Here is a 69,094-nt window from a genome sequence, read left to right on the forward strand (position 1 = left end):
TTTTTTTTAAAAAAAACAGGGGATCGTGATCTGCATGCGTACCGAGTTGTGAATTAGGCAGGGATCGGAGGTCGGTCGTGATCGTGTTCGGCGCAACATCTGCGTCATGGCTGTACTCTGCGGTGTGCTTGCAAGAAAAGGAGACACATGGCTGGAGCAGAGCACCTAGCTTGCCTTTTTGGAACGGGACAGAGAGAGAAAAAAAGGACACCTCTTCTGGAAACATCTTTTGCGGCGACTAATTAAAACCACACGCTAAAGATCGTGACCGAAGAAGATTTGGTTATTTATTTTCCCAAACGGGACGACAGCAGGACTGCCACATGTGATCGAGCTAAACCCACGTGCATCAGCGGCTATCAAATGTAAAACAAACAAACACCTTTCAGGTGACCAACCTACGTCTTAAGGCCTTGTTCGTTTGTGTCAGATTACACCCAAAATCGTTCCAACTAATCAAAGTTTATATAAATTATAGAAGCAATCTGGTTAGGAATTGTTCCGACCCATCAATCCGACACAAACGAATGAGGCCTAACGCTTTTCTAGCCCTGGGCTTCTGCAAGGAACTGGTCCACAGAGATAGCAGGGCACAACGCAACACTGGCTGACCACATGTGCCCAATTAAAAACTCCGTAGATAACTCTAGGGAACTATGATAAACATGCGGCCACAAATGGCTAGTTAATAGTACAACTAGAGACCAAACCCATTAGGGTATGTACCACCCTTAGATATTAGTTCGGTTTTTCAAGTATAAGAGACCACTAAGAAATTACATGGTATAACCTTGAGAACCTGGATCATCAATGCGGCTAAGAGACAATGTGTATAGAAAGTCGTTAAGAGACGAGTTTGTATTTTTTTCACTTAGACACTTAAAGACCCCTCAAGAGACATCATATTAAATGGGGTTGTACATGCTCTAGGTTTGATCAGTCTAGGTTCAGCGCTGGTCCATTTGATCAGCGTTGTATAACTAGTCGATATCTAGCTTATTTGCTGCGCTTTGCTGCGACTTTAATACGACTGCGGTCATTACTTCTATAGTATTTTGTCTCTGTGGATTGTGGCTGCGGTGGTAGAACAGCCGACTGCCGATCTAAACTGATTGATAAAAACTGCATGTGTGTTGCGTCTTCTGATTGGTTCATGTTTCGTTTTGATCGTTTCAAGTTCATTTAAAAAAAATTATTATATCCACCCTCTAAATAAAGATATGTGTTTAAGTTCAATCACACCTTTTCATTTTCAATAACACTTTGAGCATATGATACTGTCGGGGACCATAATTAGGGGTACCCTCAAGGCTCCTAATTCTCAGCTGGTAACCTCCATCAGCATAAAGCTGCAAAGGCCTGATGGGCACGATTAAGTCAGGGATCCGTCCATTCGAGGGACTCAATCACGCCTCGCCCGAGCCTAGGCTCGGACAAGGGCAGCCGACCCCGGAGGATTTCCGTCTCGCCCGAGGCCCCCCTCCAGCGGCGAGCATATTTCCGACTCGCCCGAGGCCCTGCCTTCGCCAAGAAGCAACCCTGACTAAATCGTCGCACCGACCGACCAAATCTGTCGGGGACCATAATTAGGGGTACCCTCAAGACTCCTAATTCTCAGCTGGTAGCCCCCATCAGCATAAAGCTGCAAAGGCCTGATGGGTGCGATTAAGTCAGGGATCAGTCCATTCGAGCGACTCGATCACGCCTCGCCCGAGCCTAGCCTCGGACAAGGGCAGCCGACCCAAGAGGGTTTCCGTCTCGCCCGAGGCCCCCCTCCAACGGCAGACACATCTCCGGCTCGCCCGAGGCCCTGCCTTCGCTAAGAAGCAACCCTGACTAAATCGCCGCACCGACCGACCGAATCGCAGGAGCATTTAATGCAAAGGTGGCCTGACATCTTTATCCTAACGCGCGCCCTCCGGCAGAGCCGAAGTGACCGCCGTCACTTCGCCGCTCCACTGACCGGTCTGACAGAAGGACAGCGCCGCCTGCGCCACTCCGACTACAGTGCCACTCGACAGAGTGAGACTGACAGGCAGTCAGGCCCTGCCAAAGGCACCATAGGAAGCTCCGCTCCGCCCGACCCAGGGCTCGGACTCGGGCTAAGTCCCGGAAGACGGCGAACTCCGGTCCGCCCGACCTAGGGCTCGGACTCGGGCTAAGTCCCGGAAGACGGCGAACTCCGCTCCGCCCGACCCAGGCTCGGACTCGGGCTAAGTCCCGGAAGACGGTGAACTCCGCTCCGCCCGACCCAGGGCTCGGACTCGGGCTAAGTCCCGGAAGACGGCGAACTCCGCTCCGCCCGACCCAGGGCTCGGACTCGGGCTAAGACCCGGAAGACGGCGAACTCCGCTCCGCCCGACCCAGGGCTCGGACTCGGGCTAAGACCCGGAAGACGACGAACTCTGCTCCGCCCGACCCAGGGCTCGGACTCGGACTCGGGCTCAGCCCCAGAAGACGACGAACTTCGCTCCGCCCGACCCCAGGGCTCGGACTCCACCCTGGCCTCTGCCGACGACCTCCGCCTCGCCCGACCCAGGGGCTCGGACTCGGCCTCGGCCATGGAAGACAGACTCGACCTCGGCTTCGGAGGAGCCACCACATCGCCCAGCCTAGGGCGCAGGCCAGCCACGTCAACGGGAAGCGCCATCATCACCCTACCCCAAGCTGACTCGGGCCGCAGGGAACAAGACCGGTGTCCCATCTGGCCAGCTCCGCCAGATGGGCAATGATGGCGCCCCGCACGCTCTGTGACGACGGCGGCTCTCAGCTCTCTTACGGAAGCAGGTGGACGTCAGCAAGGACTCGACCGCTCCAACAGCTGTCCCTCCGCCAGGCACCGTCGCTCCTCCGACGGCCACGACATCACACCAGCAGGGTGCCAAGATCTCTCCGGCTGCCACATTGGCATGTACTTAGGGCGTCAGCTCTCCCCCGCTAGACACGTAGCACTCTGCTACACCCCCATTGTACACCTGGATCCTCTCCTTACTCCTATAAAAGGAAGGACCAGGGCCCTCCTAGAGAGGGTTGGCCGCGCGGGGACGAGGACGGGACAGGCGCTCTCTTGGGGCCGCTCGCTTCCCTCTCCCGCGTGGACGCTTGTAACCCCCTACTGCAAGCGCACCCGACCTGGGCGCGGGACGAACACGAAGGCCGCGGGATTCCCACCTCTCTCACGCCGGACTCCGACCGCCTCGCTCTCTCCCCCCTTTGTGCTCGCCCACGCGCTCGACCCATCTGGGCTGGGGCACGCGGCACTCACTCGTCGGCCTGAGGGACCCCCGGTCTCGAAACGCCGACAGTTGGCGCGCCAGGTAGGGGCCTGCTGCGTGTTGATGAACAGCTTCCCGTCAAGCTCCAGATGGGCAGTCTCCAGCAACCTCTCCAACCCGGGACGGTGCTCTGTTTCGGGAGCCTTGAGTTCATGTCCTTCGACGGTAGCTACGACATGATACTCCTTCCACCGCCGCGCGACAACGACAATGGCGGCCGACAGCCCGCCCTCCGGCGGCGGAATCGACGACGTCTTCCCCGCGTGGTGGAAGAACGACTTTCGAGCTCGCCCCGTCCTCTCCCCCGCCAACGGAGGAGGAGGCGGGGCAACCAAGGCCAAGCAGGAGGTCGCGCCTCGTCGGCTGTCGAGCGAGTCGACGTCCCTAGCGCCCCAACGGGGGGCGCGTCGGGCGTCAACCTCGCGTTTGAGACGAAGGCGAGCGCCGTCTCCCCGCGACACGCCAAACCCGAGCAAGTGGACGACGTCAGCGCGCTTGCGAAAAGCTTGCAGGACGTCGCCCTCGTACCTAAGGCGACAGTGCAGTCAGTCCTCGACGTGACTTCATCGCCGCTTGACGACCAAAAGGTACCGACCGATTCCCATCCTACGTCATTTGGACTCAGCCTCAACCCGCCTAGCGACCTTGCTTTGGCGGGCGCTCTCGTAAAGGCGAGTTCAAACCCTCTGGGGTTTCGCATGCGGTCGCCTTGGGACCGGTTGACGGACGTCTCGACCTACGGGCCCTCTGGGTCCGAGGAAGACGACGATCCCAACATTTGTTGGGATTTCTCTGGATTTGGCAACCCCAGTGCCATGCGGGACTTCATGACCGCATGCGACTACTGCCTCTCCGACTGTTCCGACGGTAGCCGCAGCCTCGACGACGAGGACTGCGACCCAAGCCACGAATGTTTCCACGTCGAGCTAGGGGGTCCCTCCGAAGGCAATCATCTCGGCATGCCGGAGGACGGCGATCTCCCTAGGCCGGTGCCTCGCGCTGACATCCCGCGGGAGCTAGCTGTGGTCCCCGTTCCGGCGGGGGGTTACGACCCACAGCTCGAGCAAGTCTGCGGGGCGCAGGCCAGGCTCGACGAGGGAGCAGGAGCGCTTGAGCCGATCCGCCGGGACGTCGGGCAGGTATGGGCGGGCCAACCCCCGGCCGGAGAAATACGTCACCTGCCCCAGGGTCTCCAGCACCGCGTCGCTGATGACGTCAGGGTCAGGCCACCACCCGCATTCAGTGGGGTCGGTCAGAACCTGGCCGCAGCAGCGATGCTCCTCCGCGCGATGCCGGAGCCATCAACCACCGAGGGTCGGCGAATCCAGGGGGAGCTCAAGAATCTCCTGGAAGGCGCCACGGTCCGACGGGCCAAGAGCACTGCCTCCCGAAGGCAAGGATACCCCTCGGAACCTCATGTCGCGACTTCCCGATTCATGCGGGAAGCCTCGGTCTATACCGGGCGCACGCGCAACACCGCGCCTGCGTCCCCGGGCCGCCTCGGCAACAAGCACCATCATCGCGACCATCGGGCTCACCTCGACGAAAGGGTGCGCCGAGGCTATCACCCCAGGCATGGGGGACGCTACGACAGCGGGGAGGATCGAAGTCCCTCGCCCGAACCACCCGGTCCGCAGGCCTTCAGCCGGGCCATCCGACGGGCGCCGTTCCCGACCCGGTTCCGACCCCCGACTACTATCACAAAGTACTCGGGGGAGACGAGACCGGAACTGTGGCTCGCGGACTACCGCCTGGCCTGCCAACTGGGTGGAACGGACGACGACAACCTCATCATCCGCAACGTCCCCCTGTTCCTCTCCGACACCGCTCGCGCCTGGTTGGAGCACCTGCCTCCGGGGCAGATCTCCAACTGGGATGACTTGGTTCAAGCCTTCGCCGGAAATTTCCAGGGCACGTACGTGCGCCCCGGGAATTCCTGGGACCTCCGAAGCTGCCGGCAGCAGCCGGGAGAGTCTCTCCGGGACTACATCCGGCGATTCTCGAAGCAGCGCACCGAACTGCCCAACGTCACCGGCTCAGATGTCATCGGTGCGTTCCTTGCCGGCACCACCTGCCGCGACCTGGTGAGCAAGTTGGGTCGCAAGACCCCCACCAGGGCGAGCGAGCTGATGGACATCGCCACCAAGTTCGCCTCTGGCCAGGAGGCGGTCGAGGCTATCTTCTGAAAGGACAAGCAGCCCCAGGGCCGTCCATCGGAAGATGCTCCCGAGGCGTCTACTCCGCGCGGCGCCAAGAAGAAAGGCAAGAAAAAGTCGCAAGCGAAACGCGACGCCGCCGACGCGGACCTTGTCGCCGCCGCCGAGTACAAGAACCCTCGGAAGCCCCCCGGAGGTGCCAACCTCTTCGACAAGATGCTCAAAGAGTCGTGCCCCTATTATCAGGGGCCCGTCAAGCACACCCTGGAGGAGTGCGTCATGCTTCGGCGCCACTTCCACAGGGCCGGGCCACCCGCGGAGGGTGGCAGGGCCCGCGACGACGACAAGAAGGAAGATCACCAAGCAGGAGAGTTCCCCGAGGTCCGCGACTGCTTCATGATCTATGGCGGGCATGCGGCGAATGCCTCGGCTCGGCATCGCAAGCAAGAGCGCCGGGAGGTCTACTCGGTGAAGGTGGCGGCGCCAGTCTACCTAGACTGGTCCGACAAGCCCATCACCTTCGACCAAGCCGACCACCCCGACCACGTGCCGAGCCCGGGGAAATACCCGCTCGTCGTCGACCCCGTCGTCGGCGACGTCAGGCTCACCAAGGTCCTTATGGACGGGGGCAGCAGCCTCAACATCATCTACGCCGAGACCCTCGGGCTCCTGCGCGTCGATCTATCCTCCGTCCGAGCAGGCGCTGCGCCCTTCCACGGGATCATTCCCGGGAAACGCGTCCAGCCCCTCGGACGACTCGACCTCCCCGTCTGCTTCGGAACTCCCTCCAACTTCCGAAGGGAGACCCTGACGTTCGAGGTGGTCGGGTTCCGAGGAACCTACCACGCGGTACTGGGGAGGCCATGCTACGCGAAGTTCATGGTCGTCCCCAACTACACCTACTTGAAGCTCAAGATGTCGGGCCCCAACGGAGTCATCACCGTCGGCCCCACGTACAAACACACGTTCGAATGCGACGTGGAGTGCGTGGAGTACGCCGAGGCCCTCGCCGAGTCCGAGGCCCTCATCGCCGACCTGGAAAGCCTCTCCAAAGAGGTACCAGACGTGAAGCGTCATGCCGGCAACTTCGAGCCAGTGGAGACGGTTAAGGCCGTCCCCCTCGACCCCAGTGGCGACACCTCCAAGCAGATCCGGATCGGTTCCGGGCTCGACCCCAAATAGGAAGCAGTGCTCGTCGACTTTCTCCGCGCGAATGCCGACGTCTTCGCGTGGAGTCCCTCGGACATGCCCGGCATACCGAGGGATGTCGCCGAGCACTCGCTGGATATTCGGGCCGGAGCCCGACCCGTCAAGCAGCCTCTGCGCCGATTCGACGAGGAGAAGCGCAGAGCGATAGGCGAGGAGATCCACAAGCTAATGGCGGCAGGGTTCATCAAAGAGGTATTCCATCCAGAATGGCTTGCCAACCCTGTGCTTGTGAGAAAGAAAGGGGGAAATGGCGGATGTGTGTAGACTACACTGGTCTCAACAAAGCATGTCCGAAGGTTCCCTACCCTCTTCTTCGCATCGATCAAATCGTGGATTCCACTGCTGGGTGCGAAACCCAGTCTTTCCTCGATGCCTACTCAGGGTATCATCAAATCAGGATGAAAGAGTCCGACCAGCTCGCGACTTCTTTCATCACACCCTTCGGCATGTATTGCTATGTCACCATGCTGTTCGGTTTGAGGAATGTGGGTGCGACGTACCAGCGGTGCATGAACCATGTGTTCGGCGAACACATTGGCCGCACGGTCGAGGCCTACGTCGATGACATCGTAGTCAAGAGTCAAGACGAGGAAGGCCTCCGACCTCCTTTCCGACCTTGAAGTGACATTCCGATGTCTCAAGGCGAAAGGCGTCAAGCTCAATCCCGAGAAGTGTGTCTTCGGAGTGCCCCGGGGCATGATCTTGGGATTCATCGTCTCCGAGCGGGGCATCGAAGCCAACCCGGAGAAGATCGCAGCCATCACCAGCATGGGACCCATCAAGGACTTAAAAGGCGTACAGAGGGTCATGGGATGTCTCGCGGCCCTGAGCCGCTTCATCTCACGCCTCGGCGAAAGAGGTCTGCCTCTGTACCGCCTCTTAAGGAAGGCCGAGTGCTTCGCTTGGACCCCTGAGGCCGAGGAAGCTCTCGGGAACCTTAAGGCGCTCCTCACAAAGGCGCCTATCTTGGTGCCTCCAGCTGATGGAGAAGCCCTCTTGGTCTACGTCGTCGCGACCACCCAGGTGGTTAGCGCCGCGATTGTGGTCGAGAGGCAAGAAGAGGGGCATGCATTGCCCGTCCAGAGGCCAGTCTACTTTGTCAGCGAGGTACTGTCCGAAACCAAGATCCGCTACCCACAAGTTCAGAAGCTGCTGTATGCTGTGATCCTGACGAGGCGGAAGTTGCGACACTACTTCGAGTCTCATCCGGTAACTGTGGTGTCATCCTTCCCCCTGGGGGAGATCATCCAGTGCCGAGAGGCCTCAGGCAGGATCGCAAAGTGGGCAGTGGAAATCATGGGCGATACAATCTCGTTCGCCCCTCGGAAGGCCATCAAGTCCCAGGTCTTGGCGGACTTCGTAGCCGAATGGGTCGACACCCAGCTACCGACGGCTCCGATCCAACCGGAGCTCTGGACCATGTTTTTCGACGGGTCGCTGATGAAGACGGGAGCCGGCGCGGGCCTCCTCTTCATCTCGCCCCTCGGGAAGCACCTACGCTACGTGCTACGCCTCCATTTCCCGGCGTCCAACAATGTGGCTGAGTACGAGGCTCTGGTCAACGGGTTGCGGATCGCCATCGAGCTAGGGGTCTGACGCCTCGACGCTCGCGGTGACTCGCAGCTCGTCATCGACCAAGTCATGAAGAACTCCCACTGCCGCGACCCGAAGATGGAGGCCTACTGCGATGAGGTTCGGCGCCTAGAAGACAAGTTCTACGGGCTCGAGCTCAACCACATCGCTCGGCGCCACAACGAGACTGCGGACGAGCTGGCAAAAATAGCCTCGGGGCGAACAACGGTTCCCCCGGACGTCTTCTCCCGGGATCTGCATCAGCCCTCCGTCAAGATCGACGACTCGCCCGAGCCCGAGGCGCCCTCGGTCCAGCCCGAGGCGCCCTCGGTCCAGCCCGAGGCGCTTTCGGTCCAGCCCGAGGCGCCCTCGGCATAGCCCGGGGCACCCTCGGCTCGGCCCGAGGCGCCCTCGGTTCAGCCCGAGGTACCCTCGGCCTCCGAGGGCGAGGCACTGCGCATCGAGGAGGAGCGGAGCGGGGCCACGCCTGACCGAAATTGGCAGACCCCGTACCTGCAATATCTCCGCCAAGGAGAGCTACCCCTCGACCGAGCCGAGGCTCGGCGGGTGGCACGACGCGCCAAGTCATTCGTCTTGCTGGGCGATGAGAAGGAGCTCTACCACCGCAGTCCCTCAGGCATCCTCCAGCGATGTATCTCCGTCGCCGAAGGTCAGGAACTCCTCCAAGAGATACACTCGGGGGCTTGCGGCCATCACGCAGCGCCTCGAGCCCTTGTCGGGAATGCTTTCCGGCAAGGCTTCTACTGGCCAACGGCGGTGGCGGACGCCACTAGAATTGTCCGCACCTGCGAAGGGTGTCAATTCTATGCGAAGCAGACCCACCTGCCTGCTCAGGCTCTGCAGACGATACCCATCACCTGGCCCTTTGCTGTGTGGGGTCTGGACCTCGTCGGCCCCTTGCAGAAGGCGCCCGGGGGCTACACGCACCTGCTGGTCGCCATCGACAAATTCTTCAAGTGGGTCGAGGTCCGACCTGTGAACAGCATCAGGTCCGAGCAGGCGGTGGCGTTCTTCACCAACATCATCCATCGCTTCGGGGTCCCGAACTCCATCATCACCGACAACGATACCCAGTTCACCGGCAGAAAATTCTTGGATTTTTGCGAGGATCACCATATCCGGGTGGACTGGGCTGCCGTGGCTCATCCCATGTCGAATGGGCAAGTAGAGCGTGCCAACGACATGATTCTACAAGGGCTCAAGCCTCGGATCTACAACGATCTCAACAAGTTCGGCAAGCGGTGGATGAGGGAACTCCCCTCGGTGGTCTGGAGCCTGAGGACAACGCCGAGCCGAGCCACGGGTTTCACGCCGTTCTTCCTGGTCTACGGGGCCGAGGCCGTCTTGCCCACTGACCTGGAATACGGCTCCCCGAGGATGAGGGCCTACGACGATCAAAGCAACCAAGCCGAGAAGACTCGCTGGACCAGCTGGAAGAGGCTCGGGACAAGGCCTTACTACACTCGGCGCGGTACCAGCAGTCCCTGCAACGCTTCCACGCCCGAGGGGTCCGGCCCCGAGACCTCCAGGTGGGCGACCTGGTGCTTCGACTGCGGCAAGACGCCCGAGGGAGGCACAAGCTCACGCCCCCCTGGGAGGGGCCATTCGTCATCGCCAAAGTTCTGAAGCCCGGAACGTACAAGCTGGCCAACAGCCAAGGCGAGGTCTACGGCAACGCTTGGAACATCCAACAGCTACGTCGCTTCTACCCTTAAGATGTTTTCAAGTTATTCATATACCTCGCACCCACGCAAAGTTTAGTCATCAAGGAAGGGTCGGCCTCGCCTCGGCAAAGCCCGACCCTCCCTCGGGGGCTAAAAGGGGGGGAACCCCCTCTGCGTTGAAATTTTCCTCGAAAAAAAGAGATCTCTTCTGCCAGAATATCTTTCGTGCTTTTTGACTACTTCGAAAAGTGGATCCTGAAAACGACGGAGTACACGTAAGCAGCCAAGGCTGACCGAGCCGAGGGACTCCTACGCCTCCGGGATACGGATACCTCACTCATCACCTTCTGCGAGAAGTAACTCGCGTTCGGATAAAGTGACTCCACGGACCGAACAAGTCTTTACGTTCGGAAGCTCTTCTGCCGAAGCGATCCTTCGAGCCTTCTCGACTGAGTCGGTGACAGGGCCTCATGGACGGGTAAAGGTGCGCGTAAGCGGCAAGGCCGACCGAGCCGAGGGACTCCTACGCCTCCGGGATACGGATACCTCACTCGTCACCTTCCGCGAGAAGCAACTCTCGCCCGCACAAACGTCCCTGTTACCGACAAAAAAGTCCAGATACTCGAAACAAGAGGAAAGGAGACGCAGCTTTACAACACAGCGAGGGTGTGTATTCTGGCCTCGGCGACCGCAGAAGGCACACGCTACAAGACACTCTGATCCTGCAGGCTCGGGTCTTGGCGCTGGAAGGGGGCAGCAGCACCCTCGGCATCGACGACACCTTCGGCGAGATCCGACCTAGCCTCGGACGGCGACGCGGTCTGAGGATCTCCGCTCTGGAGGACAACGTCATCATCACGCCCGGGCAATCGCTGCCAGGGACTTCTCCGGGAATCCGGCCCGAGTAGGCGGCTCGGCCGGTTACCCCTGGGGCCTCGGCCAACCATCTTCCAAGGGCGCCAGCCCGACCCGAGGCCTCGGCTGATCGACTCCGGCGTCGGTCCCGCTGACGGACAACCCAGCTAGGCTCCGGCCAACCAGGTTTCATTTTCGAGCCAACTCCGCCTCTGTTCATGCTGATACCGCTACCCCTGGCCTCGGCTCGTCGAAGAGCGGCCAAGGGGTCCCTTTAACTAAGCTAGAGGAGCCTCAGACAACAAGGCCGACCGAGCCGAGGGACTCCTACGCCTCCGGGATACGGATACCTCACTCGTCACCTTGACACGGGGCGACTCATGCTTGGTGAAGCGGTTCAGATAATCAACAGGCGAGTCTTAGTGCTCGAAAATGAGGAAAAAACACGGCTCTGTGCCAAAATTACATACATGTTCAGGCCCCGAAAGCCGTAATGAACAAAACACTGGCATTTGAAGTGCCATTACAAATGGAACTCCAGTTCCCCCCTCCGCAGGTACGAACAACCCCACTCGATTGGGGTGGGCCTGCGGAGCAACAGAAGACCGACGAACGGCGCGCCGTCACCTGCTCCAGCAGCGGCGACGACGACGACTTCTGCCCCGGGGGGCCGAACAGCGGCAGCACTGACCTCAGGGCGGATGCTGCTGCCAGGAGGCCCCCGCCCATGCCCAAACTCATGAGGCAAGGACGGGCAAAAGGCCGTAGAGTTGGAGGTCGGACCGTGGCCGGCCTTGGCTATCAGCGCCGGCGGAAGAGCCTCTTCAAGCTGTCGTGGCATACGCCGGCGCTGCGAGCGGCTCCGAAGCCACTCGCGTCCGAGAGCCAGGCACGATGCAGCTGCCGGCGCCACGGACGACGACCGCCCTTCCCTCCGATTACTGAGTGAAGGAGCGGGCCGCCGCCCACGCAGGGGCCGACCCTAACTCGGCACACTCCCCTCCCCAGCCTTGGTGATGAAAATCCTTGAGGCTGAGGGAGGGGCAGAGGCCGCAGCCCGGCTCGCTTTCCCCCACCATCAAGATGGAGGTCACCATCTTGGGTGACCGCCGGCGGAGGGGTGCAGCCGGGCTGCATGATGAAAATCCTTGAAGCCGAACGATGGCTGAAAGGTACCAACTCCCACGGAGTTGCGTTCCTCCAACGATAAGGCGAAAAGACGGCGGGCATCCCTCATCCGGGGGCTTGGAAGGTGGAAAGACGCGATGCATAAGGAAGGGAGAAGACATGGTCGCCTTCCGAAAGGGATCGCCCTCCTCTTAAAGGCCACTCTCCCTGCTTGCGCCTCCAACCGTCACGGGCTGAGTCTTCTCCAACACGCTCCAAGGTCCTCCCCTGCGGCGTGGGGGCTGGGTCCCACATGTCATGCAAACCGGCTCGGAGCAGAAGAAGCCAAACCGCCGCGCGTGGTGCACACAACTGCCCAGCGGTTACAAGTGACCCTCCACTTTTGCCCAAACCAACGGGCGAAAGAGGCGGGCAGCCATGCAGGCGGCATGCAACCGCGCCAAGTGGACACGCTTCTCCGACCCCCGACACGCCAGCGTGGAGGCCCAGGCCCACGCGTCATGCAACCGGCGCGCCGGATGCTGCATGCAAGCAACTGCACCGCCACTTGCGCCACCACCGCGCCTCCTCGATTGCGGAACCAGTACCGCGACTCGAGGCGACCCAGCGCATGACCCAGCGGCGCCAGCCTGACGCGGCGGTCAAACGCGGCCAAAAGTGGGCCGGCAGTAATGGCGGTGGCAGGCGGGCGGGAGCAGCGGTCACGTCGTCAGCCAGGCTCACATCCCATCCGGGGGCAGCAAGAGAACCCCCTCTCACGGCGTGAAGACGACGCGCCCGTGATCCGTTCCTCGAGCGGCTCGCGCACGCGCAACGGCTGCCCCGCCAACCACTCCCCCGTCGCATTAACTCCGCGGCAGGACAGGCGACGCTTCTGGCAGGAGAAGCGGGCGACGCTTCGCCTTCGCCGAAATAACTGCGCCAAAAAAGGTACGCCGCGTCGTTTCGATTCCGTATCCTTTTTGTTTTTTCCTCTTTCTCTATCTCTTGCAACAGGGACCGGGAAAGGGGGATACCCCGAAAAGGATCCTTCCCCGTGAAGGAACCAGGCTCCGAGCCTCCTTACTGATCAAAGGTTCGAAGGCTGGCCCCCCGAAGGGTTCAACAGCCGCCTCAGATTACGTGGGCCCTACACCCACTACTGGTCAGAGGTTCGAAGGTCGGCCCCCCGAAGGGTTCCACGGCCGCCTCAGGCTACCCGGGCTCCACGCCCATTACTGATCAGGGGTTCGAAGACTGGCCCCCGAAGGGTTCACAGTCGCCTCAGACACCGAGCGAGGGATGACCAGGGGTACGCTCGATACATAACCGAGGCTCGGGCTGCGCTCCCGAGGTACCCTAGGACATTTCCGAGACCAGCGGGAGCGATCTTGTAACGGAATCCCATCGGAGGGAGGCATCGAGCCCTCGGACCCCGTCGCCAGGGGACCGGGTCCGGCAGATCACCCGCAGGTACTTTTGGGCGTGCCTCTGGGCCCCTAGCCGACCCCTAACGAACGGGGCACAGACGTCCACTCGGATTACCCGCTTGCAGCTCACCGGAGACACCATGTTCGGTGCCCATCGAGGGTAACATGGCGCTTTCCCCCCCTCCTCCTTGCGGAAAGGCGACGTAGGGGCATATGTAAAAAAGCCGAGTCTGTCCCTGATCGCCCTCTCGCCCTGTGCAGAGGCTCGGGGGCTGCTCTCGCAAACCCGGCTCCGGCCAAACCGTTGACAGCGTCAACATACCAGCCCGAGAACTTGGGCCCCGACCGTACACCCGGGCTACGGCCAGTTCGCATGAGGGAACAACCAGACCAGCCGAAGCGTTACGCAAGGCATTAAGACCTCGAAGGAGTGAAACCACTCCTCCGAGGCCTCGGGGCTACACCCGGCGGGTGCGCTCGCGCGCACCCACCGAAACAAAATGCAACCGAGAAAGGCTGGTCCCCTTGCAAAAAAGTGCGACGAAAGCCTCCAAGCGAGTGTTAACACTCCCTTCGAGGCTCGGGGGCTACTGTCGGGGACCATAATTAGGGGTACCCTCAAGACTCCTAATTCTCAGCTGGTAACCCCCATCAGCATAAAGCTGCAAAGGCCTGATGGGTGCGATTAAGTCAGGGATCAGTCCATTCGAGCGACTCGATCACGCCTCGCCCGAGCCTAGCCTCGGACAAGGGCAGCCGACCCCAGAGGGTTTCCGTCTCGCCCGAGGCCCCCCTCCAACGGCAGACACATCTCCGGCTCGCCCGAGGCCCTGCCTTCGCTAAGAAGCAACCCTGACTAAATCGCCGCACCGACCGATCGAATCGCAGGAGCATTTAATGCAAAGGTGGCCTGACATCTTTATCCTGACGCGCGCCCTCCGGCAGAGCCGAAGTGACCGCCGTCACTTCGGCGCTCCACTGACCGGTCTGACAGAAGGACAGCGCCGCCTGCGCCACTCCGACTACAGTGCCACTCGACAGAGTGAGACTGACAGGCAGTCAGGCCCTGCCAAAGGCACCATAGGAAGCTCCGCTCCGCCCGACCCAGGGCTCGGACTCGGGCTAAGTCCCGGAAGACGGCGAACTCCGCTCCGCCCGACCCAGGGCTCGGACTCGGGCTAAGTCCCGGAAGACGGCAAACTCCGCTCCGCCCGACCCAGGGCTCGGACTCGGGATAAGTCCCGGAAGACGGCGAACTCCGCTCTGCCCGACCCAGGGCTCGGACTCGGGCTAAGACCCGGAAGACGGCGAACTCTGCTCCGCCCGACCCAGGGCTCGGACTCGGGCTAAGACCCGGAAGACGGCGAACTCTTCTCCGCCCGACCTAGGGCTCGGACTCGGGCTCAGCCCCAGAAGACGACGAACTTCGCTCCGCCCGACCCCAGGGCTCGGACTCCGCCCTGGCCTCTGCCGACGACCTCCGCCTCGCCCGACCCAGGGGCTCGGACTCGGCCTCGGCCATGGAAGACAGACTCGACCTCGGCTTCGGAGGAGCCACCACATCGCCCAGCCTAGGGCGCAGGCCAGCCACGTCAACGGGAAGCGCCATCATCACCCTACCCCAAGCTGACTCGGGCCGCAGGGAACAAGACCGGTATCCCATCTGGCCAACTCCGCCAGATGGGCAATGATGGCGCCCCGCACGCTCTGTGACGACGGCGGCTCTCAGCTCTCTTACGGAAGCAGGTGGACGTCAGCAAGGACTCGACCGCTCCAACAGTTGTCCCTCCGCCAGGCACCGTCGCTCCTCCGACGGCCACGACATCACACCAGCAGGGTGCCAAGATCTCTCCGGCTGCCACATTGGCATGTACTTAGGGCGTCAGCTCTCCCCAGCTAGACACGTAGCACTCTGCTACACCCCCATTGTACACCTGGATCCTCTCCTTACTCCTATAAAAGGAAGGACCAGGGCCCTCCTAGAGAGGGTTGGCCGTGCGGGGACGAGGACGGGATAGGCGCTCTCTTGGGGCCGCTCGCTTCCCTCTCCCGCGTGGACGCTTGTAACCCCCTACTGCAAGCGCACCCGACCTGGGCGCGGGACGAACACGAAGGCCGCGGGATTCCCACCTCTCTCACGCCGGACTCCGACCGCCTCGCTCTCTCCCCCCTTTGTGCTCGCCCACGCGCTCGACCCATCTGGGCTGGGGCACGCGGCACTCACTCGTCGGCCTGAGGGACCCCCGGTCTCGAAACGCCGACAAAATCGCAGGAGCAATTAATGCAAAGGTGGCCTGACACCTTTATCCTGACGCACGCCCCCCAGCCGGCAGAGCCGAAGTGACCGCCGTCACTTCTCCGCTCCACTGACCGGCCTGACAGAAGGACAGTGCCGCCTGCGCCACTCCGACTGCGGTGCCACTTGACAGAGTGAGACTGACAGGCAGTCAGGCCCTGCCGAAGGCACCATAGGAAGCTCCGCTTCGCCCGACCCAGGGCTCGGACACGGGCTCAGCCCCGGAAGACGACGAACTCCGCTCCGCCCGACCCAGGGCTCGGACTCGGGCTCAGCCCCGGAAGACGGCGAACTCCGCTCCGCCCGACCCAGGGCTCGGACACGGGCTAAGCCCCGGAAGACGGCGAACTCCGCTCCGCCCGACCCAGGGCTCGGACACGGGCTAAGCCCCGGAAGACGGCGAACTCCGCTCCGGCCGACCCAGGGCTCGGACTTGGGCTCAGCCCTAGAAGACGACGAACTCCGCTCCGCCCGACCCAGGGCTCGGACTTGAGCTCAGCCCCAGAAGACGACGAACTCCGCCTCGCCCGACCCAGGGGCTCGGACTCGACCTCGGCCTCGGAGGAGCTTCCACATCGCCCAACCTAGGGCGCAGACCAGCCACGTCAATAGGAGGCGCCATCATCACCCTACCCCGAGCTGACTCGGGCCGCAGGTAACAAGACCGGCGTCCCATCTGGCTCGCTCCGCCAGATAGGCAATGATGGCGCCCCGCATACTCTGTGACGACGGCGGCTCTCAGCCCCCTTACGGAAGCAAGAGGACGTCAGCAAGGACTCAACCGCTTCGACAGCTGTCCCTCCGCCAGGCTCCATCGCTCCTCCGACGGCCACGACATCACACCAGCTGGGTGCCAAAATCTCTCCGGCTGCCACAACGGCATGTACTTAGGGCGCTAGCTCTCCTCCGCTAGACACGTAGCACTCTGCTACACCCCCCATTGTACACCTGGATCCTCTCCTTACGCCTATAAAAGGAAGGACCAGGGCCCTCTTAGAGAGGGTTGGTCGCGCGGGGACGAGGACGAGACAGGCGCTCGCTTGAAGTCGCTCGCTCCCTCTCCCGCGTGGATGCTTGTAACCCCCTACTGCAAGCGCACCCGACCTGGGCGCGGGACGAACACGAAGGCCGCGGGATTCCCACCTCTCTCACGCCGGTCTCCGGCCGCCTCGCTCTCCCCCCTTCGCGCTCGCCCTCGCGCTCGACCCATCTGGGCTGGGGCACGCGGCGACATTAACTCGTCGGCCCAGGGACCCCCCGGTCTCGAAACGCCGACAGTTGGCGCGCCAGGTAGGGGCCTGCTGCGTGTTGACGAACAGCTTCCCGTCAAGCTCCAGATGGGCAGTCTCCAGCAACCTCTCCAACCCGGAACGGTGCTCCATTTCGGGAGTCTTGAGTTCATGTCCCTCGACGGCGGCTACGACATGATACTCCTTCAACCGCCGCGCGACAACGACAATGGCGGCCGACAGCCCGCCCGCCGGCGGCAGAATCGACGACGTCTTCCCCGCGTGGTGGAAGAACAACCTTCGAGCTCATCCCGCCCTCTTCCCCGCCGACGGAGGGGAAGGCAGGGCAACCAAGGCCAAGCAGGAGGCAGCGCCTCGTCGGCTGTCGAGCGAGTCGACAGCGCCGGCACCCCAACGGGGGGCGCACCGGGTATCGACCTCGCGCTTGAGACGAAGACGAGCGTCGTCTCCCCGTGACACGCCAATCCCGAGCAGGCGGACGACGCCAGCGCGCTCGCGAAAAGCTTACTGGACATCACCCTCGTACCTGAGACGACGGTGCAGTCAGTCCCCGACGTGACTTTATCGCCGCTCGTCGACCAAGAGGTACTGACCGATTCCCATCCCACGTCATTTGGATTCAGCCTCAATCCGCCTAGCGACCCCGCTTTGGTGGGCGCTCTCGTAGAGGCGAGTCCAAACCCTCTGGGGTTTCGCATGCGGTCGCCTTGGGACCGGCTGACGGACGTCTCGACCTACGGGCCCTCTAGGTCCGAGGAAGATGACGAGCCCAGCATCTGCTGGGATTTCTCTGGACTTGGCAACCCCAGTGCCATGCGGGACTTCATGACCGCATGTGACTACTGCCTCTCCGATTGTTCCGACGGTAGCCGCAGCCTCGGCGACGAGGACTGCGGCCCAAGCCGCGAATGTTTCCACGTCGATCTAGGGGGTCCCTCCAAAGGCAATCATCTCGGCATGCCGGAGGACGGTGACCTCCCTAGGCCGGTGCCCCGCGTTGACATCCCACGGGAGCTAGCTGTGGTCCCCGTTCAGGCGGGGGGCCATGACCCATAGCTCGAGCAAATCCGCGGGGTGTAGGCCAGGCTCGACGAGGGAGCAGGAGCGCTTGAGCCGATCCGCCGGGACGTCGGGCAGGCATGGGCGGGCCAACCCCCGGCCGGAGAACTACGTCATCTGCCCCAGGGCTTCCAGCACCGTGTCGCCGACGACGTCAGGGTCAGGCCACCACCCGCATCTAGTGGGGTTGGCCAGAACCGGGCTGCAGCAGCGATGCTTCTCCGCGCGATGCCGGAGCCATCAACCACCGAGGGCCGGCGAATCCAGGGGGAGCTCAAGAATCTCCTGGAAGGCGTCGCGGTCCGATGGGCCGAGAGCTCTGCCTCCCGAAGGCAGGGGTACCCCTCGGAACCTCATGCCGCGACTTCCCGATTCATGCGGGAAGCCTCGGTCTACACCGGGCGCACGCGCAACACCGCGCCTGCGGGCCCGGGCCGCCTCGGCAACGAGCACCATCACCGCGACCGCCGGGCCCACCTCGACGAGAGGGTGCGCCGAGGCTACCACCCCAGGCGTGGGGGACGCTACGACAGCGGGGAGGATCGAAGTCCCTCGCCCGAACCACCCGGTCCGCAGGCCTTCAGCCGGGCCATCCGACGGGCACCGTTCCCGACCCGGTTCCGACCCCCGACTACTATCACAAAGTACTCGGGGGAGACGAGACCGGAACTGTGGCTCGCGGACTACCGTCTGGCCTGCCAACTAGGTGGAACAGACAATGACAACCTCATCATCCGCAACCTCCCCCTGTTCCTCTCCGACACCGCTCGCGCCTGGTTGGAGCACCTGCCTCCGGGGCAGATCTCCAACTGGGACGACCTAGTCCAAGCTTTCGCCGGCAATTTCCAGGGCACGTACGTGCGCCCCGGGAATTCCTGGGACCTCCGAAGCTGCCGGCAGCAGCCGGGAGAGTCTCTCCGGGACTACATCCGGCGATTCCCGAAGCAGCGCACCGAGCTGCCCAACATCACCGACTCGGATGTCATCGGCACGTTCCTCGCCGGCACCACCTGCCGCGACCTGGTGAGCAAGCTGGGTCGCAAGACCCCCACCAGGGCGAGCGAGCTGATGGACATCGCCACCAAGTTCGCCTCCGGCCAGGAGGCGGTCGAGGCTATCTTCCGAAAGGACAAGCAGCCCTAGGGCCACCCATCGGAAGATGCTCCCGAGGCGTCGACTCAGCGCGGCGCCAAGAAGAAAGGCAAGAAGAAGTCGCAAGCGAAACGCGACGCCGCCGACGCGGACCTTGTCGCCGCCGCCGAGTACAAGAACCCTCGGAAACCCCCCGGAGGTGCCAACCTGTTCGACAAGATGCTCAAGGAGCCGTGCCCCTATCACCAGGGGCCCGTCAAGCACACCCTTAAGGAGTGCGTCATGCTTCGGCGCCACTTCCACACGGCCGGGCCACCCGCGGAGGGTGGCAGGGCCCGCGACGACGACATGAAGGAAGATCACCAAGCAGGAGAGTTCCCCGAGGTCCGCGACTGCTTCATGATCTACGGTGGGCAAGCGGCGAATGCCTCGGCTCGGCACCGCAAGCAAGAGCGCCGGGAGGTCTGCTCGGTGAAGGTGGCGGCGCCAGTCTACCTAGACTGGTCCGACAAGCCCATCACCTTCGACCAAGCCGACCACCCCGACCACGTGCCGAGCCTGGGGAAATACCCGCTCGTCGTCGACCCCGTCATCGACGACGTCAGGCTCACCAAGGTCCTCATGGACGGAGGCAGCGGCCTCAACATCATCTACGCCAAGACCCTCGGGCTCCTGCGTGTCGATCTGTCCTCCGTCCGAGCAGGCGCTGCGCCCTTCCATGGGATCATACCTGGGAAGCGCGTCCAGCCCCTCGGACAACTCAACCTTCCCGTCTGCTTCGGAACACCCTCCAACTTCCGAAGGGAGACCCTAACGTTCGAGGTGGTCGGGTTCCGAGGAACCTACCACGCGGTACTGGGAAGACCATGCTACGCGAAGTTCATAGCCGTCCCCAACTACACCTACCTGAAGCTCAAGATGCCGGGCCCCAACGGGGTCATCACCGTCGGCCCCACGTACAAACACGCGTTCGAATGCGACGTGGAGTGCGTGGAGTACGCCGAGGCCCTCGCCGAATCCGAGGCCCTCATCACCGACCTGGAAAGCCTCTCTAAGGAGGTGCCAGACGTGAAACGTCATGCCGGCAACTTCGAGCCAGTGGAGACGTTTAAGGCTGTCCCCCTCGACCCCAGCGGCGACGCCTCCAAGCAGATCCGGATCGGCTCTGGGTTCGATCCCAAATAGGAAGCAGTGCTCGTCGACTTTCTCCGCGCGAACGCCGACGTCTTCGCGTGGAGTCCCTCGGACATGCCCGGCATACCGAGGGATGTCGCCGAGCACTCGCTGAACATTCGAGCCGGAGCCCGACCCATCAAGCAGCCTCTGCGCCGATTCGACGAGGAGAAGCGCAGAGCCATAGGCGAGGAGATCCACAAGCTAATGGCGGCAGGGTTCATCAAAGAGGTATTCCATCCCGAATGGCTTGCCAACCCTGTGCTTGTGAGAAAGAAAGGGGGGAAATGGCGGATGTGTGTAGACTACACTGGTCTCAACAAAGCATGTCCGAAGGTTCCCTACCCTCTGCCTCGCATCGATCAAATCATGGATTCCACTGCTGGGTGCGAAACCCTGTCTTTCCTCGATGCCTATTCAGGGTATCATCAAATCAGGATGAAAGAGTCCGACCAGCTCGCGACTTCTTTCATCACACCCTTCAGCATGTACTGCTATGTCACCATGTCGTTCGGCTTGAGGAATGCGGGCGCGATGTACCAGCGGTGCATGAACCATGTGTTCGGCGAACACATTGGTCGCACGGTCGAGGTCTATGTCGATGACATCGTAGTCAAGACGAGGAAAGCTTCTGACCTCCTTTCCGACCTTAAAGCGACATTCCGATGTCTCAAGGCGAAAGGCGTCAGGCTCAATCCCGAGAAGTGTGTCTTCGGGGTGCCCCGAGGCATGCTCTTGGGGTTCATCGTCTCCGAGCGAGGCATCGAAGCCAACCCGGAGAAGATCACAGTCATCACCAGCATGGGGCCCATCAAGGACTTGAAAGGCGTACAAAGGGTCATGGGATGTCTCGTGGCTCTGAGCCGCTTCATCTCACGCCTCGGCGAAAGAGGTCTACCTCTGTACCGCCTCTTAAGGAAGGTCGAGTGCTTCACTTGGACCCCTGAGACCGAGGAAGCTCTCGGGAACCTGAAGGCGCTCCTCACAAAGGCGCCTATCTTGGTGCCTCCAGCTGCCGGAGAAGCCCTCTTGGTCTACGTCGCCGCGACCACTCAGGTGGTTAGCGCCACGATTGTGGTCGAGAGGCAAGAAGAGGGGCATGCATTGCCCGTTCAGAGGCTAGTTTACTTCGTCAGTGAGGTACTGTCCAAAACCAAGATCCGCTACCCACAAGTTCAGAAGCTGCTGTATGCAGTGATCCTGACACGGCGGAAGTTGCGACACTACTTCGAGTCTCATCCGGTAACTGTGGTGTCATCCTTCCCCCTGGGGGAGATCATCCAGTGCCGAGAGACCTCGAGTAGGATTGCAAAGTGGGCGGTGGAAATCATGGGCGAGACAATCTCGTTCGCCCCTCGAAGGGCCATCAAGTCCCAGGTCTTGGCGGACTTTGTGGCCGAATGGGTCGACACCCAGCTACCGACGGCTCCGATCCAACCGGAGCTCTGGACCATGTTTTTCGACGGGTCGTTGATGAAGACGGGAGCCGGCGCAGGCCTACTCTTCATCTCGCCCCTCGGGAAACACATACGCTATGTGCTACGCCTCCATTTCCCGGCGTCCAACAATGTGGCTGAGTATGAGGCTCTGGTCAACGGGTTGCGGATCGCCATCGAGCTAGGGGTCCGGCGCCTCGACGCCCGCGGTGACTCGCAGCTCGTCATCGACCAAGTCATGAAGAACTCCCACTGCCGCGACCTGAAGATGGAGACCTACTGCGATGAGGTTCGGCGCTTGGAAACCAAGTTCTATGGGCTCGAGCTCAACCACATCGCTCGGCGCTACAACGAGACTGCGGATGAGCTGGCTAAAATAGCCTCGGGGCGAACAACGGTTCCCCCGGACGTCTTCTCCCGGGATATGCATCAACCCTCCGTCAAGATCGACGACACGCCCGAGCCTGAGGCGACCTCGGCTCAGTCCGAGGTACCCTCGGCCCAGCCCGAGGTATCCTCGGCACAGCCCGAGGCACCCTCAACTCGGCCCGAGGCGTCCTCGGTTCAGCCCGAGGTACCCTCGGCCCCCGAGGGTGAGGCACTGCGCGTCGAGGAGGAGCGAAGCGGGGTCACGCCTGATCGAAACTGGCAGACCCCGTACCTGCAATATCTCCACCAAGGAGAGCTACCCCTCGACCGAGCCGAGGCTCGGCGGGTGGCGCGGCGCGCCAAGTCGTTCGTCTTGCTGGGCGATGAGAAGGAGCTCTACCACAGCAGCCCCTCTGGCATCCTCCAGCGATGCATCTCCATCGCCGAAGGTCAGGAACTCCTGCGAGAGATACACTCGGGGGCTTGCGGCCATCACGCAGCGCCTCGAGCCCTTGTCGGGAATGCTTTCCGACAAGGCTTCTACTGGCCGACGGCGGTGGCCGACGCCACTAGAATTGTCCGCACCTGCGAAGGGTGTCAATTCTACGCGAGGCAGACCCACATGCCCGCTCAGGCTCTGTAGACGATACCCATCACCTGGCCTTTCGCTGTGTGGGGTCTGGATCTCGTCGGCCCCTTGCAGAAGGCACCTGGGGGCTACACGCACCTGCTGGTCACCATCGACAAATTCTCCAAGTGGATCGAGGTCCGACCTCTGAACAGCATCAGGTCCGAGCAAGCGGTGGCGTTCTTCACCAACATCATCCATCGCTTCAGTGTCCCGAACTCCATCATCACCGACAACGGCACCCAGTTCATCGGCAGAAAGTTCTTGGACTTCTGCGAGGATCACCACATCCGGGTGGACTGGGCCGCCGTGGCTCATCCCATGTCAAATGGGCAAGTAGAGCGTGCCAACGGCATGATTCTACAAGGGCTCAAGCCTCGGATCTACAACGACCTCAACAAGTTCGGCAAGCGATGGATGAAGGAACTCCCCTCGGTGGTCTGGAGCCTGAGGACAACGCCGAGCCGAGCCACGGGCTTCACGCCGTTCTTCCTAGTCTACGGGGCCGAGGCCGTCTTGCCCACAGACCTGGAATACGGCTCCCCGAGGACGAGGGCCTACAGCGATCAAAGCAACCAAGCTAGCCAAGAAGACTCGCTGGACCAGCTGGAGGAGGCTCGGGACAAGGCCTTACTACACTCGGCGCGGTACGAGCAGTCCCTGCGATGCTACCACGCCCGAGGGGTCCGGTCCCGAGACCTCCAGGTGGGCGACCTGGTGCTTCGGCTGCGACAAGACGCCCGAGGGAGGCACAAGCTCACGCCCCCCTGGGAGGGACCGTTCGTCATCGCCAAGGTTCTGAAGCCCGGAACGAACAAGCTGGCCAACAGTCAAGGCGAGGTCTACGGCAACGCTTGGAACATCCAACAGCTACGTCGCTTCTACCCTTAAGATGTTTTCAAGTTGTTCATATACCTCGCACCCACGCAGAGTTTAGTCATCAAGGAAGGGTCAGCCTTGCCTCGGCAAAGCCCGACCCTCCCTCGGGCTAAAAGGGGGGGAACCCCCTCTGCGTCAAAATTTTCCTCGAAGAAAGATCTTTTCTGCCAGAATGTCTTTCGTGCTTTTTGACTACTTCGAAAAGTGGATCCTGAAAACGACGGAGTACACGTAAGCAGCCAAGGCTGACTGAGCCGAGGGACTCATACGCCTCCGGGATACGGATACCTCACTCATCGCCTTCTGCGATAAGTAACTCACGTTCGGATAAGTGATTCCGCGGACCAAACAAGTCTTCACGTTCGGAAGCTCTTCTGCCGAAGCGATCCTTCGAGCCTTCCCGACTGCGTCGGTGACAGAGCCCCATGGATGGGTAAGAGTAAGCGTAAGCAGCAAGGCCGACCGAGCCGAGGGACTCCTACGCCTCCGGGATACGGATACCTCACTCATCACCTTCCGCGAGAAGCAACTCTCGCTCGCACAAACATCCCTGTTACCGACAAAAAAGTCCAGATACTCGAAACAAGAGGAAAAGAGACGCAGCTTTACAACACAGCGAGGGTGTGTTTTGGCCTCGGCGGCCGCAGGAAACACACGCTACAAGACAATCCGATCCTGCAGGCTCGGGTCTTGACGCTGGAAGGGGGCAGCAGCACCCTCGGTATCGACAACACCTTCAGCAAGGTCCGACCTAGCCTCGGACGGCGATGCGGTCCGAGGATCTCCACTCTAAAAGGACGACGTCATCGCCACGCCCGGGCAATCGCTGCCAGGGTCTTCTCCGGGAATCCGGCCCGAGCAGGCGGCTCGGCCGGTCACCCCGGGGCCTCGGCCAACCGTCCTCCAAGGACGTCAGCCCGACCCGAGGCCTCGGCTGGTCAACTCCGGTGTCGGTCCCGCTAACGGACGACCCGGCTAGGCTCTGGCCAACCAGGTTTCCTTTTTGAGCCAACTCTGCCCCTGTTCATGCTGATACCGCTACCCCTGGCCTCGGCTCATCGAAGGGTGGCTAAGGGGTCCCTTTAACTAAGCTAGAGAAGCCTCGGACAACAAGGCCGACCGAGCCGAGGGACTCCTACGCCTCCGGAATACGGATACCTCACTCGTCACCTTTACACGGGGCGACTCACGCTTGGTGAAGCGGTTCAGACAACCAACAGGCGAGTCTTAGTGCTCGAAAATGAGGAAAAAACACGGCTCCGTGCCAAAATTACATACATGTTCAGGCCTCGACAGCCACAATGAACAAAAACACTGGCATTCAAAGTGCCATTACAAACGGAACTCCGGTTCCATCTCCGCAGGTACGAACAACCCCACTCGATGGGGGGGGCCTGCGGAGCAACAGAAGACCGGCGAACGGCGCGCCGTCGCCCGCTCCAGCAGCGGCGACGACGACGACTTCTGCTCCGGGGGCCGAACAACGGCAGCACTGACCTCAGGGCGGATGCTGCTGCCAAGAGGCCCCCGCCCGTGCCCAAACTCGTGAGGCAAGGGCGGGCAGAAGGCCGTAGAGTTGGAGGTCGGTCCGTGGGCGGCCCTGGCTATCTCGTCGGCGGAAGAACCTCTTCTAGCTGTCGTGGCAGACGCCGGCGCCGGGAGCGGCTCCGAAGCCACTCGCGTCCGAGAGCCAGGCACGCTGCAGCTGCCGGCGCCACGGACGACGACCGCCCTTCCCTCCGATCACTGAGGGAAGGAGCGGGCCACCGCCCACGCAGGGGCCGACCCCAACTCGGCACACTCCCCTCCCCAGCCCTGGTGATGAAAAACCTTGAGGCTGAGGGAGGGGCAGAGGCCGTAGCCCGGCTCGCTTTCCCCCACCATCAAACTGGAGGTCACCATCTTGGGTGACCGCCGGCGGAGGGGTGCAGCCGGGCTGCATGATGAAAATCCTTGAAGCCGAACGATGGCTGAAAGGTACCAACTCCCACGGAGTTGCGTTCCTCCAACGATGAGGCGGAAAGACGGCGGGTATCCCCCATCCGGGGGCTTGGAAGGTGGAAAGACACGATGCATAAGGGAGCGCGAAGACATGGTCGCCTTCCAAAGGGGGTCACCCTCCTTTTAAAGGCGACTCTCCCTACTTGCGCCCCCAACCGTCGTGGGCTGAGTCTTCTCCAACACACTCCAAGGTCCTCCCCTGCGGCGCGGGGGCTGGGTCCCACACGTCATGCAAACCGGCTCAGAACAGAAGAAGCCAAACCACCATGCGCGGTGCGCACAACCGCCCAGCGGTTACAAGTAACCCTCCACTTTTGCCCAGACCGACGGGCGAAAGGGGCGGGCAGCCATGCAGGCGGCATGCAACCGCGCCAGGTGGGCGCGCTTCTCCGACTCCCCACACGCCCAGCATGGAGGCCCAGGCCCACGCGTCATGCAACCGGCGCACCGAGTGCTTCGTGCATGCAACTGCACCGCCACTTGCGCCACCACCGCGCCTCCTCGACTGCGGAACCAATACCACGACTCGAGGCGACCCGGCGCACGACCCAGCAGCGCCAGCCTGGCGCGGCGGTCAGTGCGGCAAAAAATGGGCCGACAGTAATGACGGTGGCAGGCGGGCAGGAGCAGCAGTCACGGCGTCAGCCAAGCTCACGTCCCATCCAGGGGCAGCGAGAGAACCCTCTCTCACGACGTGAAGACAACGCGCCCGTGTTCCGTTCCTCGAACGGCTCGCGCACGCGCAACGACCGCCCCGCCAACCACTCGTCCCGTCGCATTAACTCCGCGGCGGGACAGGCGGCGCCTCTGGCAGGAGAAGCGGGCGACGCTTCGCCTTCGCCATAATGACCGCGTCAGTAAAGGTACGTCGCGTCGTTCGATTTCGTATCCTTTTCCTTTTTTTCCTCTTTCTCTCTCTTGCAACAGGGACCGGGAAAGGGGGATACCCCGAAAAGGATCCTTCCCCGTGAAGGAACCAGGCTCCGAGCCTCCCTACTGATCAGAGGTTCGAAGGCTGGCCCCCCGGAAGGGTTCGACAGCCGCCTCAGATCGCGTGGGCCCTACACCCACTACTGGTCAGAGGTTCGAAGGCCGGCCCCTCGGAAGGGTTCCACGGCCGCCTCAGGCTACTCGGGCTCCGTGCCCATTACTGATCAGGGGTTCGAAGGCTGGCCCCCGAAGGGTTCACAGCCGCCTCAGACGCCGAGCGAGGGATGACCATGGGTACGTTCGATACATAACCAAGGCTCGGGCTGCGCTCCCGAGGTACCCTAGGACATTTCTGAGACCAGCGGGAACGATCTTGTAATGGAATCCCATCAGAGGGAGACATCGAGCCCTCGGACCCCGTCGCCAGGGGACCGGGTCCGGCAGATCACCCGCAGGTACTTTTGGGCGTGCCTCTGGGCCCTTAGCCGACCCCTAACGAACGGGGCACGGACGTCCACTCGGATTACCCGCTTGCATCTCACCGGAGACACCATGTTCGGCGCTCATCGAGGGCAACATGGCGCTTCCCCCCCTCCTCCTTGCGGAAAGGCGACGCAGGGGCGTATGTAAAAAAGCCGAGTATGTCCCTGATCGCCCTCTCGCCCTGTGCAGAGGCTCGGGGGCTGCTCTCGCAAACCCGGCTTCGGCCGAACCGTTGACAGCGTCAACATACCATCCCGAGAACTTGGGACCCGACCATACACCCGGGCTACGGCCAGCTCGCATGAGGGAACAACCAGGCCAGTCGAAGCATTACACGAGGCATTAAGACCTCGAAGGAGTGAAACCACTCCTCCGAGGCCTCGGGGGCTACACCCGGCGGGTGCGCTCGCGCGCACCCACCGGAACAAAACGCAACCGAGAAAGGCTGGTCCCCTTGCAAAAAAGTGCGACGAAAGCCTCCAAGCGAGTGCTAACACTCCCTTCGAGGCTCGGGGGCTACTGTCGGGGACCATAATTAGGGGTACCCTCAAGGCTCCTAATTCTCAGCTGGTAACCCCCATCAGCATAAAAGCTGCAAAGGCCTGATGGGCACGATTAAGTCAGGGATCAGTCCATTCGAGGGACTCGATCACGCCTCGCCCGAGCCTAGCCTCGGACAAGGGCAGCCGAACCCGGAGGATTTCCGTCTCGCCCGAGGCCCCCCTCCAGCGGCGAGCATATTTCCGGCTCGCCCGAGGCCCTGCCTTCGCCAAGAAGCAACCCTGACTAAATCGCCGCACCGACCGACCAAATCGCAGGAGCATTTAATGCAAAGGTGGCCTGACATCTTTATCCTGACGCGCGCCCCCCAGCCGGCAGAGCCGAAGTGACCGCCGTCACTTCGCCGCTCCACTGACCGGCCTGACAGAAGGACAGCGCCGCCTGCGCCACTCCGACTGTGGTGCCACTTGACAGAGTGAGACTGACAGGCAGTCAGGCCCTGCCGAAGGCACCATAGGAAGCTCCGCTTCGCCCGACCCAGGGCTCGGACACGGGCTCAGCCCCAGAAGACGACGAACTCCGCTCTGCCCGACCCAGGGCTCGGACTCGGGCTCAGCCCCGGAAGACGGCGAACTCCGCTCCGCCCGACCCAGGGCTCGGACACGGGCTAAGCCCCGGAAGACGGCGAACTCCGCTCCGCCCGACCCAGGGCTCGGACACGGGCTAAGCCCCGGAAGACGGCGAACTCCGCTCCGCCCGACCCAGGGCTCGGACTTGGGCTCAGCCCTAGAAGACGACGAACTCCGCTCCGCCCGACCCAGGGCTCAGACTTGAGCTCAGCCCCAGAAGATGACGAACTCCGCCTCGCCCGACCCAGGGGCTCGGACTCGACCTCGGCCACGGAAGACAGACTCGACCTCGGCCTCGGAGGAGCTTCCACATCGCCCAACCTAGGGCGCAGACCTGCCACGTCAACAGGAGGCGCCATCATCACCCTACCCCGAGCTGACTCGGGCCGCAGGGAACAAGACCGGCGTCCCATCTGGCTCGCTCCGCCAGATAGGCAATGATGGCGCCCCACATACTCTGTGACGACGGTGGCTCTCAGCCCCCTTACGGAAGCAAGAGGACGTCAGCAAGGACTCAACCGCTCCGACAGCTGTCCCTCCGCCAGGCTCCATCGCTCCTCCGACGGCCACGACATCACACCAGCTGGGTGCCAAAATCTCTCCGGCTGCCACAACGACATGTACTTAGGGCGCTAGCTCTACTCCGCTAGACACGTAGCACTCTGCTACACCCCCCATTGTACACCTGGATCCTCTCCTTACGCCTATAAAAGGAAGGACCAGGGCCCTCTTAGAGAGGGTTGGCCGCGCGGGGACGAGGACGAGACAAGCGCTCGCTTGAAGCCGCTCGCTCCCTCTCCCGCGTGGACGCTTGTAACCCCCTACTGCAAGCGCACCCGACCTGGGCGCGGGACGAACACGAAGGCCGTGAGATTCCCACCTCTCTCACGCCGGTCTCCGGCCGCCTCGCTCTCCCCCCTTCGCGCTCGCCCTCGCGCTCGACCCATCTGGGCTGGGGCACGCGGCGACATTCACTCGTCGGCCCAGGGACCCCCCGGTCTCGAAACGCCGACAGATACATTGTCAACGTATCTCATACTCAAACAGTTATGGTGCTCAAATACACACATTAAAGGACTGTTTGGTTCGTGGCTAAATGTGTCACACTTTGCCTAAGGTTAGTCGTTCGAATTGAAGAACTAACCTTAGACAGAAAAGTGTGGCAAAGTGTGGCAAGTTAGCCATCAAACCAAACAGGCCCTAAATCCGAGCCAAGGATCTCCATCCAATGGTGTTCAACTATTTTGGGTTTCCACCCTCCCACCTTCTCTTTTCCAGCCCAAGATTTGTTTTAGTTTTGCCGCCCTCCGCATAGTATGAGCGTGAGGAGGCTGTTCTTTGGCCCATATTTAATTAATGTGTGCATTTGGACATCATAACTATTTGAGCAGCATAGGATACGTTGACTTTGAACTTTTAGGTGCTATTTAGTTTGGTTGCATAAATAAAATAACTTGTAACCTTACTAGTAGATCTTATCATCAAAATCTGGTGCAATATGGATAAAAATTTGTAACCTTCTCCATTCATTGTAAAGTAAATGCACATCATATTTTTTTTGAAGAGTCAAACATTTTTTTAAAAAAATTGACTAGATTTATCGCTTATCTTGCAATGTTTGTGGGCTCGGTTAGGCTGGCCGCTTGGGGGCGCCTAAGACCTTGTTCGTTTGTGCCGGATTACACCTGGAATTTTTTTCAGTAATCAAAGTTTATATAAATTAGAGAAGCAATCCGGTTAGGAATGGTTCCAGCCCACCAATCCATAAAAACCGAACGGGGCCTAAGCAGGATGTGCAAAGCCAAGGGTGCCGGCGTGCCGGCGTTCCGCCATGCCATGGGTGAGAGTATACGTGTTCTTTTCGCTGGTTCTACAAGATTCAGACGCTGTGCGATCAAGGCACCGAGACAATGGATCACCAACCTCTTGCTAGGTTGTATACTTGCATGTACGAACATGATGCGAACGAAATCTTGCAGCGCTGCCGCCACATGCATGTACTTGCAGGTTGCAGCTTATATAACAGTCAGTCAGTCGTCCTACACTCCTACTACGACTCATTCCTGATCCCTGAACTCGTTGTCTCGTGCATGACACAGCCAAAGGAGCCTGATTACCGCACCAGATATTTAACTAGCAAGGGGCAAATATTAAAAAGAAGAAAAAAAGAACCATCAGATTATTCCAGAGAAATGGGCTTGCTTCACCATCAACTAGCGCGTCAGTTTCCAGAATCAACCTTCCAATGCCTAGCTTCAGGGCCGCCTGGATTCCTCGCAGGCAGGCAAGCAATTTTAAGTCGTCCTGGAAGGCGCGCACTCAGGACATGATCTAACTTCCCCTGCTAGTAATATAAACACAGTGCATTTCTGCTGATCTGTAATATAACGAAGCATGTCAGGGAAAGCAGAATGAAGAAACATGAAAGCTTGCTCCAACTGTCCATTCGTGATGCTGCTCTTTCTGCACTCCGCAGACTGCTAAGCACCCTTTCAAGCTACGCCTCTTTTCAGATCTAGCTAGACTTGCAGTGTACGTGGTACACTGACTGCTACCAGTCTACCTTGCGCGATACATATGCACAAACTGCCCACGCTGTATTATGTAGCTAGCTTAGGGTCTGTTTAAAAGCGCATGGTTTTTAAAAAACTGGATGGATTATAGAAACCACAATGTTTCCAAGTAGGCTTGTTCGGTTAGCTCTCACTCCATAGATTGAGTAGTATTGGATGTGTTTAAATTCCAAGCAAATCAAAATTCTTCTTAATTTTTTTTTCAATCTCATTCAATCCATATGCAATGGGAGTAACCGAACAATGTCTAAGGATTTCATTAAGAAATAATTAGATTTATACTATTAAAGGATTGCAACATTAGATATATACTATTGGTTCCACGTGTCATTGACTTATGTGGGCCCCACATGTAAGTGGGATAGCAATTGCATATATCTAAAGTTGTAATATTTTAATGGCATATATCTAAATTTCCCTTTCATTAAATATCTGCCGTGGCGGAGAGGAATAAACAAGCAAAAAGGGTAGTGGAAAAGGTTGAGGGGAAACAATGCAGATGCTACTCTTCAGCGCCACAAAGGCTGAACATAGCCAAGAAACTATGGCGACGCAACGAAGCAGGGGGGGAAAACGATCCAGGCCTCCATGGGAGGCAGCTTCCTGCAACTGCGAAGAAAGAAAAAATCAAACACGCGGGAGGATTGGCCGATCGGTGCACATCCATGGTGCCGCGTGGGCGATTGGCGACTCTGGGGGCGTATGGCGCCGCCGGTGTCCTCGGCCCCCCGTCTCCGGTGGGGGAGGGTCCCCTTTCCTCCGCGGGCTTGGAGCGCGCTTCCCTCGTTGGCGGCCTCGGGACGCCATCGTGCGCGGCGTGCTCGGGGTCCCGCCCCCTGGGCTGCCCTCGTCCTGATCCGGTAAGTGCTCCCCCATTCTCGCGGCCTCTTAGCGGTTTGGATCCCCCCATTCGCGTTCAAGATCCCCCCCAGTCTCTCTGCATCCTGATCCGCTTTGGTCTGCCGCGGGCGGCGTTGGCCCCGTTCAAGATCCGCAATCTCTGCCTTCATTGCCGCGTCTCCCTGCGACTGATTCGTCCGACAGTGAGGCAGTCTGCTCGCCGGGCTACCAATTCCCTTTCAAGTCGGAGGGGGTCTTGAGTTCTGGCTGTGTGTTGTCCCATCGCCGTGCTAGAGGTGTCCCTGCCGCGCCGTGTGTGAGCAGTCAGCTACCCCCTGCAGCTCCAAATGTCAACGTGGGGGGATGGTCGGTTGTCCGGCCGCGGCATTGGTGGCGCAAGATCTTGCAGGATCCTGATGGCGCTTCACGGAACCTCCAATCGGACAAGACAGGCACTAGTCATTTCAAATTGAAGCTCAAGGGTAAATGCTACAACTGCTTCTCATCAGCGCATCTCGCGTTCAGCTGTTCGGCCCCTTCGCGTTGTTGGCTCTGTCTGAAATCTGGGCACCGGGCGAGATCTTGCAGCCAAAAAGGCTACCAGGGACCATTCAATGCTGCGCTCTTCAACACTGGACCAACCAAGCATTCATCAAAGAGTACCAACTACCAGGAGTTACTGCCAAAGTCCAACTTCCTCCATAAGTACCAGGCCCTTTCCCAGGAATCCTCTCACGGTCTGCTGCACCCAATCCTCAAGAAGTCCTACCTTCAGGCTGTTCAGGAGGGACCCGATATGGAGGCGCGTTACCCAGGAGATCCCAGGGGGAGGCCTGCGCGTGCTTTCTGCGCGGTCTCGGCGACTGGTTCCATTCGTCGCCGGAGAGATGAGTTGATCGACAAGGCCATCGTCTGCTCCTTCGACGGCAACAGCCATGAGGTGGACACTCTGTCCGCAGGGGACATGCTGAGGGAAAAGTTCAACCTGCACCACGGTCAGTACCAGCTTGTCAAGCACTTCCCTGAGCAATTCTTTATAGTTTTCTCGGACCCAAGGTCGAAGCAGTGGCCGCTGGACAAGAGATCGGTCTCGTATCGAGGCCGGATTTTCCATTTTGGTGATTGGTCGGAGGACAGCTATGCTAGGAAGACTAACTTTGAATTTAGAGTTAAAGTCCGGGTCGAAGGGATTCCGGTGCACTGTTGGGGTGAAGAAGTGGCTTCAAAGGCCTTGGGCAAGAGCTGTGCAATCCACTATGTGCAAGAGCGCACACGGCGTAGGGAGCGTACCAGGTCATTTGATCTCTGGGCTTGGTGCTCTGACCCCTGTGACATTCCTAAAGAGGTCATGCTTTCGGTGTTAGAGCCAGACAGGGAGCTGCCTTCGGTCATTTCTCCCCTATCTTTGGTTGGTGCTCAGCACGATGCTCCTGCTGATCTGAAACCTGGGCACGTTTACACTCTTCGCAATCACATTGAGGTGGTGGAGGACCTCTCTTTCCTTCGGGGGAGGGGTGCCAGGGGTGGTCCGCCTAACCGCAAGCAGCGCAGGGAGTTTGTTTGGAGCTATGGTGCCCCGGACTCAATGGGCGAAAAAAGAGAACGTGCTGATGATTTCAGAGGAAGAGAGACTGTGCGCCGCGACTGGGATCATGATGATGATAATGGGGATTTTCAGAGAAATAGACGCAGCGGTAACCGCCGGCATCGCAGCCTGTCTGGATGGGCGCGATCGTCGCGATGCCGGGGGGGTATGGATGACTGCTACAGCTCCAACGACAAGCATAGGCGCTCGACTCCCTCTCGTCGTCATGGCTGGGGGATGACGTCGTCATCTCGCTGGGTGCCCAAGGCGAAGGTTAGGGCAGTCTCTTTTGCAGACCCCATTGTTACTGCTGTTTGGCCGCAGGTGGATTGCCATGGGAGATCTAAGGACGTTGGAGGCAAACCCGGTTCGATGGGCGCTGTTAGCACGTCTTCATCGCTCGGGCCTTCTACCACTACGCGCAAGGTACCTCATACTGTCAGGCTCGCTAATGTTTTCACCACAATACATAATAGTTTGGACAGTGTGCTGCCCCACCCTTCCTGCGGCAACCCACTCAATCTGAGCACAACTATCCTAACCAACCCATCTGAGGCCCAACCGATTGAGTTTAGCAAGGATTCAGAACTGTTTACATTTCAAAACTGTTCAGACAGCGCCCTGGTGGTCGGCCCAGGTGTTAATCTGGGCACTGCCAGTCCGGCTGGGTGTTTAGAGCCTAACCGTACTTTTGTTAATCAAGATACAGATTGCATCACGTCTATTGCTGATCAGACTGTTTCTGCTGATAGCGACTTTCAGGCTCCTTTGGGTGCTTCGCCTGCTCTGGGTTCAGAGTCCCACCCACATCTGCTAGATTTCATTGCTGAGATTACCCACACGCCAGAGCCACCTCTGATTTCAGCCCCACCAAAAAGACATAATTTAAAACTTCAGAAGCAATCCATCACTAAAAGGTCAAGTGCTAGGCTCGCTGCAAAGCAACGTTTTAAGTCCGGAAAATACCAAGATGCTATATCCACAGCCCAGAAAATCTTACTGGCCAAGCTTAACAATTCGGCAGCAAAAGAAGTCGCTTGCTCTAGTTCCTCTAACCGTGCTGATTTCGATGATTCTCTTGAACAGATGGCAAGTATTTTCACAAAACCTCTCCCCAAGAAGCATATGGAGGCAATCTTGGAGCTGATAAATCAAGACATTGCGAAGACAACGAAGAATAAAAAGAAAGGAAGAAAGGTGACTCCTGCCCTCAAAGCTGGGGAGGTGGGAGAGTGCTGAGCCCCTTGTCTGGGCCGGTCGGTGGTGCTTTTGGTGAACAATGTATCTTCAGATGGATAGACTCGCTCGGCGCAGCTCTGCTCCATCCGTTCTTGGTTGTACCTCTGCTAGCTTTAGTGTTTCTAGGCTGTGCTTTAGGCTCCCTGGCTCACTTTGGTTTCTCGGCCAATTCAGTTTGTGGCTTGGGGGTGGGCAGTGTCTTAGCTCTACTTTCCACTGTTTTATGGCCCTAGTTTCTGTTATTTTGGTTCAACAGTGTCCCCTGCTGTTTGTTGTGTGCTGGCAGTTTATTGTTTCAGATTCTGATATTTCGGTTCAGCAGAGACTCTTGCTGATTTGTATGTGCTGGCAGCTATATGTCTCAAGTAAAGTGGCTGTTTTTACCTTATGAATCCGAAATGTACTATTTTTTCTTGGAACGTGTGGGGGCTAAATGACCATGCTAAGCGCGACAGCGTAAGACATACAATTATGTCCACCAAGGCTTCCATTGTTTGCCTTCAAGAGACAAAGATTTCGAGCTGGTCCAATGTCGTGTTAAAGGAAACTGTAGGTGCCAAACTAGCCAACCAATCTTTTCAACTCCCGTCTCTGGGCACCTCTGGTGGTATCCTTATTGCCGCTGATCCGGATTTTTTCGACATGACTCTCTTACCAAGCTCAGCAGCATATTCACTGTCAGTCAGGATCAGTTCTAGGCTGGAGGATGAGGTGTGGGACCTCACGGGGGTTTACGGGCCACAGATAGAAAATGAGAAAAATGATATTCCTCTCGGAACTCCGGTACATCCAATCAATAGTCAGACCAGAATGGATCCTTCTAGGTGACTTCAACATGATCAGGAGAGCAAGAGAGAAAAACAAAGGTTCAATCAACCGAAGAGTGATGAGGCAGTTCAATAACACAATTGATGATCTACATCTCCTTGAATTTGAGCTCTCTGATAGAGCATTCACCTGGTCAAATGAACAAATGAGCCCTACCATGACTAGGATCGATAGGATCTTCGCGACAACAGAGTGGCACGACTTGTTCCCCTCGGCTGACATTCAGTCCATGTGCACCATGACTTCAGACCATTGCCCGCTTCTATTGCAAAGCCACTCTTCGGGTACTTTCTACAAAGGGTTTAGGTTCGAATCCTTTTGGCCTCAGATTGACGGGTTCAACGAGGTAGTCCATCAAGCTTGGAATTCTACAGTAAACACAGACGATGCCATCCTACTGCACGTAAAGATGGTTCGCACTGCCAAAGCTCTTATGGCTTGGAGACGCAATACGGTTGGCAACTTCAAAGTGAAGATGGCCATCATTGAGATCACCCTTACTCTTCTGGATAAAGCTCAAGAGAATAGACAACTCTCCTCTGAAGAATTAGACTTCAGGAGGACTCTTAAAAGCAAGATTCTTGATATTACCTCCGCTCAGAGGGCACGTGCAAGACAACACTCTAGAATCACCTGGATGCGGCTGGGCGATGCTAACACTAAATTCTTTCACCTAACAGCCAATAACAGAAGACGGAAAAATTTAATCAGATCATTATTTAAAGATGGCACATTGTTAACAAGTCAGGAAGACAAATTGATGGAGGTGCAGCGCCACTTCGATCAGATACTAGGCACGACAGGTTCGAGGAGCAGTGCTGTTCATTGGGACCACCTGGGGTATGCCCCCTTTGAGTTATCTGAGCTCGACAACTCGATTGATGACAGTGAAATCAAGGATGTTGTGATGGGTCTTCACTCGGAAAAGGCCCCTGGTCCTGACGGGTTCATTGGGCTTTTCTATAAAAACTGCTTCGAATTGATAAAATATGATCTTTCCATGGCAATTAAGGATTTTTTCCTGCATAGATCCAAAAGCCTGCACCTAGTCAATGAAGCAAACATCATCCTCATACCAAAGGGGGAAAATGCGGATAGAATTGCGAGGTTTAGGCCGATCAGCCTAATCAACAGCTTCATGAAAATTATAACAAAAATCATGGCAAATAGGCTGGCTCCAAGGATGAACGAAATTATCTCCAGTGCTCAGAATGCCTTCATCCAGAACCGGTCAATCCACGACAATTTTCTGTATGTGCAAAGGGTGATTATGAACCTGCATAAAAAGGGTAATCCTGCTCTCTTCATCAAGCTTGATATCTCCAAAGCTTTTGACACCCTGAATTGGGCATACCTCCTGGATGTATTAAGGGCCTACGGGTTCTCTCAGAAATGGCGCAATTGGGTGGCGGACATTTTGGGATCATCCTCCTCAAGAATAGTTATCAATGGGCAACGTTCAAATGCAATCAATCACAGGTGTGGGGTGCGACAAGGAGACCCACTATCCCCCTACCTTTTCATTTTAGCGATGGGTCCATTACACCGGATGATTGAGAAAGCCGCTGGCGAGGGATTGCTTGGACAGGTTTTACCTAGAGGGGCTAAGTTGCGGTGCTCTCTCTACGCGGATGACGTGGGTGTGTTCATTAAAGCTGACAGGTCAGACTTGGAGGTGCTCAAAGGGATTCTCAACGTGTTCGAGGGGTGCTCTGGGCTAAGGATCAACTATGACAAAACAGAAATCTACCCAATTCGTTACCCGACACCATTATGGCATGCGCTTATGGAGGTGTTTCTAGGCAAATACTCTAGCCTCCCCGGGAAGTACCTCGGGTTACCCCTTCATTTCAAAAAAGTTAGAAGAAATGACCTTCAACCTTTAATAGAAAAAATCAACAACAGGTTGGCAGGCTGGAAAGGCAAATTGCTGTCAAAGGCCGGTAGAGAAACTCTTGTTAAAGCGGTGCTATCCGCACAACCAATCTACCATTTAACGGTTTTTCCACCTCAAAAATGGCTGCTGCAAACAATTGACAAAATGCGTAGAAATTTCCTGTGGAAAGGGGGCAATCCAGAAGCCTGCAGCGGGGGGCACTGCCTCGTCAACTGGCCCCTAACCTGCCTCCCAAAGGACAAGGGAGGACTTGGTGTGCTGGACCTTGATCGTTTTGCGAGGGGGCTAAGATTAAGATGGTCGTGGCTACGTTGGAACAGCAAAGATAGGGCGTGGGCTGCCTTGAAGCTTCCTTGTGACAAAACTGACGAAGATCTCTTCAACGCTTCCACAACTGTCACGGTAGGCAATGGAAAGATGGCTGAATTCTGGAAGTCTAGTTGGATTCAAGGCCAGGCCCCTAAGAACATTGCGCCATCATTGTTCAAGAAGACAAAAAGGAAGAACATCACAGTGGCCAAAGCGCTCAATAACAACAACTGGATTCGTCTTTGCTCACCGTATACGGGGGAGGGAGAGTTTGGAGAGTTGATCTCTCTTTGGCGGGCCATAGGTAATATGCACGAGCTTAACGGGCTAGAAGACAACATCTCTTGGAGATGGACGGCAGATGGGCAGTACAGTGCTTGTAGTGCTTATAAAATCCAGTTCGCATCCAATTTCAGTAGTATGAATCTAGGCCCCATTTGGAAGGCTAAAGTGGAACCGAAGTGCAGATTTTTTGCTTGGACTCTTCTCCATAAGAGAATTCTGACGGCCGACAACCTTCACAAAAGAGGCTGGCCATGTAATCCAGTTTGCTGTCTCTGCAACTCAGCCCCAGAAACAATCCTCCACTTGTGCAAGGATTGCCCCTTTAGTAGAGAGGTGTGGAACAAAGTTTGGATTGGGGCCAACGTTCCTTTGCTGACAGGGTCTTCCAATGACATTTCTTTATATGATTGGTGGATGGAATTGCGCAACCTCTACACCACACAGACCAGAAGAGGATTCGACGGTCTCCTAATTCATTTTTGGTGGAACCTTTGGCTGGAAAGAAATAACAGAATTTTTCAAAGGCAGCTTCGAAGCGCGGATCAAGTGGCTCTAGCGGTCAAGGATTATGGTAGTAACTGAAGGCTAGTTGGCTGTTTTGGCCCATTGGTTCTTTTTCTTTTCGCTTCGGCTGTTTTTTGTTTCTTTCTGTTCTTTTTTGTGGTTTTTTCGCCTCCTTTCCCTTAGAGTCCTTGGAGTTTGTATTTATCTTTCCCTTCTAATATAGATCGGAGCGGCAATCCTTTTGCCCCTCCCTTTCAAAAAAAAAAAGAAAAGGTTGAGGGGAGATTACAGCGTAGTTTTACACTAACGATGTTACACCATGCATGCTTCCATCTGCTTGCGCTTGTGGCCTTGTGGGGAGGGAGATGTTGAGCCCACGGCCAGGAATCGGTCTTGCATAGTTGAATTACATGGCGAGAAGGGGTGAGTTCTCATTTGAAAACATTAGCATTCTTGCGTTTCCAGAGATGCCAAGTTTCTTAGAAAAACAATAACATGGGTTTACCCTAACTAAAACCAGCTTCTTATGGCTGAATTACGTGCTATTCCTGGTTACTTCGCCAAAATTACACCTCCTGCCACTCTCTCATGTACGACATGTAGATCGCTACTGTTATAGAGAAACTGTAAAACTTAGCTAGTTTACTCGTCATGTCTTCTGACGAGAAGTCTCTCTTAGAATCTGGTCTACCTCACGAACCACCCCAATCTTCCTGAACCACGCAGCAAGCAACTGAGAGGGGACGGAGAGTGCTCTTGGCCAATTGAAACACCTTGTTAAAGCTTATTGCCTAGTGCAGCTGCTAGTCATTAATTCCAGGGTTTCAACTGGCATTGAAATGTAGAATCGGGATAAAAGCTGAAGAAGCGGGAATTATTGAGTCATTCAGATTTAAGAAACTGAAGGGGTGTGGTGATCATTTTTAATTAAAAAAAATCTATAAACCAGTTTCTAGAAACTGCCTTACGTACAAACAGCCACCACCGACAGCTTTTTTTTAGAAACCAGATTTTAAAAACCGAGATAAGAAACCAGTTTCTTATAAACTAATCTATCAAAGAAGAAACAAAACGTAGCTTGTGATTTCAAACAGAGCCTAAGTAGCTTGTAATAAACATACGATGGCAATGCATTATGCATGCATGCATCTCCTTTTCTCTCTCTAGCAACCTCTATATACTACTACTGCTATGTGTCTCTAATTTTGCTTCTCTATCTAATTGATATACATCTCGGTCTCGTCTGTGCTGCTCGGTTCTTCGAAAACGGCATGCTACATTGAGTATTGAACTGTGTCGTTGCTGCTGCACTGTTAGCTATATATGAGTGTGTATATATATGCAAATTAAAAAAAAACAACCCCGCCGACGCACAGGATCGAAAAAAGAAGAAGATGCATATGCAGAACGAGAGAGGATACGATGAGGATGCATGGGAAAATAAAGCTGGCCGGGACGTGATATTGGCACGGCTCAATCAAAGAGTGGAGCCCCTCGGGCCTGGAGCGCAAGCTTTCTGATTGAACCGCGCCAATATCCCGTGGCTAGGTCGTAGGTTTATAGATAGACAGTGGATCGTTGCTCGAACTCGCTAGAGAGCTAGCTGCTGAGGGAAGGAAGGAACAGCGTACGTACGTACGTACAATGTGAAGAGAAGCAGCAGGCGGCGCGGCAGCACTCACCATTTTGTTTGTTTCGTGCGGAGGTAGCTAGGTAGGTGAACGACGAAGAAGAGCGAGAGCACGCGCAGTGCAAAAGAAGACGACGAGGAGGAGGGGGAAGGCACGGCACGGCACGGGCTTCTTTAAATAGACCTTAATTGTGTGAGATGGCCGGCCGGCCGGCCGGAGATGGGCTGGGCCGGCGGCCGGGGAGCATGTTGAAAGCAGCACTGGTGTACGCGTGTGACGACGAGTGACGTACCGGATGCCCGAGGGACAGGGACCGCGGACGTACACTGCAACGCCGAATTGAAGCGCCCACAGTGTCTTACATAGAGGAGGCCTGCGGGCAGAGGTAGCTTGCTAGCGTCGATCGACGAGTCAGTGAATGCGCCAACAACCCAACAAAGAGGAGGTTGGAGAATTCAAGTGCCACATTGAATTGAACAGACATGGATAGATGGCCGAGAGCTGCAGAGCTCTAGCTAGGGCGATTCTCTCTCTCTCTCTCTCTCTCTCTCGTAACACGGTCACACCCCACCCCACACGTACGTACGTACCGTCGATCTTAACGAGATTCCTGCCTCGAGCGAGAGATAGATGGAGAACTGGAGGTGGAGTGGCTGGCGCATGGAGCTGCTGGGAGGCATTCAAGATGGATTCCGCTGGTAGGCGGCAGCGGGGCGCGCGCTCTGCTGCCTGGGGAGGCCCTACTGGCTACTACTACTACAGAGACACAGACACGGCAGGCATGGCATGAGTCATGTGGCCTCATTCATGGGATGTTTGTCTCTGTCTTGTCCGTCTCCGTCGCGTCGCGTCGTGTCGTGTCTTCTCTCTCTGGCCCTCTTTCTCTCTCTGTCAGACTCATACTCTACGTTCGTTCGTTCGTACGTACTTCGTTTGTTGTGTATACCTGCGAAGCGTCATATGCAACATGTATACTTACGACTCTTTGTATATACCTGTCAAGCGTCATATGCAACATGCCAGTCGTCGGTACGTACGTACAACGCTTTGCTCCTTGGGCTCTGCTTGGACCGGCAGCGGCATGCATGCGGCGCCTAGAGAGAGCTAGTACGTGTTTCGTTGCTGACATATTCTGACAACACATGGGAAAGCCAGAGCTTGATCTCTGCATGCAATGCATGCGGCCTCTAGAGCTTTATGATGGATCATCCATCACTGCTTGCTCACTGCTCACTGCATGCGTACCGGCGATGATCGATGATGGGTTTTTTGCTCCTAATTGTACTACTACTACCTAATTGCAAATCTTAACCAACTGAACAAAAAGGGTTAGTTTTCAAGGCGACACACGGGTACTGAGTACATGGTACCGTTGGCGCTATATATATATATATATATATATATATATATATATATATATATATATATATATATATATATATATATATATATATATATATATATATATATATATATATATATATGCTGTGTCACATATCAAATATAGTTAATATATAGTGTTATGCTTATACGTTACAATATAAGCTATTAATCTTTGTTATATAGCCCACCGTATTCTTGATGTGGCAGTTTATATAGCCTACTTACATCATATATAATTACTCCTGATACTTTTGGTCCTACTGGCTCTCACGTATGAGGAAATGATGTTGGATGGCCCCTTTTCTCGGCCGGCCAGCAAACCGAGCGATCGGTCCTCCTGCTCCGTCCACCCTAGAGCTAGCCTTAGGTCAAATGCCTACTACTGCCTAGGTGTCAATTGTGAACTGCATGTAGCTGCAATTTCAGCAAGGTCATTGAGGTTCAAACTTCCCATCAGCAGATGCCATAGGGACACGGCTGTCCAGCCCAGACCGATGAGAAGTGGGTTTCAAATGTGTAGGGAGGGACCTAGGGACACGGCCTTCATTCCCTATACCATCGGCAATCCCTAAGCAATCAGCCAACAAAACATACGGGCTGCCAAAGATTCCAGAAGAGCAGAACCCATGCCGTACATGCTAGCACAGTAGGCAATGGTGATTCCCATCACAGCATTCATATCCTCTGACACTGACACCCCCGCGCGACAGAGCCTAAACGCAGTGATGGCACCGGCGACATCAGCTGCTGCTGTCTGTAGCAGCCAAGCAATCAAACGGCAACAGCAATCGGATTTAATGGCACACTGCGACCCAGCTTGACCTCTGGAGTACAATGGCCAGTAACCGTAAACGACATAGGAGATGTCACATTACTGACCCAAGATTCAGGTCCAGTCAATTAATAAACTTGATTAAGTGTGTCCATAACATCGACGACAACTCCACAACTGATAGGTAGGCTTTAGCAGTAGAGCGCAACCACTTGCGACGACGAAACCAGAATATACACAGTTGCTTGGCAGGTCTTATTTACAGGAGGCATGGGCAAGGGCAAGGCGACCCCATTGCGGGCCATCTAGAGCAGTCCGAAGGTGTTCTCACCACTGTAAGTCATGTAGAGGAACCCATCCTCGTCCTTGTTCTCTTCATAGATTGAAGACATCAGAGCAGCTGCACGGGTACAAGCAAGCAAGTAAAATCAAGTGAGAATGAGGATCGTGTCCCCGAATACCATCAGTTCTTATAGGAAGCAAAATCAGAGTCAGAAGAGCATGTTGTTTCTGCATTGACTTTCCAGACCTGTTGGTGGAAGGGTGTTTTTCACAAATATGAAGATAGCCTTCTCAGCACTGAGCTTGATTCTCTTCCTAACAACATACACGAATTGCCCGACTGTAAGATCTGCAGGGACGAGGTACCTGCAAAGTTGATGGCCATCAGAAAATCAGAACAGTTTACGGCTGCAACTCGCTTTTGATGTGTGCAATAATGCTTTAATGCAGTAGCATTTCTTTTTGTACAGAACGGTAACATGTCTCCTTCAGTCCTATATGAAACTAAAATCACCTTTTGTAGACCACAAAACATGGAAACCATAATGGATATTTAACTCAGCAAGCCTGTTTATTACCTTAAGCAGTGTCAATTTGTTGCAATCAATTTCCATTACACCATAGATCATGATATAGACTAGTAACTAGCGAAAGGGCCCCCCCACCCAAGTTGGTTAGTGGTTTGAGTAGCACTCCTTAGGTCCTGAGTTCGAATCCAGTGGCAGCGAATTTCAGGCCGAGGTTAAAAAAAAGTCACTCACTGGTTCCCCTGATCGTGTGCACACGAGATGGACTGATCCATAGGGGGCAAATCCTCGTGTAGGGGATGGGAGGGCTCAAAGCACGAGTAAAGATCTGGCCTATAGGGGGCGAACCCTCATGTTGCACGGGGGACCAGCTTTCGTAACCTTTCTCGGTCGGAGCTTCATTGAGCTTCTTCTTAATATAATACCATGGGGATGGTCTTTCCCCTACCGACCAAGTTTTTTTATATAGACTAGTAACTGGAACCACGATGCAATACTGTTGCAAGTTTGTATTAGGGCAGCCCAACATAATGCAAAATATATGGCAGCTATTACCATCATTTATATCAGCAAAACGGTAGCGAAGCCACCAGCATTAACCCATAAACAATTAAAGGTGAGCATAGTTGTATAGCAGTTATAAATAACTTAGAAAAGATGAGAACTGACTTTTTCTTGTCGATGTCAGGAATATCACTCCTCTCAGCCTTCTCAACAATCACCTGCATTATTCACATTGTCATAAATTGGATGAAAGCAATCATGAAGAAACGAACAGTGCATGCAGGAGGGTACAAGCTTACTGGAATTCTGTCAGGGTACTTCTCTCTGATACGGTTAGCCTCAGATTGCCTCTTCTCTGTAACAAAAGGTGTGACATATTAAGGGTTCAGTTATGTAACCTGAATAAAAAACTAATGTATGGCAGGGAAACCATGGAAAAAAGTTGTAGCAACTGAGAACACATCTGGGAAACAGAATGGTCTTTGTGCAAAGAGATCTCTAACTAATAGGGTCATCTAATGTAATGTCAAGCACAAATTTTATCTTATATTCTTATCTGCTCCTTAAGAAAAAAGAAGAAAAACTACTATTGTCCAGGTCAATTAGAGCATACATGTCAATCAATTGATGGTAACCCGATCAACCAACTCATGCCAATTCAACCATAAAAGACAGTAAAAAATGTAAAAGTTCAACTAGAAAATAGTAACGATCTACGACAATCGACAAAGCACCCCCTGTAACTTATCAAGGGTATGAGCACATTGTTAACCATCAGCAACCTTTCAATACCAAATACAGTTATAAAAGAACAGCTGCAACTTCCTGTTGAAGAGCAGTTTACAGCTGTCCAAAGTCTTGTGAAGGTATTAAATTCTTCTGAGTAAAATGTATTATGTGATTTCATAGAAATTAGTAAGTAAATCTCAACTCCAGATAAGGAACCACTTCAGAGAAAATCTCACAAGGTGCATACTTTGATCAGTTTATATTTTCAGATTGACTGTCTACTTCTACCATGTTCAACAGCTGAAAAACACTGTCGAACATCAACTTGAATGGGGGAACACTAAGCCAGAGCACATAATTGCAGTCCCGAATCACTTCTACCCTATCAACACCAGCAACATAGTCCCACTCCCACAATAATTACAACCTGCTCAAAATTTGGCACAAGATATGTATAGTTTGACCTGCAGCTGCTAGCTTTCGAAGAGATGTGAGCTTGTTCACGAGTCAAAGCAAATCACATAAGGAAACTCCACCAATCACGAGTGCTCACAAATCTACTCAAGTAGATGGACAGCTGCTCCATTCCACACCGTACTACCAACCACCAAATCCTTCCTAAATTTGTACTACAGTCAATCGTCGTAAATATGTACTATAGTCAATCGTCCAAGCCCATCAAGCAAGCAGCAGATATCCATCACACAAAACCTAAAGTGAGGGCATGGGGGCCATTATACGAACCGAGGGGGTGCTCCAGCTTGAACGAGCTCGTCTTGGCCATCACGCTCCTTCCTGCCTACATGCACCAGCCAATCCCAAAATTAAATCGCCGAGAAACCCGCAGATCAAGCTAGCCGATCGAGCAGCAAAAACTAAGAGCCAACCGAGTAAAACCTTACAAATCGAACCGCGTTGGGGGGTGCGAACGGATCGAACGAAGACGGCTAGCTGCTCCTGGCCCTGGAGTGCACCCAGACCAATACCACAGAACAGACACCAGATCGATTAGAGGAAGCCCCTGGTCGGCGTAAGGCTAGGTCGATTGATGGGAGAACAGGGAAGAAACGCACGGGCCTCAACGGATGTAGCTGGATCGGGTTGGTGGTGGAGGAGGGTTTCTTCGTCTTCCAAGGAAGCGGCGGAGAGACGGGAACGGTGGGTAGATAGAGGGTAGAGAAAAGGGAAAAGACGGGGGGCGGATAGGGGTTGGTTGGGGGCACGAAACGTAACCGCCAGGAAACTTGATTGGAGAAAACACAACACAGTCACGGCTGCTTTTCGCGTAAGAAAACCTAACTCGTGATGATCCAATAATGCAAGGCATCGTATAATACTACTATACTTGACAAGGAAGAAAGACAATGGTATCCTCAATGATAAATTTCTTCATCACAAAAGTATAGGGATAAAAATTCACAGCTGCTACATGTCGAGCGAATTTCAATCTTTCAACTAGTGTGAAAACTTAAATCCCTTAATTTTCTTTTCAATTTACTCGTGCATTGGTATGGCTTCTATATCACATGGGATAGGCATTGTTTTAATAAAATATAAAAATATATGTGTTCTGTTGGTTATATGGGTGTAGATGTACAGCCAACCACCAAGGTTTTTAAATTCTCACTTAGAGCAGCTCCAACAAAGTGCCCTATAAAAATGCCTTAAAATTGAAAATAAGCTGTTTTGAGTCACCAAAAAACATTTTAACTCCAACAATAAAGCCTCAAATGTGGGTGGTTATCCATATTCTGGTTTTGGGCCAGCGAGTCCCGCCACTCCCTCCCGCCAAACCTCCTGCGCGCAGATTCAGTTTTGCCTCCCGCCGAACCTCGCCGAACCTCCGTAGTGCAAGTCGACATTTTAACTCTTGTAGCCGCTGCCTCATGCTCTTGTTCAACAAGGCGATCTAGCACCCAATCGGCGAACGACGCTGTTTCCATCAACTGAAAATCATTTGCTACCGCCCAGAGTTCCTTCTCAGACGCGTGCTGTGCGTTCTTCCTCTTCTCGCTGTGTTGATTGGACATCTTCAAGCGTGACAGGGTACATGAATGCCTTTGATCATTTCATTCATCGTTGATGATCGATCATTAAAATATGCAGCTGATAAATAATATAATGTTTTGTTTTGTTTTAGTGTTGTACAGAAGATGGATGTGCTGAGCAGGAGCATCATATTTCGTGAGAATGACGACCTTGATGACTATTTGCTGCTTATGATTCGTGAATATAGGAGGAGGAAAAATGCCCCAAGTAATAGGCATCGAGGTTCAATTTTTGGCCATAAGGTTTACGACAGGAACAGAGAGGAAGGTGCTAGAAAACTACATCGGGATTACTTTGACGAAAACCCAACATACCCCGAGAAGATTTTTCGGCGCCGCTTTCGGATGAGTTCCCGTCTTTTCAACAGGATTGCTAAAGCTGTTGAGGAGCATGACCACTATTTTGTTCAGAAAAAAAATGCTGCTGGTGTCCGTGGGTTTTCCTGTCGACAAAAGGTAACAGCAGCATTACGACAACTAGCTTATGGTGTACCAGCAGATTATGTTGATGAGTATGTTCGGATAGGTGAAAGCACTGCTATAGAAAGTTTGAGGAAATTTGTTAGGGCTATTGTTCATTTGTTTCGTAATGAATACCTGAGAGCCCCCAATGTAGATGATACAACCAGGCTACTTAATATTGCTGAATGTCGTGGATTTCCTGGTATGCTTGGAAGCATTGACTGTATGCATTGGAAGTGGAAAAATTGTCCAACAGCTCATCAGGGTATGTATTGTGGTCATGTGAAAGATCCAACTATTATACTGGAGGCAGTTGCATCTACTGATTTATGGATATGGCATGCCTTTTTTGGTCTACCGGGTTCAAACAATGATATTAATGTGTTGCATAGATCGTAATCAGCTTCGACAACGTCTTCTGAGCCTGACACTTCTAAACCATCTTCGTTCAGCAGATTTGTGAAGTAATTTTCTTGGGAGGGCATTGGCCTACCAAAGAAAATAAGTTCAAATTACTAAGATATTATACTGGATTTATCATCAAGATTCGACAAACCTCCATGTATACGAACAAGCTATTTTAACAGAACATGACATACATCTGCATTGTAATAATAAACAATAATGTAAATATGCTATTTATCATCAAATAGGAAGATCCAAACTTACCCTCTGATCTCCTCATACATTGAACCAAAAGATGCACTGTTGGCAATGGGGTTTCTTCCACAATTTTGTGAAGAACCTTCACAGCCACCACCAATCATACCTAAGGCAATATTCAACGAAGATCGACGAGGTTTTTGCGCGTGCCTTTTATCCATCATACTGTAACAGAAGCATCCACATGAGATAGGGATTGGGAAAAGATGCTGCTGTGAAACTAATTGGCAACAGGAGGCAAATTGGATTATACCTGGTTCCTACACCTCGAACAGGACCTTGGGACGTCGGCACGACGGCGGAAGGAAGAGTTGCCGGTCGTCGTCCAATCGCTGCCGCACCAGACTTCGACGAAGGCGCAGGACGCTTCCCGGCAGGCGGAACTCCTTCAGGCATCGCGTACAAACTGGGCGGCTGTGCTGAGTATGACAAGGGGAACACGGCGCAGGGTGAAATGAGGAGACGACGGTGGATCGGGAGCAGCAAGAACTGGCGGTGGTGGATCGGGAGCAGCAAGAACTGGCGGCGGTGGATCAGGTACTAGATCGCCTTGTTGAATAGGAGCACGAGGCGGCGACTACAAGAGTTAAAATTTCGACCTGCACTACGGAGGTACAGTGGGAGGCAAAATTGAATATCAACCTGCGCGCGGAGGTTTGGCGGGAGGGAGTGGCGGGACTCGCTTTGCCATGAACATTCAGTTTGTTAAGATTGAGAGATAGGTCCGCCCATTTGGATGCAACATATTTGTGGCAGGTTTGGAGGTGCCCTTTATTTTTTTGATGAAATTTGGCAAAATAGGGCACGGTTGGAGTTTGTTTTCCTGTTTTAAGCCCTATATTTTAATTTAGGTCACTCTTTTGGGGCATTGTTGGAGCTGCTCTTATATAGTTTTACTTTATTTTTTAATAAAGTGCAAAGGGTACGCATAACGACAATTGAATCGTGGAAACCAGAAAAACTAATTTATGTTTTTGTTTTGATTATACTCACCTAATTATTCATCAGATAATGTAAAAAGAACAATACGCTCGTAAATCGATAGACGAATATTCTCTGCTGGAGATGGTAATGAGAATCAGATCCTCGATTCTCCGCTGGGAAATTCTCCATTAGGGGATGAGGATAGAGAAGTTTATTCCCTCACGAGGATGTAAACGGAGAAATTTTTTTCCTCGATGGATAAACGTGGACTTCTCTATCCCCATTCCTGGCGGTGACATGTTAAACTTATACGTGACTATGTTTTCATGTAATAATTAATGATAAAAATAAATAATTAACTTGTCAATAGATTACTCATTGTAAAAATGTGTTTATTTTAATGTATACATAATGATTTCTTATATCTGACAATATATATAAATGACAATGTTTTATATTAATAACATATGAAATATGTTTTAATTATAATTTAACTGAAGACGAGGATCCCGGTGAGAATTTATCTCTACAGGGAACTGGGATGTGTAAGACATGTCGCAGGTGTTCATGGGATCTTCGGATTTTTTTTCATCCCGGGAACAGAGAGCTCTCTGCGTTGTCGGCGCTTCCTTGAGTTCCTTTGGCGTCTGTCCACGTGAACCCATCCTTAACCACCCACCTTAGCGGCTGATTAAACTACAAATTTACCGAAGCCATATCAACTGCGCAAGAGTTTCTGACTCGTCGACGAAGAGCCCATCCTATTATACACACATATCAACATCTACACCTTGTCTACCAAGCATCCCTATTTTCTAGCTCTTTGAATCTCCGGAGTCCGGACCTGCCGGTGGAACAAGCACGCTGCACGCACAGCCCAGCACGATGTAGACCCTGGTCTACACGCACGCACAAAAAGAAGCGTTTAGCAAAGCTACTCAGCCGTCTCGCTAAATAAATACTACCAGCTAGTTTTTAAAAATTATTTTGGGTAAGTTTTTTTTTGTTAAAACTTTGACAAAATTTTATAAATTAAATGAATATTATTAGACATATATATTACAGAATACATTTTTATTTCGTAGTTATTTTCTTACTATTATTTTCTATAAAGTGAACCAAATTAAAGATAAATTAGTTTGTTTAGGGGAACGAAGGAGCAACAGCTAAGATCATCTCCAATAAAGTAGCTAAATGACTCATTAAGTTAAAATTTTGATATTTAACAGCAAAATAATTTTCCAAGAGACTAGTCATCTAACTAGCCAAGCCATTCGGCTCTCTAAATTGTCCTCACCACTAGCTAAACTTGGCTAGCCACTCCAGCTAGCCAAACTAATCTGCATATTAAAAAGTCTTAGAATGAGATGTTATATATAGGGTTTAGTATTTATAGAGAGATAAATAAAAAGTAAAATAGAGAGCCAAAAATATAGAGTGTCGTGGAGATGCTCTAGTGTGGGAACGGTTGGCTGTTGCTGGGATCCGGTACACTTGAACGCGCATGCCATCAACCATGAGTATCAGGATCCAAAGTACGGTGTTGGAACACCGCCTCGATCGCATTCGAACATGATACGCAAGATAGTTTGCCCCAGAAGGAGTCTTCCTCGGAGTGGGACGGATACCGTACAGGCAGGCGTGATATACGTTACTCCCTCCGTTTCTTTTTATTTGTCGCTGGATAGTGTAAAATTGCACTATCCAGCGACAAATAAAAAGAAACGGAGGGAGTATATATATAGATATTTTAAATAGCTAGGTCATGTTTGATGGATACCCTCCTTCAGTACGTGCTGATATATATGATACTATTACTGTATGTTTATGCTAGCTAGGCTTCAATATCGAGATGCATGCTACTCTAGACATTGAGATATATACACCATGCATGTGTATGCTGCTAGAGTATAAAAAATCGAAACTGGCTTTGAATCTCCTTATCACTCGTCAGAGGCTCGGAAGATTTCCAGCGACTGGTTGATCTCTCAAAATCCATCGTTAAAAATCTGAAATTTTAATTAAAAGAGTACAAGAGGTAAATCTACGTATTACTCTAGTTTAATTAAGAATCTTATTTCGCATTAAACTTTGTAGATTCCTAAATTTTCTAAAATATTACTCACCCATCGTTTTGTTCTATTCAGAAGCTTTTCACGTGACTCGTCGCTCGGTTCCCATCGGACAGCACCTCAAAAGCGGCGACTAGAGCTGTCGTTGCCGCTCTGCGACTAACTCTGTCAGTGAGCGACACATTTAGCAGTCTCAATGTTATTGCACCCTCCATCTGTGGTTGCCCCTTTAGCATCTCCCTAACTAACCTTCAATTCAATGTTCGGTTACGATGAGGTTTCATCCTGATAGAAGATGAAGAAGCTAGCAACATATAATGCTTTAGCTGCCACCACGCGCTGCCATGCTCGCTGCTCGTGTAGGGCGTCATGCACGCGCTGGAGTGAGAGTGACTGCAGGCATGACACTTGGCCTAGTGCTGCGGATGACACGGGTATCGTCACTTCGCCGCTGATGCTCCACTGTTAATCATTAAAGAGACCAAGACGCCAGTCCTACCAGGTTATCATACTGTTACTGTCATGCTCTTGCAGTATTTATAGTTAACTTTTACTTCAATGAAACTGTTTTTAGTTTTTCCATGGTCATGAGCAGATGAGCTAAAAAAAATCTCACAACTTATAACTAGAATCAGAACTTTAGAATTAGACTTTCAAAAATCTAACAAAACGCCAACGTTGTCTTTAAAAAAAATTCGGTTTTCAAGCATCTATTTGAGATGCTCTGGTAGGAGAAAAAAAATCGGTGGAAACGGTTTGCACGGAGTAATGTGTGGAATAAATTCGAATCACGTGTCCATGCACATGTGACACCGTGGATTCCCAGAAGAAGTGGTACTGTGTGGTATACTGCTGGTTGTTGCTTAACCCAAAATGCTGGTCTGTTCAATTATCGTTCGGCTTCAATGCACCGTGCACGTGCTGGTAGTTGCTGACCCACACAGGTTATTCCTCGTTTCACCAGTGAGAGCATGTACAACCTAGACATTGTTGCACGCTACTCCAAATATAAGACACAACTAAAATATAACATAATACAGTGGTTATATCTAAAACATATGTCTTATCATATTCATTGTACCAATCAGAGCATTCAATAAATTAAAGTGACCAATCAATTAGTCTCCTCCTGTCTCGATATAGAGGTAAGACACGGTGTCTCGTCAAGATACATGTCTTAAGTTTTTTTATATTCACCCTCTAGACACACTCTAAGACACAACTTAAGACACTCATTATACATGCCCTCACCATTATACATGCCCTCACTTCAGTGCAGCTCGAGCATGGAGCGTAGTAGAGACGAAGAGCCCAACCAATCGGCATCGTTACTGACTGTATTGGTAGTGTACATGTCCATTCATGCGCTCTCTCTCTCTCTCTCTCTCTCTGTATATATACCACCATACGTCCATACCAGCTCCGTGCACGCCACAGTGTCGTCAAGATCGAGAAGCATACATGGACAGCACCAACGTGGCAAGTGCAGCGCCACGGCCTCGAGCGCCATGCAGCCTCCAAGCCGCACTCGTACGCAGAGCCGCCGTTGTCCGCACCACCACCAAGAACGCGACGACGAGACCACGGTCGCTGCGCCTCTCCTGCAAGGCGGGCGACGACGACGACGGCGTCGACCGCCGCGACGTGCTCCTCGGCCTGATGGCCGGCGCCGGAGCGGCGGCTGCCGGGATCGCGAGTAATAATACGCACGGCAGCAGCAGCGCGCTCGCGGCGCCCGTCCAGGCCCCGGACCTCCAGGCGTGCCGGACGCCTGACGTCCCCGCGACGGCAGCGGACCCCAGCTGCTGCATGACGTACCGCGCCGGCCTGGCGCCGCCGGCCATTATCGACTTCCAGCCGCCGCGCGCGTCGTCGTCGTCGTCCTCGCCGCTCCGCGTGCGCCCCGCGGCGCACCTGGTGGACAGCGCGTACGTGGCCAAGTACGAGAGGGCCGTGGCGCTCATGAGGGAGCTTCCGGACGATGACCCGCGCAGCTTTGCGCAGCAGGCGCACGTGCACTGCGCCTACTGTAACGGCGCGTACGGCCAGGCCGGGTTCCCGGACCTGGACTTGCAGATCCACAACTGCTGGCTCTTCTTCCCGTGGCACAGGTACCGGTACCTATGCTGTGCATCTGCATATACATAATACATGATGTGTGTGTGTCTCTGGCAGGTTGGTCGTATATATGGATCAATATAATGGATGAGAGCTAAAACTGAATGCTTGGCGCATGCAGGCTTTACGTGTACTTCCATGAGAGGATCCTCGGCAAGCTCATCGGCGACGACTCCTTCGCGCTGCCGTTCTGGAACTGGGACGCGCCAGGCGGCATGACACTGCCGGCGATCTATAGCAGCGCGTCTTCACCGTTGTACGACGAGAGACGCAACACGGCGCACCAGCCACCGTCGTTTCTCGGCCTCGACTTCAGTGACACCGACCCCGACGACATGCCAAGGGATCTGCAGGTCGACCAGAATCTCAAGGTCATGTACCGCCAGGTCAGTCGTACGTAGTTCAGTGTATGTATACATGTGTTAATACAAACTCAAACGCACCAGTACGCGTACGTACGCTGTACGCAACGCATCGTCATCAGATGATCTCTGGCGCCAAGAGGAGGGAGCTGTTCATGGGGCAGCCGTACCGCGCGGGCGACGCGGCGGACCCGGGCGCCGGCACCGTCGAGAACGTGCCGCACGGGCCGCTCCACGTGTGGGTGGGCGACCCGACGCAGCCCAACGGCGAGGACATGGGCAACTTCTACTCCGCGGCGCGCGACCCGGTGTTCTTCGCGCACCACGGCAACATCGACCGGCTGTGGCACGTGTGGCGCGGCCTGAGCCCCCGCAACACCGACTTCGCCGACGCCGACTGGCTGGACGCCAGCTTCCACTTCTACGACGAGGAGGCCCGGCTCGTGCGCGCCCGCGTCCGCGACTGCCTCGACCCGGCCGCGCTGCGCTACGCGTACCAGGACGTCGGGCTGCCGTGGCTGGACGCCAGGCCGGCCAGGACGGCGGGGGCGGGGGCGCCGGCGCCCGCCACGGACGGCGTGGTGTTCCCGGCGAGGCTGGACAGGACCGTGAGGGTGGCCGTGGCGCGGCCCAGGGTCTCACGGAGCCAGGAGGAGAAGGACGAGGAGGAGGAGGTGCTGGTCGTCGACGGCATCCAGGTCGCGGATCACCTGAGGTACGTGAAGTTCGACGTGTTCGTGAACCAGTGCGCGGGCGGGGACGCCAGCACGGCGGCGGCCGAGTGCGCGGGGAGCTTCGTGCTCACGCCGCACGTGATCCAGCAGAAGGAGGAAGGAGGAGGAGGCTCGCCGGTCAAGACGGCGGCGAGGTTTGGCATCACCGACTTGCTGGACGATATCGGAGCTGACGGGGACGTTACGATCGTGGTGTCGCTCGTTCCGAGGTGCGCCGGCGACGTGGTCACCGTGGACGGCGTCAGTGTCACGTACGTTAAGTGAAAGTAGTGCCGCGCGCGCGAGATGATCAATTTATACACCCTGATCCGTCTATATACACGTACGGATGCCCGTATAACAAGTGCTTTGAATAATGGGTGTCTGCTTATGCTTTTGTATCTGCTCCTAGCGAGTGGCTGAATAATACTGGTCCAGACTATATGAACTACAAATAGAGGACACGTGTCTTGGTAGTTGTTTACGGTTTTTTAAGGTGGTCATTAAAACTGAAGACAACGACCAAGAAACACTCGGGACAAAGAATTTGTGAGGTAGAGCGCGCGTCATTTCCTTGATGTCAGACCAAACGATGCAGGGGCGATTCTAGGGAGGGACAGAGGGGGGCAATGTCCCCCCTAATCAGAGATTGATGGGACCTGATACCCGCTAACTCGTGGGGAATTCTCCTATTAGGATACGGGTATGGGACAAAAATTGTCCCCATGGGTACGGATATGGAACAAAATCTCCACCCATTGGTTAAACGGGTATGGGTTTGGGAAGCAATAATCCGAACCCGATTACCCATGGGTATTTCATACGTGTACACCTGTCATGTTTGTATAAATGAGTTGAGGCCGAGCCAGCCACCAAGCATAGCACGGCAGCGCACCAGGCCCTAGGTCCTAGCCCAACAAGGCAAAACGGCAAGGCAACTAGCAGACTAGCAAAAAACAAAACCCTAAAATAACCAACCATATGCTACGCCCTGCCCAGATGACGGTGACGACCATGGATTGTCCGGCGCCAACGAACTCAGATGGTGAGCAAGAAAGGTGAGCAAACTCCATTTCTCCATTTCTTCTATCGGTCCCGAAGTACTTATTTCTTTTCTGATGCATGGATGAATGGATCATGGTACGTGGATGAGTGCTTGCCGATGTGATGATGTCTGAAATTCAGATAGTTTGTGCTACATGTTTGTCGGGGACCATAATTAGGGGTACCCTCAAGACTCCTAATTCTCAGCTGGTAACCCCCATCAGCATAAAGCTGCAAAGGCCTGATGGGTGCGATTAAGTCAGGGATCAGTCCATTCGAGTGACTCGATCATGCCTCGCCCGAGCCTAGCCTCGGACAAGGGCGGCCGACCCCGGAGGATTTCCGTCTCGCCCGAGGCCCCCCTCCGACGGCAAACATATTTCCGGCTCGCCCGAGGCCCTGCCTTCGCTAAGAAGCAACCCTGACTAAATCGCCGCACCGACCGACCAAATCGCAGGAGCATTTAACGCAAAGGTGGCCTAACACCTTTATCCTGACGCACGCCCCCCGGCAGAGCCGAAGTGACCGCCGTCACTTCGCCGCTCCACTGACCGGCCTGACAGAAGGACAGCGCCGCCTGCGTCGCTCCGACTGCAGCGTCACTTGGCAGAGTGAGACTGACAGGCAGTCAGGCCCTGCCAAAGGCACCATAGGAAGCTCCGCTCCGCCTGACCCAGGGCTCGGACTCGGGCTCAGTCCCGGAAGACGGCGAACTCCGCTCCGCCCGACCCAGGGCTCAGACTCGGGCTCAGCCCCAGAAGACGACGAACTCCGCTCCGCCCGACCCAGGGCTCGGACTCGGGCTCAGTCCCGGAAGACGGCGAACTCCGCTCCGCCCGACCCAGGGCTCGGACTTGGGCTCAGCCCCAGAAGACGACGAACTCCGCTCCGCCCGACCCAGGGCTCGGACTCGGGCTCAGTCCCGGAAGACGGCGAACTCCGCTCCGCCCGACCCAGGGCTCGGACTCGGGCTCAGCCCCAGAAGACGACGAACTCCGCTCCGCCCGACCCAGGGCTCGGACTCGGGCTCAGCCTCAGAAGACGACGAACTCCGCTCCGCCCGACCCAGGGCTCGGACTCGGGCTCAGCCCCAGAAGATGACGAACTCCGCTTCGCCCGACCCCGGGGCTCGGACTCCGCCCTGGCCTCTGCCGACCACCTCCGCCCCGCCCGACCCAGGGGCTCGGACTCGGCCTCGGCCATGGAAGACAGACTCGACCTCGGCTTCGGAGGAGCCTCCGCATCGCCCGACCTAGGGCGCAGGCCAACCACGTCAACAGGAGGCGCCATCATCACCCTACCCCGAGCTGACTCGGGCCGTAGGGAACAAGACCGGTGTCCCATCTGGCTAGCTCCGCCAGATAGGCAATGATGGCGCCCCGCATACTCTGTGACGACGGCGGCTCTCAGCCCCCTTACGGAAGAAAGAGGACGTCAGCAAGGGCCCAACCGCTCTGACAGCTGTCTCTTCGCCAGACTCCCTCGCTCCTCCGACGGCCACGACATCACACCAGCTGGGTGCCAAAATCTCTCCGGCTGCCACATCGGCATGTACTTAGGGCGCTAGCTCTCCCCCGCTAGACACGTAGCACTCTGCTACGCTCCCATTGTACACCTGGATCCTCTCCTTACGCCTATAAAAGGAAGGACCAGGGCCCTCTTAGAGAGGGTTGGCCGCGCGGGGACGAGGACGGGACAGGCGCTCTCTTGGGGCCGCTCGCTTCCCTCTCCCGCGTGGACGCTTGTAAACCCCTACTGCAAGCGCACCCGACCTGGGCGCGGGACGAACACGAAGGCCGCGGGATTCCCACCTCTCTCACGCCGGTCACCGGCCGCCTCGCTCCTTCCCCCCTTCGCGCTCGCCCTCGCGCTCGACCCATCTGGGCTGGGGCACGCGGCGACACTCACTCGTCGACCCGAGGGACCCCCCGGTCTCAAAACGCCGACAGTTGGCGCGCCAGGTAGGGGCCTGCTGCGTGTTGACGAACAGCTTCCCGTCAAGCTCCAGATGGGCAGTCTCCAGCAACCTCTCCGACCCGGGACGGTGCTCCGTTTTGGGAGTCTAGAGTTCATGTCCTTCGACGGCAGCTACGACATGATACTTCTTCCACCGCCGCGCGACAACGACAATGGCGGCCGACAGTCCGCCCGCCGGCGGCGGAATCGACGACGTCTTCCCCGCGTGGTGGAAGAACAACATTCGAGCTCGCCCCGTCCTCTCCCCCGCCAACGGAGGAGGAGGCGGGGCAACCAAGGCCAAGCGGGAGGCCGCGCCTCGTCGGTTATCGAGCGAGTCGACGGCCCCAGCGCCCCAACGGGGGGCGCGTCGGGCATCGACCTCGCGTTTGAGACGAAGGCGAGTGCCGTCTCCCCGCGACACGCCAATCCCGAGCAAGCGGACGACGCCAGCGCGCTCGCGAAGAGCTTGCAGGACGTCGCCCTCGTACCTGAGACGACGGTGCAATCAGTCCCCGACGTGACTATGTCGCTGCTCGTCGACCGAAAGGTACCGACCGATTCCCATCCTACGTCATTTGGACTCAGCCTCAACCCGCCTAGCGACCTTGCTTTGGCGGTCGCTCTCGTAGAGGCGAGTTCAAACCCTCTGGGGTTTCGCATGCGGTCGCCTTGGGACCGGCTGACGGACGTCTCGACCTACGGGCCCTCTGGGTCCGAGGAAGATGACGACCCCAGCATCTGTTGGGATTTCTCTGGACTTGGCAACCCCAGTGCCATGCGGGACTTCATGACCGCATGTGACTACTGCCTCTCCGACTGTTCCGACGGTAGCCGCAGCCTCGACGACGAGGACTGCGGCCCAAGCCGCGAATGTTTCCACGTCGATCTAGGGGGTCCCTCCGAAGGCAATCATCTCGGCATGCCGGAGGACGGTGACCTCCCTAGGCCGGTGCCCCGCGCTGACATCCCACGGGAGCTAGTTGTGGTCCCCGTCCCGGCGGGGGGTCACGACCCACAGCTCGAGCAAGTCCGCGGGGCGCAGGCCAGGCTCGACGAGGGAGCAGGAGCGCTTGAGCCGATCCGCCGGGACGTCGGGCAGGCATGGGCGGGCCAACCCCCGACCGGAGAAATACGTCACCTGCCCCAAGGTTTCCAGCACCGCGTCGCCGATGACGTCAGGGTCAGGCCGCCACCCGCATCCAGTGGGGTCGGTCAGAACCTGGCAGCAGCAGCGATGCTTCTCCGCGCAATGCCGGAGCCATCAACCACCGAGGGTCGGCGAATCCAGGGGGAGCTCAAGAATCTCCTGGAAGGCGCTGCGGTCCGACGGGCCGAGAGCTCTGCCTCTCGAAGGCAGGGATACCCCTCGGAACCTCATGCTGCGACTTCCCGATTCATGCGGGAAGCCTCGGTCTACACCGGGCGCACGCGCAACACCGCGCCTGCGGCCCCGGGCCGCCTCGGCAACGAGCACCATCATCGCGACCGTCGGGCCCACCTTGACGAGAGGGTGCGCCGAGGTTACCACCCCAGGCGTGGGGGACGCTACGACAGCGGGGAGGATCGGATTCCCTCGCCCGAACCACCCGGTCCGCAGGCCTTCAGCCGGGCCATCCGACGGGCACCGTTCCCGACCCGGTTCCGACCCCCGACTACTATCACAAAGTACTCGGGGGAAACGAGACCGGAACTGTGGCTCACGGACTACCGCCTGACCTGCCAGCTGGGTGGAACGGACGACGACAACCTCATCATCCGCAACCTCCCCCTGTTCCTCTCCGACACCGCTCGCGCCTGGTTGGAGCACCTGCCTCCGGGGCAGATCTCCAACTGGGATGACCTGGTCCAAGCCTTCGCCGGCAATTTCCAGGGCACGTACGTGCGCCCCAGGAATTCCTGGGACCTCCGAAGCTGTCGGCAGCAGCCGGGAGAGTCTCTCCGGGACTACATCCGGCGATTCTCGAAGCAGCGCACCGAGCTGCCCAACATCACCGACTCGGATGTCATCGGCGCGTTCCTTGCCGGCACCACCTGCCGCGACCTGGTGAGCAAGTTGGGTCGCAAGACCCCCACCAGGGCGAGCGAGCTGATGGACATCGCCACCAAGTTCGCCTCTGTCCAGGAGGCGGTCGAGGCTATCTTCCGAAAGGACAAGCAGCCCCAGGGCCGCCCATCGGAAGATGCTCCCGAGGCGTCTACTCAGCGCGGCGCCAAGAAGAAAGGCAAGAAGAAGTCGCAAGCGAAACGCGACGCCGCCGACGCGGACCTTGTCGCCGCCGCCGAGTACAAGAACCCTCGGAAGCCCCCCGGAGGTGCCAACCTCTTCGACAAGATGCTCAAGGAGCCGTGCCCCTATCATCAGGGGCCCGTCAAGCACACCCTTGAGGAGTGCGTCATGCTTCGGCGCCACTTCCACAGGGCCGGGCCACCCACGGAGGGTGGCAGGGCCCGTGACGACGACAAGAAGGAAGATCACCAAGCAGGAGAGTTCCCCGAGGTCCGCGACTGCTTCATGATCTACGGTGGGCATGCGGCGAATGCCTCGGCTTGGCATTGCAAGCAAGAGCGCCGGGAGGTCTGCTCGGTGAAGGTGGCGGCGCCAGTCTACCTAGACTGGTCCGACAAGCCCATCACCTTCTGAAAGGGAATTAGGCTTACACCTAGTTCCTATATAATTTTGGTGGTTGAATTGCCCAACACAAATAATTGGACTAACTAGTTTACCCAAGTGTATAGATTATACAGGTGTAAAAGGTTCACACTCAGCCAATAAAAAGATCAAGTTTTGGATTCAACAAAGGAGCAAAGAGGCAACCGAAGGCACCTCTGGTCTGGCGCACCGGACTGTCCGGTGCGCCGCCGGACAGTGTCCGGTGCGCCACCGGACATGTCCGGTGTACCAGAGGACTCCAACGCATACTCGCCACCTTCGGGAATTTCCAGAGGCGACTCTGCTATAATTCACCGGACTGTCCGGTGTACACCGGACAGTGTCCGGTGCGCCAAGGGAGATCGGCCTCAGGAACTCGCCAGCTTCGGGAAACGCCAACGGCTAGTCCGCTATAATTCATCGGACTGTCCGGTGTGCACCGGACTGTCCGGTGCAACTCCGGAGCAACGGCTATCTCCGCGCCAACGGCTCTCTGCCGCGCATTTAATGCGCGCTCTGCGTGCGCAGAAGTCAGGCGCGCCCATACTGGCACACCGGACAAGGAACAGTAGCTGTCCGGTGTGCACCGGACACCCAGGCGGGCCCACAAGACAGAAGCTCCAACGGTCAGAATCCAACGGCAGTGATGACGTGGCAGGGGGCACCGGACTGTCCGGTGCGCCATCGAGCAGACAGCCTCCCAACGGCCACTTTTGGTGGTTGGGGCTATAAATACCCCAACCACCCCACCATTCATTGAATCCAAGTTTTCCACTTCTCAACCACTTACAAGAGCTAGGCATTCAATTCTAGACACATACAAAGAGATCAAATCCTCTCCAATTCCACTCAAGGCTTTAGTGATTAGCGAGAGAGATTTGCCGTGTTCTTTTGAGCTCTTGCGCTTGGATTGCTTCTTTTCTTTCTCACTTGCTTTTGTGATCAACGCTCAATTGTAATCAAGGCAAGAGGCACCAATTGTGTGGTGGCCCTTGCGGGGAAGTTTTGTTCCCGGCTTTGATTTGAGAAGAGAAGCTCACTCGGTCTGAGGGACCGTTTGAGAGAGGGAAGGGTTGAAAGAGACCCGGCCTTTGTGGCCTCCTCAACGGGGAGTAGGTTTGCGAGAACCGAACCTCGGTAAAACAAATCCGCGTGTCACACTCTTCATTTGCTTAAGATTTGTTTTGCGCCCTCTCTCGCGGACTCGTTTACATTTCTAACGCTAACCCGGCTTGTAGTTGTGATTGTTTTTGAGAATTTCAGTTTCGCCCTATTCACCCCCCCTCTAGGCGACTATCAATTGGTATCAGAGCCCGGTGCTTCATTAGAGCCTAACCGCTCGAAGTGATGTCGGGAGATCACACCAAGAAGGAGATGGAGACCGGCGAAAAGCCCACTACAAGCCACGGGAGCACTTCATCGGAAGAGTCCCGCACCAAAAGGAGGGAGAAGAATAAGAGCTCCTCCAACAAAGGAAAGGAGAAGAAATCTTCTTCTCACCACAAAGAGAAGAAGGAAAAGTCTTCTTCCCCCAAGCCGCATCGGAGTGGGGACAAGCAAAAGAGGATGAGGAAAGTGGTCTACTACGAGACCGACACTTCATCGACATCCGGCTCCGACGCGCCCTCCGTAACTTCTAAACGCCAAGAGCGTAAGAAGTTTAGTAAGATCCCCCTACACTACCCTCGCATTTCTAAACATGCACCTTTACTTTCCGTCCCATTAGGCAAACCACCAACTTTTGATGGTGAAGATTATGCTAGGTGGAGTGATTTAATGCGATTTCATCTAACCTCACTCCACAAAAGTATATGGGATGTTGTTGAGTTTGGTGCACAGGTACCGTCTGTAGGGGATAAAGATTATGATGAGGATGAGGTGGCCCAAATCGAGCACTTCAACTCTCAAGCAACAACAATACTCCTCGCCTCTTTAAGTAGAGAGGAGTACAACAAAGTTCAAGGGTTGAAGAGCGCCAAGGAGGTTTGGGATGTGCTCAAAACCGCGCACGAAGGAGATGAGCTCACCAAAATCACCAAGCGGGAAACGATCGAGGGGGAGCTCGGTCGGTTTCGACTTCGCAAAGGGGAGGAGCCACAACACATGTACAACCGGCTCAAGACTTTGGTGAACCAAGTGCGCAACCTCGGGAGCACGAAATGGGACGACCACGAAATGGTTAAGGTTATTCTAAGATCTCTCATTTTCCTTAACCCCACTCAAGTTCAATTAATTCGTGGTAATCCTAGATATACAAAAATGACCCCTGAGGAAGTTATCAGGAATTTTGTAAGTTTTGAGTGCATGATCGAAGGCTCGAGGAAGATCAACGAGCTTGATGATCCATCCACATCCGAAGCTCAACCCGTTGCATTCAAGGCAACGGAGGAGAAGAAGGAGGAGGCTACACCAAGTCGTCAACCAATAGACGCCTCCAAGCTCGACAATGAGGAAATGGCGCTCGTCATCAAGAGCTTCCGCCAAATCCTCAAGCAAAGGAGAGGGAAAGACTACAAGTCCCGCTCCAAGAAGGTTTGCTACAAGTGTGGTAAGCCCGGTCACTTCATAGCTAAATGTCCATTATCAAGTGACAGTGATCGAGGCGACGACAAGAAGGGGAGAAGAAAGGAGAAGAAGAGGTACTACAAGAAAAAGGGCGGCGATGCCCATGTTTGTCGGGAGTGGGATTCCGACGAAAGCTCAAGCGACTCCTCCGACGACGAGGACGCTGCCAACATCGCCGTCACCAAAGGGCTTCTCTTCCCCAACATTGGCCACAAGTGCCTCATGGCCAAGGACGGCAAAAAGAAGGTTAAATCTAAATCCTCCACTAAATATGAATCCTCTAGTGATGATAATGCTAGTGATGAGGAAGATAATTTGCGTACTCTTTTTGCCAACCTCAACATGCAACAAAAAGAAAAACTTAATGAATTGATTAGTGCCATCCATGAAAAGGATGATCTCTTGGACACCCAAGAGGACTTCCTTATTAAAGAAAATAAGAAGCATGTTAAGGTTAAAAATGCTTACGCTTTAGAAGTAGAAAAATGTCAAAAACTATCTAATGAGCTAAGCACTTGCCGTGAGATGATTGACAACCTTAGGAATGATAATGCTAGTTTAAATGCTAAGGTTGATTCTATTTCTTGCAATGTTTCAATTCCCAATCTTAGAAATGATAATGATGATTTGCCTGCTAAGATTGAAGAATTGAACATTTCTCTTGCTAGCCTTAGAGTAGAAAATGAAAATTTAATTGCTAAGGCTAAAGAACTTGATGTTTGCAATGTTACAATTTCCAATCTTAGAGATAATAATGATATCTTGCGTGCTAAGATTGTTGAATTTAATTCATGCAAACCCTCTACATCTAGTGTTGAGCATGTTTCCATTTGTACTAGATGTAGAGATGTTGATATCAATGCTATTCATGATCACATGGTATTAATTAAACAACAAAATGATCATATAGCAAAATTAGATGCTAAAATTGCCGAGCAAAACTTAGAGAATGAAAAATTTAAATTTGCTAGAAGTATGCTCTATAGTGGGAGACGCCCTGGCATCAAGGATGGCATTGGCTTCCAAAGGGGAGACAATGTCAAACTTAGTGCCCCTCCTAAAAGATTGTCCAACTTTGTTAAGGGCAAGGCTCCCATGCCTCAGGATAACGAGGGTTACATTTTGTACCCTGCCGGCTATCCTGAGAGCAAAATTAGGAGAATTCATTCTAGGAAGTCTCACTCTGGCCCTAATCATGCTTTTATGTATAAGGGTGAGACATCTAGTTCTAGGCAACCAACCCGTGCTAAGTTGCCTAAGAAGAAAACTCCTAGTGCATCAAATGATCATGACATTTCATTTAAAACTTTTGATGCATCTTATGTTTTAACTAACAAATCCGGCAAGGTAGTTGCCAAATATGTTGGGGGCAAGCACAAGGGGTCAAAGACTTGTGTTTGGGTACCCAAAGTTCTTGTGTCTAATGCCAAAGGACCCAAAACCATTTGGGTACCTAAAGTTAAGAACTAAACTTATTTTGTAGGATTATGCATCCGGGGGCTCAAGTTGGATACTCGACAGCGGGTGCACAAACCATATGACAGGGGAGAAAAGGATGTTCTCCTCCTACGAGAAAAACCAAGATCCCCAACGAGCTATCACATTCGGGGATGGGAATCAAGGTTTGGTCAAAGGTCTTGGTAAAATAGCTATATCTCCTGACCATTCTATTTCTAATGTTTTTCTTGTAGACTCATTAGATTACAATTTGCTTTCCGTATCTCAATTATGCAAAATGGGCTACAACTGTCTCTTTACTGATGTAGGTGTCACTGTCTTTAGAAGAAGTGATGATTCAATGGCATTTAAGGGTGTGTTAGAGGGTCAGCTATACTTAGTAGATTTTGATAGAGCTGAACTCGACACATGCTTAATTGCTAAGACTAACATGGGCTGGCTCTGGCATCGCCGACTAGCACATGTTGGGATGAAGAATCTTCACAAGCTTCTAAAGGGAGAACACATTTTAGGACTAACAAATGTTCATTTTGAGAAAGACAGGATTTGTAGCGCATGCCAGGCAGGAAAGCAAGTTGGAGCCCATCATCCACACAAGAACATCATGACGACCGACAGGCCGCTTGAGCTACTCCACATGGATCTATTCGGCCCGATCGCTTACATAAGCATCGGCGGGAGTAAGTATTGTCTTGTAATAGTGGATGATTATTCTCGCTTCACTTGGGTATTCTTTTTACAGGAAAAATCTCAAACCCAAGAGACCTTAAAGGGATTCTTGAGACGGGCTCAAAATGAGTTCGGCTTATGGATCAAGAAAATTAGAAGCGACAACGGGACGGAGTTCAAGAACTCTCAAATCGAAGGCTTCCTTGAGCAGGAGGGCATAAAGCATGAGTTCTCTTCTCCCTACACGCCACAACAAAATGGTGTAGTGGAGAGGAAGAATAGAACTCTATTGGACATGGCAAGGACCATGCTTGATGAGTACAAGACTTCGGATCGGTTTTGGGCCGAGGCGATCAACACTGCCTGCTACGCCATCAACCGGTTATATCTACACCAAATCCTCAAGAAGACATCTTATGAACTCCTAACCGGTAAAAAGCCCAACATTTCATATTTTAGAGTCTTTGGTAGCAAATGCTTTATTCTTGTTAAAAGAGGTAGAAAATCTAAATTTGCTCCTAAGACTGTAGAAGGCTTTTTACTAGGATATGACTCAAACACAAGGGCATATAGGGTCTTTAACAAGTTCACTGGACTAGTTGAAGTCTCATGTGACGTTGTGTTTGATGAGACTAACGGCTCTCAAGTAGAGCAAGTTGATCTTGATGAGATAGGTATTGAAGAGGCTCTGTACATCGCGCTAAGGAACATGTCCATTGGGGATGTGTGTCCTAAGGAATCCGAAGAGCCTCCAAATGCACAAGATCAACCGTCCTCCTCCACACAAGCATCTCCACCGACTCAAAATGAGGAAGAGGCTCAAGTTGATGAAGAAGAAGATCAATCAAATGAGCCACCTCAAGATGACGGCAATGATCAAGGGGGAGATGCAAATGATCAAGACAAGGAGGATGAAGAGCAAAGGCCGCCTCACCCAAGAGTCCACCAAGCAATTCAACGAGATCACCCCGTCGACACCATCCTCGGCGACATTCATAAGGGGGTAACCACTAGATCTCGTGTTGCACATTTTTGTGAACATTACTCGTTTGTTTCCTCTATTGAGCCACACAGGGTAGAGGAAGCACTACAAGATTCGGATTGGGTGGTGGCGATGCAAGAGGAGCTCAACAACTTCACTAGGAATGAGGTATGGCATTTAGTTCCACGTCCTAACCAAAATGTTGTAGGAACCAAATGGGTCTTCCGCAACAAGCAAGATGAGCATGGTGTGGTGACAAGGAACAAAGCACGACTTGTGGCCAAAGGATACTCCCAAGTCGAAGGTTTGGATTTCGGTGAAACCTATGCACCCGTAGCTAGGCTTGAGTCAATTCGAATATTATTGGCCTATGCTACTTACCATGGCTTTAAGCTTTATCAAATGGACGTGAAAAGTGCCTTCCTCAATGGACCAATCAAGGAAGAGGTCTATGTTGAGCAACCTCCCGGCTTTGAAGACAGTGAGTACCCTAACCATGTCTATAAGCTCTCTAAGGCGCTTTATGGGCTCAAGCAAGCCCCAAGAGCATGGTATGAATGCCTTAGAGATTTCCTTATTGCTAATGGCTTCAAAGTCGGAAAGGCCGATCCTACTCTCTTTACTAAAACTCTTGAAAATGACTTGTTTGTATGCCAAATTTATGTTGATGATATTATATTTGGGTCTACTAACGAGTCTACATGTGAAGAGTTTAGTAGGATCATGACACAAAAGTTCGAGATGTCTATGATGGGGGAGTTGAAGTATTTCTTAGGGTTCCAAGTGAAGCAACTCCAAGAGGGCACCTTCATTAGCCAAACGAAGTACACTGAAGACATTCTAAACAAGTTTGGGATGAAGGATGCCAAACCCATCAAGACACCCATGGGAACCAATGGGCATCTCGACCTCGACACGGGAGGTAAGTCTGTGGATCAAAAGGTATACCGGTCGATGATAGGTTCGTTACTCTATTTATGTGCATCTCGACCGGATATTATGCTTTCCGTATGCATGTGTGCAAGATTCCAAGCCGACCCTAAGGAAGCTCACCTTACGGCCGTGAAACGAATCTTGAGATATTTGGCTTATACTCCTAAGTTTGGGCTTTGGTATCCTAAGGGATCCACATTTGATTTGATTGGTTATTCGGATGCCGATTGGGCGGGGTGCAAAATCAATAGGAAGAGCACATCGGGGACTTGCCAGTTCTTGGGAAGATCCTTGGTGTCTTGGGCTTCAAAGAAGCAAAATTCGGTCGCTCTTTCCACCGCGGAAGCCGAGTACATTGCCGCAGGCCATTGTTGCGCGCAATTGCTTTGGATGAGGCAAACCCTGCGGGACTACGGTTACAAATTAACCAAAGTCCCTTTGCTATGTGATAATGAAAGTGCAATCAAAATGGCCGACAATCCCGTCGAGCATAGCCGCACTAAACACATAGCCATTCGATATCATTTTCTTAGGGATCACCAACAAAAGGGAGATATCGAGATTTCTTACATTAATACTAAAGATCAATTAGCCGATATCTTTACCAAGCCTCTTGATGAACAATCCTTTAAAAAACTTAGGCATGAGCTCAATATTCTTGATTCCAGGAACTTCTTTTGTTAATTGCACACATAGCTCATTTATATACCTTTGATCATGTCTCTTTCATATGCTATGACTAATGTGTTCTCAAGCCTATTTCAAACCAAGTCATAGGTGTATTGAAGGGGAATTGGAGTCTTCGGCGAAGACAAAGGCTTCCACTCCGTAACTCATACTTCGCCATCACTCCAAGCAACTCTCTATTCTTTGGGGAGAAATAAGCATCAAAAAAAGGGGACTTCGTCTTTGGGAGAGAGTAAGAGCCCAAAGCTAAAAGACCAGACTTCGTCTTTGGTATAATCTTAACTCATTTATTTATGACCAAAGGGGAAGATAGCACTTCGAGGGCTCTAATGATTCCGTTTTTGGCGATTCATGCCAAAGGGGGAGAGAGTAAAGAGCCCAAAGCAAAAGGACCGCACCACCACCTATTTCAAAAACTTCGTGTTTCCAAGAATATTATCAATTGGTTTCCTATTGTGTTCAAAAGGGGGAGAAAGTAGTATTTCAAAAAGATATATCAAAACCCTCTTGAACACTAAGAGGAGGATCTCATTTAGGGGGAGTTTTGTTTGGTCAAAGGAAAAGCATTTGAAACAAGGGGAGAAAATTCAAAATCTCGAAAATGCTTTGCAAAATCTTATTCATTACCTTTGACTATTTGCAAAAAAACTTTGAAAAGGATTTACAAAATAGTTTGCAAAAACAAAACATGTGGTGCAAGCGTGATCCAAAATGTTAAATAAGAAAGAAACATTCCTTGCATATCTTGTAAGTAGTTAGATTGGCTCAATTCCAAGCTACCTTTGCACTTACATTATACAAACTAGTTCAATCATGCACTTCTACATTTGCTTTGGTTTGTGTTGGCATCAATCACCAAAAAGGGGGAGATTGAAAGGGAATTAGGCTTACACCTAGTTCCTATATAATTTTGGTGGTTGAATTGCCCAACACAAATAATTGGACTAACTAGTTTGCCCAAGTGTATAGATTATACAGGTGTAAAAGGTTCACACTCAGCCAATAAAAAGATCAAGTTTTGGATTCAACAAAGGAGCAAAGAGGCAACCGAAGGCACCTCTGGTCTGGCGCACCGGACTGTCCGGTGCACCACCGGACAGTGTCCGGTGCGCCACCGGACATGTCCGGTGTACCAGAGGACTCCAACGCAAACTCGCCACCTTCGGGAATTTCCAGAGGCGACTCCGCTATAATTCACCGGACTGTCCGGTGTACACCGGACAGTGTCCGGTGCGCCAAGGGAGATCGGCCTCAGGAACTCGCCAGCTTCGGGAAACGCCAACGACTAGTCCGCTATAATTCACCGGACTGTCCGGTGTGCACCGGACTGTCCGGTGCAACTCCGGAGCAACGGCTATCTCCGCGCCAACGGCTCTCTGCCGCGCATTTAATGCGCGCTCTGCGCGCGCAGAAGTCAGGCGCGCCCATACTGGCACACCGGACAAGGAACAGTAGCTGTCCGGTGTGCACCGGACACCCAGGCGGGCCCACAAGACAGAAGCTCCAACGGTCAGAATCCAACGGCAGTGATGACGTGGCAGGGGGCACCGGACTGTCCGGTGTGCACCGGACTGTCCGGTGCGCCATCGAGCAGACAGCCTCCCAACGGCCACTTTTGGTGGTTGGGGCTATAAATACCCCAACCACCCCACCATTCATTGAATCCAAGTTTTCCACTTCTCAACCACTTACAAGAGCTAGGCATTCAATTCTAGACACATACAAAGAGATCAAATCCTCTCCAATTCCACTCAAGGCTTTAGTGATTAGCGAGAGAGATTTGCCGTGTTCTTTTGAGCTCTTGCGCTTGGATTGCTTCTTTTCTTTCTCACTTGCTTTTGTGATCAACGCTCAATTGTAATCAAGGCAAGAGGCACCAATTGTGTGGTGGCCCTTGCGGGGAAGTTTTGTTCCCGGCTTCGATTTGAGAAGAGAAGCTCACTCGGTCCGAGGGACCGTTTGAGAGAGGGAAGGGTTGAAAGAGACCCGGCCTTTGTGGCCTCCTCAACGGGGAGTAGGTTTGCGAGAACCGAACCTCGGTAAAACAAATCCGTGTGTCACACTCTTCATTTGCTTAAGATTTGTTTTGCGCCCTCTCTCGCGGACTCGTTTACATTTCTAACGCTAACCCGGCTTATAGTTGTGATTGTTTTTGAGAATTTCAGTTTCGCCCTATTCACCCCCCCTCTAGGCGACTATCACCTTCGACCAAGATGACCACCCCGACCACGTGCCGAGCCCGGGGAAATACCCGCTCGTCGTCGACCCCGTCATCGGCGACGTCAGGCTCACCAAGGTCCTTATGGATGGGGGCAGCAGCCTCAACATCATCTACGCCGAGACCCTCAGGCTCCTGCGCGTCGATCTGTCCTTCGTCCGAGCAGGCGCTGCGCCCTTCCACGGGATCATTCCCGGGAAGCGCGTCCAGCCCCTCGGACGACTCGACCTTCCCGTCTGCTTTGGAACGCCCTCCAACTTCCGAAGGGAGACTCTGACGTTCGAGGTGGTCGGGTTCCGAGGAACCTACCACGCGGTACTGGGGAGGCCATGCTACGCGAAGTTTATGGCCGTCCCCAACTACACCTACCTGAAGCTCAAGATGCCGGGCCCCAACGGGGTCATCACCGTCGGCCCCACGTACAAACACGCGTTCGAATGCGACGTGGAGTGCGTGGAGTACGCCGAGGCCCTCACCGAGTCCGAGGCCCTCATCGCCGACCTGGAAAGCCTCTCCAAAGAGGTGCCAGACGTGAAGCGTCATGCCAGCAACTTCGAGCCAGTGGAGACGGTTAAGGCCGTCCCCCTCGACCCCAGTGGCGATGCCTCCAAGTAGATCCGGATCGGTTCCGGGATCGACCCCAAATAGGAAGCAGTGCTCGTCG

At 54.6% G+C, this 69,094-nt stretch overlaps 2 protein-coding genes and 1 non-coding gene across 6 annotated transcripts; 1 reads left to right on the forward strand and 2 right to left on the reverse strand.

The window, feature by feature from the left end:
- Window positions 1-39,531: 39,531 nt before the first annotated feature.
- MIR171b (microRNA MIR171b) lies at window positions 39,532-39,616 on the reverse strand. Its single transcript, NR_121048.1, has one exon. It is a non-coding gene; the product is annotated as a microRNA MIR171b (primary transcript).
- Window positions 39,617-41,931: 2,315 nt separating this feature from the next.
- On the reverse strand, window positions 41,932-45,168 carry LOC100240695 (uncharacterized). Of its 4 annotated transcripts, none has more exons than XM_035962940.1 (7): window positions 44,977-45,168; window positions 44,815-44,866; window positions 44,648-44,702; window positions 43,474-43,529; window positions 43,340-43,392; window positions 42,391-42,509; window positions 41,938-42,261 (listed from the first exon to the last, which is right to left on the reverse strand). In XM_035962940.1, exons 3-7 carry the CDS (start codon window positions 44,685-44,687, stop codon window positions 42,167-42,169), a joined length of 363 nt encoding a protein of 120 aa, XP_035818833.1. In that variant the 5' UTR covers window positions 44,688-44,702; window positions 44,815-44,866; window positions 44,977-45,168; the 3' UTR covers window positions 41,938-42,166.
- A 6,330-nt stretch (window positions 45,169-51,498) lies between these two features.
- LOC100283178 (polyphenol oxidase II) lies at window positions 51,499-53,720 on the forward strand. Its single transcript, NM_001375352.1, has 3 exons — window positions 51,499-52,183; window positions 52,312-52,576; window positions 52,675-53,720. Exons 1-3 carry the CDS (start codon window positions 51,534-51,536, stop codon window positions 53,548-53,550), a joined length of 1,791 nt encoding a protein of 596 aa, NP_001362281.1. The 5' UTR covers window positions 51,499-51,533; the 3' UTR covers window positions 53,551-53,720.
- The last annotated feature ends 15,374 nt before the right edge of the window (window positions 53,721-69,094 follow it).

Source organism: Zea mays, chromosome 10 (genome assembly GCF_902167145.1).
Source record: "Zea mays cultivar B73 chromosome 10, Zm-B73-REFERENCE-NAM-5.0, whole genome shotgun sequence".
NCBI classification, from domain to species: Eukaryota; Viridiplantae; Streptophyta; class Magnoliopsida; order Poales; family Poaceae; genus Zea; species Zea mays.

What these genes read in the sequence shown, in the direction of transcription:
- LOC100283178 (NM_001375352.1), top strand. Translation starts at nt 51,534, where the DNA reads ATGGACAGCACCAACGTGGCAAGTGCAGCGCCACGGCCTCGAGCGCCA. An exon ending in CTCTTCTTCCCGTGGCACAG is followed by an intron (nt 52,184 to 52,311) that starts GTACCGGTACCT and finishes TGGCGCATGCAG; the next exon opens with GCTTTACGTGTACTTCCATG. An exon ending in TCAAGGTCATGTACCGCCAG is followed by an intron (nt 52,577 to 52,674) that starts GTCAGTCGTACG and finishes CATCGTCATCAG; the next exon opens with ATGATCTCTGGCGCCAAGAG.
- LOC100240695 (XM_035962940.1), bottom strand. Translation starts at nt 44,687, where the DNA reads ATGGCCAAGACGAGCTCGTTCAAGCTGGAGCACCCCCTCG. An exon ending in AGTACCCTGACAGAATTCCA is followed by an intron (nt 43,393 to 43,473) that starts GTAAGCTTGTAC and finishes TGAATAATGCAG; the next exon opens with GTGATTGTTGAGAAGGCTGA. An exon ending in AAACACCCTTCCACCAACAG is followed by an intron (nt 42,262 to 42,390) that starts GTCTGGAAAGTC and finishes GTACCCGTGCAG; the next exon opens with CTGCTCTGATGTCTTCAATC.